General features: G+C 35.5%; 1 protein-coding gene and 2 long non-coding RNA genes across 4 annotated transcripts in view; 2 read left to right on the top strand and 1 right to left on the bottom strand.

The window, feature by feature from the left end:
* LOC138309391 (uncharacterized) overlaps positions 1-3666 on the top strand; it is a 4318-nt gene extending 652 nt beyond the window's left edge. Inside the window, exons 1-3 of the long non-coding RNA XR_011206266.1 lie at positions 1-1663; positions 1895-2480; positions 2747-3666. The exon at positions 1-1663 is cut by the window's left edge and continues 652 nt beyond it. This is a non-coding gene — a long non-coding RNA (uncharacterized lncRNA). The remainder of the gene's footprint in view (positions 1664-1894; positions 2481-2746) is intronic.
* Positions 3667-17980: 14314 nt separating this feature from the next.
* Positions 17981-21397, bottom strand: LOC138308524 (uncharacterized). Its single transcript, XR_011206143.1, has 4 exons — positions 21123-21397; positions 19772-19885; positions 19336-19428; positions 17981-18249 (listed from the first exon to the last, which is right to left on the bottom strand). It is a non-coding gene; the product is annotated as an uncharacterized lncRNA (long non-coding RNA).
* Positions 21398-24905: 3508 nt separating this feature from the next.
* On the top strand, positions 24906-68471 carry LOC138309479 (WD repeat-containing protein 48-like). 2 transcript variants are annotated; one of them, XM_069250689.1, is made up of 19 exons: positions 24906-24971; positions 28346-28486; positions 29235-29310; positions 29830-29912; positions 35500-35629; positions 36141-36331; positions 36723-36827; positions 37405-37524; positions 39993-40061; positions 40630-40720; positions 44508-44605; positions 46488-46595; positions 47043-47142; positions 50144-50215; positions 53667-53745; positions 54320-54434; positions 56823-56899; positions 57885-58083; positions 61034-68471. In XM_069250689.1, exons 1-19 carry the CDS (start codon positions 24921-24923, stop codon positions 61130-61132), a joined length of 2004 nt encoding a protein of 667 aa, XP_069106790.1. In that variant the 5' UTR covers positions 24906-24920; the 3' UTR covers positions 61133-68471. The 2 variants fall into 2 exon arrangements, with proteins under 2 accessions (XP_069106790.1, XP_069106791.1); XM_069250690.1 differs by lacking the exons at positions 24906-24971; positions 28346-28486; positions 29235-29310; positions 29830-29912 and adding an exon at positions 31038-31062.
* Positions 68472-72089: the final 3618 nt, after the last annotated feature.

The raw sequence follows: 72089 nt of genomic DNA, 5'->3' as shown, positions 1-72089 counted from the left end.
ACACCAGGGTGATATATACACTACAGATCTAACACCAGGGTTATATAAACACCACAGCTCTAAGACCAGGGTATATAGACACTACAGCTCTAACACCAGGGTTATATAGACACTACAGCTCTAACACCAGGGTTTATAGACACTACAGCCCTAACACCAGGGTATATAGACACAACAACTCTAGCACCAGGGATATATAGACACTACAGCTCTAACACCAGGGTTATATAAACACTACAGCTCTAGCACCAGGGTTATATAGAAACTACAGGTCTAACACCAGGGTTATATAGACACTACAGCCCTAACACCAGGGTTATATAGAAACTACAGGTCTAACACCAGGGATATATAGACACTACAGCTCTAACACCAGGGTTATATAAACACTACAGCTCTAGCACCAGGGTTATATAGAAACTACAGGTCTAATACCAGGGTTATATAGACACTACAGCCCTAACACCAGGGTATATAGACACAACAACTCTAGCACCAGGGATATATAGACACTACAGCTCTAACACCAGGGTTATGTAGACACTACAGGTCTAACACCAGGGTTATATAGACACTTCAACTCTAACACCAGGGTATATAGACACTACAGGTCTAACCCCAGGGTATATAGACACAACATCTCTAGCACCAGGGTTATATAGACACTACAGATCTAGCACCAGGCTTACCGGTATATAGGCACTACAGATCAAACACCATGCTTAATACAGGTCTAAAACAAGGGTATATAGACATCACAGGTCTAGCACCACAGGTATATGTTATATAGACACTACAGCTTTAGCACCAGATGTATATGTTATATAGACACTACAGCTTTAGCACCAGATGTATACTTACACATCAGGTCTAACACCAGAACATTATATATACAGGTTTAGCACCAGAGGTATATAGACACTACAGGTTTAGCACCAGAGGTATATGGACACTACAGGTTTAGCACCAGCGGTATATAGAAAAGGGGTATAGGTTTATTCGAAGATATGTAAATTAAGCTATCAATAGCATATTTTTTCTTTGGAAATAGGTTTTAAATGCAAGAAATAAAAGCTAATGAGATAATATTCTAGAATAGTAAGAGGGTAACTTGAGCTATTTCCAACATAAAGCCCGCATATTTTTCAAATTTGGTAATAGTATTCACAGACAGCCCATATTGGCAGATAGTCGCATTGGGCATCTTCTGATGTAAAAAAATTGTATACCCCATGGCCAATTCGCAGGAAATTACAGTGAATTATCAAAAATTAGAAACTTATATCCAGATATGTTATTTTTCATTTCAAATGATAAATTTCCTATAGATTCAATAAATATTGCTGAGCTTTACTGGCTAGTACATATTTAGTTAAGACTAGTGTGATTTTGATTTTTTTTTTTTTTGCAGAGATCATGATATTTGTTGGAAGAACGTTGTTTCCTTTGCCTCAAACAACTGCTCCGTTACGAACAACTTTGTGATGACTCACATCAAAGAAAAACAACCACATATTTTTTTATGTTGGATGTAACTGCCACCTGGCCAACCTGTGCATTCTAGCAGCTGTCAAGACCCTGCCTATGCCCATTGAGGATCTGTTGGTGGACACCTACTTCCATTTCTATTACAGGTTCATATAAATTATACATACTGCTTGAGGTAATTGATTCCAAAATTTTATACTATTACAACTTCAATTTTAGAAAGAAAACTAATAATATGAGGTATTTGATGTCTTATCATAAAAAGAATAAATTATCTACCTACCTATCACACACTGACAGGTATGGGTAGATAAAGGGGACACAAACAATTTATTAGGGCTGGCCAGATGGATCCTTAATTATTCAATTATTTAATTGAGAAATATGTCAATTTATAAATTTTAAGCTCAAGCAGGAAAGAGAAGTAAAAAGAATTTACAAAGTTTTGGGATGTAGATCCAACCAAGATACTGAACATTGTTCTACCCATTGGTGGAGCCTTGAGAAGTGTGTGAAGTGAAGTGCCTGCTAGATCACTGGCCAGCCCTCCAGAGCTACAGGTACTTCAATTCTCATGATGTGGTGACGAAGTCTGGCCGAATCAAGAGGTTAATTGATGCTCAACTATCATCTCCCAAGATGAGAATGTACTACTTGTTTCTGGCTTTCATCCTAGAGCCACTCAAACGGTTTAACACAACTTTTCGTGTATTACTTTAATTCTAATATATATGAAAAGTAGCAATTATTTTGAAGAAAAAGAAGTATGACAGAATATTTTAATTTGTATATGATCATGTGTATGATTGTAGTTCTTGTTAATATAAAGTCTATATTTTTATATGAATGTCACACCCTTATGTTTTAATCATTGATAATTCTTAATTATTTTACACAACAATTTTTGGACATTGGACCATTGTGCCTGAGGCATATGTAGTCGACAATGAAGACATGAGCATTTCCCCATCTTTGATCAATAGATTTTTTGGGTAAGTTAAACAATATAAGTGTATAAATCATGAATATGTATCATAAATAACTTGTAAAACATTTTTAAATGATTAATCAAGGATATTTCAAATTCTGCAATAATCTGAATTAAATGTATTTCTAGGAGGATAATACCAATGATAGAAGTTTGTTATAATTTATTATCAATAATAATTACTTTAAAGAAATTTCAATTTCATTTGTGATAACCTACCAAAGAAAAGCTTGACACTACCAGGTAATTGTTTTCTTTTTATTCTAACAGGTCTGTCAGTAAATTCTATTGCACTGTTGTCGACAAGATGATTAAGAAGTTTCCATTTGAGGGTACAGTCGTCGCCAAGTTGAGTTACCTTAACCCTGCTACAAGATCAGATGACACACCAATAGATGTGATGGCCTCTGCCAGGAAGTTCCCAGGAGGACTTTCCCAAACTAGAGAGTGTCCTGGGCTCCATTATAACTGTAACAAGGACATTAAGGTGGTTAAACCCCATCAATCAATCAATGAACCAAACTAGAGGATGTACTGACTGATTACACTTGAATTCTGAACTTCCTAGATTGGTTCCTGGTAATGGGCCAGTATGGGGAAAATGTGTAATCTCATCACACTGATGACTTTGCTGTACCTTTTAACAAATCCAGGAGATCTTGAAGCTGACAAACACAACAACAAGGAAATATAATATGTATCACTAATCTTCAGATTTCCAAATGGAATTGAGAGAATAATTAGTGCTTGAATTTAACTTGTACTATGATTTGTTCATATGAAATGATATGTGATGTGTTCTTACATGTATGTGACTTGATCATGAACAGTTCGTATGTATTTATTAAGTTGTGTTTGTCAATTTAATAGTTTAAGAAACAGTTGATATTTTTTTCAGAATGAAAAAAGATATATGAATATTTGGTGTCATTTGCAGCTAGTCAGCTATGTTTATTTAAGAAAATGAAATGTTTAGTTGAGATGTTTGTTAATCATTTGAAAATAGTTGCTATTGTGTTTTTATTAAGTCAACATCTTTTATGACTTTAAGGTGACAGAATCAGTTTGGAGTTTTTCATAAAACATGAATTTATAGAGTTCAAGTTATATTTAACATAAAATGTCATTCATGAATATGACTACAATACTTATTTTTATTGAAGTAGTATTTATTTTCAATTAATTTTATAGAATAAAAATATTAATTATGGAGACCAGCTTGGCATAAAATGCATTCCATATAATTCAGTTGTTATTTCCATTGAAAGTTTATTGTTATAGGTATTCTGTGGACATTTGTAACTTCTATATAATAGTTGTTGTATTTATTTTACAAAGAAGAGTAATATGTGTGATCAGATGACATTTGTGAAATTGATATGAAGTAGTTCCTATTTTTAAGTCATCTGACCCAAGTAGGTTAAAATCTTTAAATGACTTCTTTTGAATAACTATGAGACCTAGGAACCTGATTTTGAGCCTGTGACGTGCTGGGATGAAAGGCTACAAAGTTTATTCATATGAATGACTTTAACCTTCATTCAAAGTCACAGGGGTCAAAAAGGCTAAAATCAAGTTTTTTCAAACGATTGACCTTGACCTTCATTTAAGGTTATAGGGGTCTAATAGGCTAAAATCTTTAAACGAATTCTTGTAAATAACTAAGAGTCCTAGAGACTGGATATTAAACTTGTAGAATGGTGGGGATCAAGGGACTTTAACTCATGGTCTAATTAATAAAATATATCAGAACCTGAACTTTTCCTATTAAAATATGTCTTTGTATTGCCTTAATTGTTTGCTACTGCTTTATTCTTTGAGGTGTTGTATAATGTGCCAATAGTCAGATGACCCATGGGCCTGTTGTTTTTGTTAAGCACATAGTGCTTCTTATCAATTAACTTCAATTTATCCTAGAATCATGTGAAATCTTGCAAGATGTTAAATGTTATGGAATTTATTCACAAATACAAATAAATGATATAGTTGTTTTAAACTGTTTTCAAGTTATCTGTACTGTATAGTGTGTTAAAACGATGTGGCATGTCAACTCAAATGTCGATAATGTCATCAAAAAATCAAATCTAAATCTTCATCAATGCTTTTTCCTACCTATTTATCTTTTCTAATCGCTTTTACTGGTAAGAGCATATTCAATTTCTCTGCATGAAGATGAGAATTTTAATAGCTGTATTGTCCACAAAAAGACATGTAGAATATTCAATTAAAAGCTCATCAGTAATATCGTTCAGAAAGATAACAAAAAGAAGAGGACTGAGTATTGAGCCTTGAGGGACTCCAGCATTAATCCTACCTATTTTAGAAAATGAATTACTGATAAATACTTTTTGTTTTCGATTACTAAGATGATTTTCCAACCATAACAAGAAATTTCCTGAAATACCATGGCCATATGATTGTAATTTTACAAGTATTGTGCCAGACCTAGTCAGAAGCTTTTGAAATATCACAGAAAACTTACATGTGTATTTTTTCTCCTCCATATCTATACAAATTTCTGTCTATCTTTTTGTTTCTATGTTTATCTACCGCTGTGCGTGCTTGTCTTTCTGTCAATATTTGTATGATATGTCTATATGTGTACATGTATGTATGTGTGTATGTGTTGGTTGTATATGTATGTTGTGGTGTGTGTTTTTGCCATAGTGATTCAGCATAAATGTGTAACAAGGTATTAGAATTTTGTATTATCAAGATAAGATTGCAATTGGATAAATAAAAACAACTGACAATGAAAAAGATGGTGAATGATAGTGAGTTTTCATGTCAATATATGCTATATTCACAAAACTGATATAAAAGAAATAAAATTGCCATCCAACATAAAACTTTATTTATAAACCTCTAATTCCTATAAATATTTACTGCAACACTTTACTAAAAGGCTAAGACAACTGTGACACTTCATAAATCTAATATTGGCAATACATTAAACATTTGATAAGGAGAACACAGGTACTGTACCAACCATATCTGAGAACCAGAAGTCTAGTGATATACATATCTGGATACTATAACACAAGCACCATACATATCTAGGTTCTATGACACTAGCACCACACATATCTGGATACTATAACACAAGCACCATACATATCTAGGTTCTATAACACTAGCACCACACATATCTGGGTACTATAACACTAGCACCACACATATCTGGGTACTATAACACTAGCACCACACATATCTGGATACTATAACACTAGCACCACACATATCTGGGTACTATAACACTAGCACCACACATATCTGGGTACTATAACACTAGCACCACACATATCTGGATATTATAACACTAGCACCACACATATCTGGGTACTATAACACTAGCAACACACATCTGGGTATTATAACACCAGCACCATACATATCTAGGTTCTATAACACCAGCACCATATATATCTGGGTACTGAAATACTAGCACCATACATATCTGGGTACTATAACACTAGCACCACACATATCTGGGTACTATAACACTAGCACCACACATATCTGGGTACTATAACACTAGCACCACACATATCTGGATACTATAACACAAGCACCATACATATCTAGGTTCTATGACACTAGCAACACACATCTGGGTACTATAACACTAGCACCACACATATCTGGGTACTATAACACTAGCACCACACATATCTGGGTACTATAACACTAGCACCACACATATCTGGGTACTATAACACTAGCACCACACATATCTGGATACTATAACACAAGCACCATACATATCTAGGTTCTATGACACTAGCACCACACATATCTGGGTACTATAACACTAGCACCACACATATCTGGGTACTATAACACTAGCACCACACATATCTGGGTACTATAACACTAGCACCACACATATCTGGATACTATAACACAAGCACCACACATATCTGGGTACTATAACACTAGCACCACACATATCTGGATACTATAACACTAGCACCACACATATCTGGGTACTATAACACTAGCACCACACATATCTGGGTACTATAACACTAGCACCACACATATCTGGGTACTATAACACTAGCACCACACATATCTGGATACTATAACACTAGCACCACACATATCTGGGTACTATAACACTAGCACCACACATATCTGGGTACTATAACACTAGCACCACACATATCTGGATATTATAACACAAGCACCATACATATCTAGGTTCTATGACACTAGCAACACACATCTGGGTATTATAACACCAGCACCATACATATCTAGGTTCTATAACACCAGCACCATATATATCTGGGTACTGAAATACTAGCACCATACATATCTGGGTACTATAACATTAGCATCATACATATCTTGGTACTGAAATACAAAAACCATACATATCTGGGTATATAACACTAGCACCATACATATCTGGGTGTAAGAACACTAACGCCATACATATCTGGGTAATGAAATACTAACACCATACTTATCTGGGTACTATAACACTAACACCATACATATCTGTATACTATAACACTAGCACCATATATATCTTGGTACTGAAAAACTAACACCATACATATCTGGGTACTATAACACTAGCACCGTGCATATCTTGGTACTGATATACTAACACCATACATATCTGGGACTATAACACTAGCGTCGATTTGTCACCACATAAACGTCTGTATTTGGTGTGTATACCACCGCATCGACTTGTCCCCGCATGATTACGTCTGTATTTGATGTCTATAAAGCGTGTATACCACCACATCGACTTGTCACCACATGATTACGTCTGTATTTGATGTCTATAAGGCGTGTATACCAGCACATCGACTTGTCACCACATGATAATGTCTGTATTTGGTGTGTATACCACCACATCGACTTGTCACCACATGATTACGTCTGTATTTGGTGTGTATACCACCACATCGACTTGTCACCACATGATTACGTCTGTATTTGGTGTGTATACCACCACATCGACTTGTCACCACATGATTACGTCTGTATTTGGTGTGTATACCACCACATCGACTTGTCACCACATGATTACGTCTGTATTTGATGTCTATAAGGCATGTATTCCACCACATCGACTTGTCATCACATGATTACGTCTGTTTTTGGTGTGTATACCACCACATCGACTTGTCACCACATGATTACGTCTGTATTTGGTGTGTATACCACCACATCGACTTGTCACCACATGATTACGTCTGTATTTGGTGTGTATACCACCACATCGACTTGTCACCACATGATTACGTCTGTATTTGGTGTGTATACCACCACATCGACTTGTCACCACATGATTACGTCTGTATTTGATGTCTATAAGGCATGTATTCCACCACATCGACTTGTCATCACATGATTACGTCTGTTTTTGATCTTAATAAGATGTGTATACCACCACATCGACTTGTCACCACATGATTACGTCTGTATTTGATGTCTATAAGGCGTGTATACCACCACATCGACTTGTCATCACATGATAACGTCTGTATTTGATGACTATAAGGTGTGTATACCACCACATCGACTTGTCACCACACGATAATGTCTCTATTTGATGTCTATAAGGCGTATATACCACCACATCGACTTGTCACCACATGATAACGTCTGTATTTGATGTCTATAAGGTGTGTATACCACCACATCGACTTGTCACCACATTATAACGTCTGTATTTGATCTTTATAAGGTGTGTATACTACCACTTTGACTTGTCACCACATGACAACATCTGTATTCGATCTTAATAAGGTGTATATTCCACCACATTGACTTGTCACCACAACATCTGTTTTTGATCTTAATAAGGTGTGTATACCACAACATCGACTTCTCACCACATGATAACTTCTGTATTTGATGTTTATAAGGTGTGTATACCACCACATCGACTTGTCACCACATTATAACGTCTGTATTTGATCTTAATAAGGTGTGTATACTACCACATCGACTTGTCATCACATTATAACGTCTGTATTTGATCTTAATAAGGTGTGTATACTACCACATTGACTTGTCATCACATGACAACATCTGTATTTGATCTTAATAAGGTGTATATTCCACCACATTGACTTGTCACCACAACATCTGTTTTTGATCTTAATAAGGTGTGTATACCACAACATCGACTTCTCACCACATGATAACTTCTGTATTTGATGTTTATACTGTTATGTATGACACTAAATACATGTAGTTATGAGATAAGGGAGATAACTCCTATAGCTTTTTTTATCAATACATCCTATGAAGGTCATATCATTGATTTAGGTTATAGAACTTTCTAGAATATAATCATGTATAAACAAATATGTTTGTAAACATGTTGATTTTAAGTAGATATCTAGAATGATCTATTTCCAGAAAGTTATGTGTGTTTACTTGTTTACTGTTTTTAGTTAGATATTTCTAGAAGTAGGAGGTTCTCCAATATTCTTGAATTAGGGTTTAGCTATATATACTCCAACTGTCCAAAGCTAATCAGAACTGTAATGAGACCTGTAATAAGACATATCAAGAATTGTACAGCGCCATATAAGATTCTATTGGGAGAGCTATTGTGACTTTATCTGTGGATTATTACAACACTTTGTGTGGAGTTATTCATATTGCCTGGAACTTTACAAATCATCGGTGGACATTCAATTTCCTTGTGGATTTGTGATTATTGTTAATTTGAAACCTGGAAGGATCAAGGATTATACCAGGACATTCGCATACAGATAAGTAACACTTTAAATCATCGTACTAGTCTTGTACCACCACCAATTACTTTAGATATTGTAAGCCATCTCTGTATAATATTGTATATATAATTAAATTGTGTTTTGAATTTAGCTGCTGGTTTCTCCTTTCTGTTATTCGTTCATGTAACAGAATTGGGGGCTCTTGTCCGGGATCGATATTCAATTTGTGAAATCTAACTTTGAAAAATTAATTAAGAAATTTTCAAAATTTGTGTACAAACTTTGAGTTTACATTTGAAACCAACAGCTAGATAAATATGACTACTATGCAGGTAGAACAGTTTGTTAAAGCGCCATCCCTGGAAGTTCTTTTGCAAGTTAGTAAGAAGGATTTACTGTTATTGGGTAAACATTTAGGCCTTACTATCAAAACTAATTTGAGGAAAGCTGAAATTAGGAATGTAATTATAAGATATTTTGTTGACAATGACAAATTTGACTCTAGTGCATTAGATAGTATAGAGGAAACAGTCAGCTCAGAAATTCAAATTAGACAAATGGAACTTGAACATGAAATGAAACTAAGACAAATGGAAATAGAAAAAGAGTTAAGAGAAAAAGAAATTGAAAGAGAATTAAAAGAAAAAGAGATTGAGAGAGATCAGATGTTAGAGCTAGAGAAGCAGAAAATTCAAGCTGAAACAGAACTTAGAATGAAAGAATTAGAGCTAGCTTCTCAAGACAGTTCAAGTAATCCAACTTTTAGGGGTTTACAAGGAAACAGAGGTTTTGATGTTAGTAGAAACATAAGGTTTGTTCCTCCTTTTCAAGAGAAAGAAGTTGACAAGTATTTTTTCTGCATTTTGAGAAAATAGCTGACAGTATGAAATGGCCTGAAGATAAGCTTACAATGCTTCTTCAGAGTGTCTTGATTGGTAAAGCTAGAGACATTTATTCTTCTTTATCTGTAGATGAGATTTCAAATTACCAAGTAGTCAAGAAAGCTATTTTGAAAGCTTATGAGTTAGTTCCTGAGGCTTACCGCCAGAAATTTCGAAACTCGAGAAAGAGAGATGAACAAACTCATGTAGAATTTGCCAGAGAAAAAAGAACAATTATTTAATAGGTGGTGTGATTCTAAAGAAATTGATGAGGATTTCGGTAAATTGAGGCAATTATTGTTGATAGAGGAGTTTAAACGTTGTGTCCACACAAACATAAAAAACTCATTTAGATGAGAGAAAAGTTGAAACCCTTAGTGAAGCAGCTACAATGGCTGATGATTACGCTCTCACCAACAAAGGCTCATTTGTTAAAAACAGTTCTCAAGACAAAAACAGTACCACAGGTACTAGTAAATTTGGTCAGCCTAGGAACCCAACCTTTAGTGGCCCTTCCTACGACAAACCTAAATTAGGTGATAAAACTAAGTCTGCTTCTAAAACAGATGATAGGGTAGGTGTGTGGTCTCCTTCTGGTCCTGTTTGTAATTACTGCAAGAAAGTAGGGCATACTATGTCTGAATGTTATTCTCTCCAGCGTAAGGAGCAAAGGCGTAAACAGTCAGTTCCTTCTGTGTTAGCTATGTCAAAGCCTAGTCAGAAACTTAGTGATATTGTGGAAGATTCTAAAGTGTCTGTTGAGATTAAGAGCTCAGAGTCTGATAGTGTCTTGGAGAAGTACTCTCCCTTCATTTCTGAAGGTTTTGTTTCACTTACTAGTGATATTACCAACTTGAAACCTGTGAAGATTTTGCGAGATACTGGGGCTTCTCATTCTTTGATATTAGATGGCGTAGTGCCTTTGTCTGAGGAGACCTCATCTGGTAGTAGTGTTTTGCTTCAAGGTGTAGAGTTAGGTTTTGTTAATGTGCCTCTCCATTCTGTTTATTTAAAGTCAGACTTGGTTACTGGGCCTGTCACCATTGGTGTTAGACCGGAACTTCCCATAGAGGGCGTGTCGCTCATTTTAGGCAATGACTTGGCTGGAGAGAAAGTTAGGGTAGATCCCTTAGTGTCCAGTATTCCAGATAAAACAGATGATGCTGAGTCTATTCAACAGGAATTTCCTGGTATTTTCCCTTCTTGTGCTGTAACTCGTTCAATGAGTAAGAAGGTTTCTGATGTTGCAGTAGTTGAGGATCATTATAGTCCAGGGTTAGGTGACACTTTCTTGGCTCATGATATAGAGGATGTCGGGAGCAAGTGTGATCTTTTGAGCAATCCTGTAGACTTTGATAGTGATAGAGTTGTTCCTAACAAGGGTACTTCTTTGTCTGACATGATGAGCAAATCATCTTTGTCTAGAGAGGAGCTTATAGTAGAACAGGAGAAAGATCCTGAAATCTCCTTATTGTGTAATCGGGCTTTGAGTGAGGAAGAGGCTGAGAAAGTCCCGGTTTGTTACTTCCGTCAGTCAGGTGTGTTGATGCGCAAGTGGCGCCCCCCTGATGTGTCTCCCGAGGAAGACTGGAAGGTTGTCAATCAAATAGTTGTCCCACCGAGGTATAGGCAAGATATTCTGAGTTTGTCTCATGACGTACCTATGGCAGGGCATCTAGGTGTGACCAAGACTTATAACAGGATCTTAGATCACTTCTTTTGGCCCAAGTTGAAACGGGATGTGGCTGATTTTTGTAGGTCTTGTCATACTTGTCAGGTGGTAGGGAAACCTAATCAGAAAATCCCTGTTGCACCTTTGCACCCCATTCCAGCATTTGAGGAACCATTTAGTAGAGTCATTATAGACTGTGTAGGTCCTCTACCCAAAACTAAGTCTGGGAATGAGTATCTTTTAACTATTATGTGTGCTTCCACACGCTTTCCTGAAGCCATTCCACTCAGGAATATTAAAGCCCCTAACATAGTCAAGGCTTTGGTTAAATTCTTTACATTGGTTGGTCTTCCAAAAGCTGTCCAATCGGACCAAGGTTCGAATTTCATGTCTGGTATTTTTCAACAAGTCATGTACCAGCTCCAGATCAAGCAGTATAAGTCTAGCGCTTATCATCCAGAGTCTCAGGGTGCTTTAGAACGTTTTCATCAGACATTGAAGAATATGATGAGATCTTATTGTTTTGAAAACAAAAGAGATTGGGACGAAGGTATACACATGTTGTTGTTTGGCGTTAGAGAATCTGTACAAGAATCTCTTGGCTTCAGTCCCTTTGAACTTGTGTTTGGACATACTGTACGTGGTCCTTTGAAAATTTTGAAAGACAAAATTTTGGACGAAGATTCTAAAGTTAATCTCTTAGAGTATGTGTCTAACTTTAAGCAAAGGTTGACAAGGGCATGTGAACTGGCAAAAGAAAATTTGGCCGTTACTCAAACCAAAATGAAAACATGGTATGATAAAGATGCCCGTGCAAGAAGTTTTGATCCAGGTGACAAAATTTTGGCTCTATTACCAATACCGGGTCAGCCTTTGCAAGCTAGATATTTTGGACCTTATATTGTTGAGAAAAAGGTCGATGATGTTAACTACATTGTACAAACTCCAGGGAGGTGCAAGAAAACTCAATTATGTCATGTTAATATGCTTAAGAAATATGTAGATAGAGAAGAGAGCAAGACCTCTCAACCTATTGCTACTTTGGCCTCTGTACCATCACAAAGTGAAAGTACAGCTGATATTTGTAAATTAGACTTAGATGGTGGTGTACAAGATGTAGGTTTAGACTGTGGTGTTAAGTTACGGAATTCAGATGTGCTCGCGAACTTGGACAAGAAACTATGTCATCTATCGGAAAAAGAACGCAATGAACTTAAAGATTTGATACTTGAGTATAAACATTTGTTTCCGGATACACCAGGCAAAACAGATGCTATCTATCACGACGTGGATGTAGGCGATGCGCCACCTGTCAAGCAACATCCTTACCGTGTCAATCCTTTGAAAGAAAAACACTTAAAGAAAGAAATTCAATACATGTTGGACAATGATATTATTGAACCAAGCAAAAGTGAATGGAGCTCTCCATGTGTTCTGGTGCCAAAGCCAGACAAGACATACCGGTTCTGTACTGACTTCAGAAAAGTAAACTCTGTCAGTAAAACAGACTCTTATCCAATTCCAAGGATTGACTCATGTATTGACAAAGTTGGCAAAGCCAAGTACGTAAGCAAGTTTGACCTGTTGAAAGGATATTGGCAGGTGCCATTAACAGAAAGAGCTAAAGAAGTGTCGGCATTTGTAACCTCGCAAGGTTTGTACCAGTATAAAGTTATGCCGTTTGGTATGAAGAATGCCCCGGCAACATTTCAACGTCTTCTTAACAGCGTGATATCAGACCTGGAAGGCTGTGATGGATACATCGATGACGTCATCAACTACCACGACACGTGGGAAGACCATCTACGCGGGATTCGTGAATTCTTCGAAAGACTCACTACCATGAAATTGACTGTAAACTTATTGAAATGTGAATTTTGTCATGCAACTGTTGAATTTTTAGGCCATGTTGTAGGACAGGGGCAGGTTAAACCTGTTCAGGCCAAAGTAGAATCAATTATAGATTTTCCAACTCCTGGAGGCAAGAGAGAGAGCTGATGAGATTTCTTGGTATGGCTGGATACTACAGAAAATTTTGTCAAAATTTCTCTGTTATAGCAGCTCCACTTACTGCTTTGTTAAAGAAAAATGTCAAATTTGTCTGGTCAGACGAATGTAAGTCTGCCTTTGAGAAATTGAAAGCCATATTATCAAACTCACCACAGTTCTGACTGCTCCAGATTTTAATAAACAGTTTAAACTGTTTGTTGACGCCAGTGATGTAGGTGTTGGTGCTGTTTTGATGCAAGAAGGTGCTGAAAAAATTGACCATCCAATTTGTTATTTCTCGAAAAAGTTTGACAAACACCAGAGAAATTATTCCACCATTGAGAAAGAATGTTTAGCGTTGATTTTGGCCTTGAACCAATTTGATGTGTATCTCTGCACTACAGTTGTGTGCCTGTGTTGGTCTTCACCGACCACAACCCTTTGACATTCATTGGGAAATGAAAAACAAAAATCAAAGAATTCTCAGGTGGAGTTTGACTTTGCAAGAATACAATCTTGACATCAAACATATCAAAGGGAAATACAATATTCTAGCTGATGCTTTATCAAGGATTTAAATATTACTTGATATGTCAAGAAAGTTTCCTTTTCAAGAAAACTTTCTTTTCTTTAAGGAGGGGTGTGTTATGTATGACACTAAATACATGTAGTTATGAGATAAGGGAGATAACTCCTATAGCTTTTTTTATCAATACATCCTATGAAGGTCATATCATTGATTTAGGTTATAGAACTTTCTAGAATATAATCATGTATAAACAAATATGTTTGTAAACATGTTGATTTTAAGTAGATATCTAGAATGATCTATTTCCAGAAAGTTATGTGTGTTTACTTGTTTACTGTTTTTAGTTAGATATTTCTAGAAGTAGGAGGTTCTCCAATATTCTTGAATTAGGGTTTAGCTATATATACTCCAACTGTCCAAAGCTAATCAGAACTGTAATGAGACCTGTAATAAGACATATCAAGAATTGTACAGCGCCATATAAGATTCTATTGGGAGAGCTATTGTGACTTTATCTGTGGATTATTACAACACTTTGTGTGGAGTTATTCATATTGCCTGGAACTTTACAAATCATCGGTGGACATTCAATTTCCTTGTGGATTTGTGATTATTGTTAATTTGAAACCTGGAAGGATCAAGGATTATACCAGGACATTCGCATACAGATAAGTAACACTTTAAATCATCGTACTAGTCTTGTACCACCACCAATTACTTTAGATATTGTAAGCCATCTCTGTATAATATTGTATATATAATTAAATTGTGTTTTGAATTTAGCTGCTGGTTTCTCCTTTCTGTTATTCGTTCATGTAACAATACCACCACATGATAACGTCAGTATTTGATCTTAATAAGCTCTGTATACCACCATATAGACTTATTACCACATGACAACGTCTGTATTTGATCTAAATAGGTGTGTATACCACCACAACGACTTGTCACCATATGATAATGTCAGTATTTGATCTTAATAAGGCGTGTTTACCACCAAATCGACTACTGGGCGGTGGTTTTTCTCGGGGTTCTCCGGCCTACCTCCATCAACAAACCTTGCATGTCCTTACATGACTCTGGTTTTAATAAGACGTTAAACTAATAAGCTGTAACATCTGTATTTGATGTTTTTAGGTCACCGCAGAAGGATCTTCATTGATCTTCTTTGTTCCATTATAACCTCTAGAAGTTGGTTGCATAAGGTTAATATAGTGTAAAACACGTTAATAATGAACTTGCTTACAGTGAATTCATGTGTCTTTGTTTCCATGTTATAGTAATTTTCGTTTCAAGGTTCCTTTTAGTTATCTGTAATATGTGTATAACAATCTATGTGTATAACGAAGTGAATCAGGTGGTCCCCAAAGGTTTGTTATAACCGTTGCATTCTCTATTTGCATATTACCGAGTTATCTGCACTTGTGGGTAGGTATTGGTTGTGATATCATATGTTTGCAAGCGTTCTGTTATACTTAAATAATGACATAACAAGAAATACCTTCCCGCAAGGGAGCTTACACTGTTATATGCAAATGTAGTGGCTTAATACTTATACAAACATACAAAGACTTTGTAGTAAGTTTAATTATAGTTTATTCAACTACATAATGTAATAATAATGTACAAATTAAGTTATGCATCACTGAAGAATGATTAAATACTGTGAAAGCACCCTTGTCCCACACCCTCACTTAGGAAAAGACAGATAGGTAATGTGCAAAACTAACCATATAACATGTTACGTTTGTAAAATGGTCAACTACATGTACAACTATATCAAATGGGATTTATACTCAGACTATCAATACAATATAATACATAATGTTATATGAAACATATTATTCAAATGAGACTGTATAGACTCCACACATCCATTGGAAAAGAAAATTAATGAGATGTTTATAAATTGAAACATGATAGTATAGTTGAAAAAAAATGAGTTATTTTACAATTTGATGAAATAAAACAACTATTTCGGGTAAATTTAAGACAGGGTTCTTATTATAGATGTGAATTATATATATTTAGTACATCACATGATAATTACTAGGAATGCGATTGGATAACAGCCATGGTCTATTTTGCGACAGTTCCCTGTCCTTCTTGACTACGGGAGACTATACCTGACTACGGGAACTATACCAAAGTATAGTCCCTCGGGAATGAACACGCGACCAAATATATGACGTCATAATGAATGTCATGTGACGTACTAAATCTATTATTGCCCTTTCCCTCGGGAACTGTTTTCCTATAGTGTTGTCTGGCGAGGTATAGTCCCCTCGTCTTCGACTCGGGGACTATACCTCGCCAGACAGCACTATAGGAGAACAGTTCCCTCTGGAAAGGGCCATAATAGAATATTATTGACTCTTATGATGATTATACATTTGATGGCTATAGCAAATAACTTTTAAAAACAAAATATGACATAAAAAACTATTATCTATGACCTGATGCTAATATATGTTGAAGAAGTTTAAATTTTTAGCAGATAGATACCTTCAATACTTTCTGAAAAATAGTGATAATTGTCAAAATCCAAAATGGCTGCTAGTTGGCCATTTTGTTATCCAATCAGTCCTAAAATACAATATGCAAAACTAGTCACCAAGGCAAACCTACATATGAAATTTGAGATAGACCTCTTTTGTACTTTCTGGGAAATAGTTATAACAAGAATTGTTTAATATGGCAGAAAAGACAGAAGGAAGGACGGATGAACAGATCATGGACAAATCACAATTTGAATCAGATATAGTGGACTAAAAAAATGTTGAATCTTGGGAAACTAGGCCTATATGAACAAACAGGAATGACATTAAAAACACCCAGTCTATACAGCTGCAGGAGTACGATGACCGACAGCGGCCGGCAAAAAACAACTCCTACAAAACGTTTTTCGTACTTTCGTACTGAAATATTCATTGATATTTAAGTACAACTTTTATTTTCTAAAAATGTTTTTTGTCATGAAAATTAATTATGTACAAAAAATATTTTCTAAAAATATTTTTTGTCGTGACAAATTTTTATCACATATTTATGTAAAAAAAAAACCCAGGTCTGATGCTAAACCCTGTATTTAAATGGAATCTTCCTATTCTCAGATGTACAATTAATCTTTCAGATAAGGAATTCAACAATGAATGTTCCATTTGGCTTGCTTAAAACATAGACTGTGTCATAGACAATCAATTAATACTGGTTTCTTGGTGGACTTAATTTTATCTATATTTGAGAAAGTTCATAAAAGTAGCAAAATGTAAGTGGTAATAAACAGGTCATAATCTCTATTTTTTGCCTAATTATTATCCCTTTTATATATCTCTATATACCAAAGGTTTAAATGTCCATTTAACTTAACTACATAATTATTTTGTACATAATTATTTTTCATGACAAAAAACATTTTTAGAAAATAAAAGTTGTACTTAAATATCAATGACTATTTAAGTACGGAAAACGTTTTCTAGGAGTTGTTTTTTGCCGGCCGCTGTTGGCCATCGTAGCTGAGACGTGTTCAGTTGACAAAGAAAATAAACCTTCTCTTCACAATTGATAAGACTATGTAAAAATTTCTTTCTATAGCTCTATAGCTTTTCTTCTTGATATCTTATTCAAAGTACAGATAACATTATCCACCCAGGCTTCATCCATTGTATTAATCTAATTTCTTCAGAAATAGTTTTGTTTTCAATCTAAATTTCTGTTTTACGTTTCTGTTTTACAACTTTTTAACCTACTGTGTTATTTTTAAGAAATTTGTATATATATATATATATATAGTTTTGAGAAAAGACCAAATGTGCTATTCCTTTCTTCAATGGAATCCTCCGAAACATCCTTGAGCCACATCTCTTAATTGACCGACCATTGATCACCCTGGTAGACTGCTCCTGAACAAAATTTTCAACTTCAGCAAAGAGTAGTGTCAGTCTTGGGAAGCTTGAAATGTTCATCCAGGAGCACTTCAAATCTGCATGCTTGTAAATAAATAAATAAATATGCATAGGTATACCAATGTTGACAAGAGGCAAAGTTTAATTCAATATTTTTTATCCATAGTGACTCAACAAGCACACAAAACATTTTTATACTTATAACTAGAACTGCATTTACCTCATTTATACATGTGAATGCATGTGGTACATGTATACTGTGTTTCCAAGGTAACCATTGTTATTATTAAACAATGATTTTATTATACAATGTGACATGTGAATTATAGGCATCCATATGCATGTGTTATATTATTTGACCACCAGGTTTGAACAAGATTGATTTAATTAGTCTAAGATTTATTGTCTACTGTGAAATCATCTATTTTCGTCGGGCTCAATTTTCATTGATTCTAAGATTTTACTATTTGTTGGCACTTAAATTCGTGGAGAAAACCTCACACATTACCGTTAAAATACACAGTCGACACTGTCACCTGTACTGTTTGATCGCCCAAGTGGATACAATCACATGCTAGAGGTGGTACTCAACCAGAGTTTTTACAGGCGTTTCCATCAAACAATTATTGTGTCATATTGATTGATTCAAGATATACTCAATAATTTATACTTTGGTACATGTAGATAAAGTCTACGAAATTTTGAAAACTATCTTTGTTTGAAGAATACTTTCCATCTTTGAACTTGTCATGCTTCTATCTGAAATAGACTTAATGTAGTGAGGTACTTATCATCCTACAATGTATGAACGCATAAACTTACATGACATTGGTATACATTTATTAAAATCAAACCCCCACAAAAATTAATGATTTCACAGTATATTACAAAACCTGTGTATATTGACCTGGTTACATTAGCAATCAATTTATTTGGAAAACAAAAGTGTTCTTGCATATCTACACATGGTCCCCAACATTACTGTGAAGCTTCATTAGAATTGGTACAGTTCAGGAATTGTCAGGACAATATTTGCAGATAACAGACATCTAGGTGGAAAGACAGACATCCAGGGAAGTAATGATTCCAGTATACCATAACTTTGTTGCAGGGGATATAAGAACAAAATTATTTCAACTATATACATTAAATACAATTTAAGTTATTTACCAAATGGGCAGGACACAGATGTAGCTCAGTAAACTGGTGATGTAATTTTCCCGAGCATCTACTATCGCTATCCTTCCAGTGTCTGAAGATTTTCTGTTAATTCAAAAATAATAAGTTTCAATAATATGCAAAATCTCTTGATGAAAGCAAACAATATTTCTGATATCCATGATATAGGTACGTAAGCTTGTTTACCTAGTGGTTGACAACATGTATTTCAATTTCAAGAAGATTTTATAGTTTTTACATACAAATGTACATCAGATGGATTGGACATCAGGTCTAGGCTATGCCTATTAACATGCAAGCCCTTTCCAAATTATCAAATTCCATGTATATATACATTCTGCATAACAAGTTTACCAGATTGATATGTGTTGTAATGCATGACATTCCAATGGTTTTGTCATCAAATGAGTTGAAGATATATCCATACCATCTTGAGCTTCACCAATTAGGCTTTCTCAGAAATATGGCCTATAACATGCTGTCTGTGCGAGTGATCTATTACTGCTGTGTTCAAGTGACTTTCCCGATGGCAGTAATGAAACTGAAAAAATACAAATAAAATTGAAAAAGAATGAGATTAAACTTTACTTATCACATCTACTCTTATAAGATTATGTTAAATTACATACACTATTTGAAGATCTTTTCTCTAAAGATAAATATGTGTAGTCCTCTGTTTATTACCATAATTGTTTGGTTGTAGTGCAATCTTGACATAAATTGAGCTATCAACAATGTACATGCTTCATGTTGTGTAAATATAACCCAATGTATTCCTGTATATACATTAATATATGTCATTAATTAAATTGGTTACCACCAATTTTGTCAAATCCTAATAGTTCCAAATTAGCTGTGCCACAAATGGAGAGGACAGTCAGCCATGATTTATTATCCCAGAAGGATCTTGGATCCACTTTTGCATTTTATATATACAGTAAAACTTATCTAAACCGCATGTCCTCAGAACAAGCAAATTTGGCTGTTATGGACAGATTTCCGGATTATACAGATTTAAAATAAAATCAATCAATATATGTAGCAAGTTGCCAGATGCAAATTTTGTCCTAAAGCTACATTTCTATTCTGAAAATATGATTCTAATTAATTATAACTGGTATATTTTTAAAGACGACCACTGGAAAATAAATTCTGCAAACATCCATATATCAAACACCTCATAAGGAAATAATGGTTTTAATCTCTTGTGTATATGGTCGAAACGACAAAATTTCCAAAAAATCCAATATTTTATTAAAGGCCCACTACCTTTCCTGAGTAAAACATTATAAGGTCTCTTAAAAACATTAATAACATCATAAAATATATGCCGATGGCCTTAGATGAGCTTACAATACCAAACATATGCAAGATTTCCTCCGTAATATACGATAACAGTAGAGAGTCATTTCGCTGTTTTGCTGTCCGGCGCAGTGATAGTCAACTACCGCGCCGTATTTAGGATGACGGCGGGAAACATAAAAGACCCGCATTATTAAACTTAATATTTTATTTATTTTGATCAAATTGTTCAGAAGGTGGTGATATGTGTAGTATTGTGCAAGTCTACAAAAGTATCAATCTCATTTTACATTTCCATTTTAAAATCAAAAGCCATTTTGGTAAGGTAGTGGGCCTTTAACTAGGTGTCTTTGAGCGACAATAGTTCAAAAACTAGTATAAATAACTATCAATTAATTAATGCATCTGGCCTGAGTAAGATATTAACCTGGCAGTGACCAACAAACATATCTCAAATTTACCATATTATAAAGTACCTTCAACATCAGTTACCTCTACTGATGTCTCTGGTTGCAGTGCCTTTGTCATTGAAGAAGGTCTGGTCAGCATGTCATCATGATCACGAATTTTCACGATCACCATAACATCCTGTAATGAGAGTAAAAATTATCTAGCGATAAGTGAACACCATCTTAGATTTAGGATATCTGTTATCCAATATCATATTCAAGTCAAAGTGTTATACAAAAGACACTTCTATTCTAAATGAAATGAAATATCTGGTTTCAGGAGTTTTTCTTTTTAAATTAGTAATCGAAAATATGAAATGATTGATACTAATGTGTCATTTTATGTATTTTAAGGAAGTTTGCTTCTAGAAGGATATAGGTCAGGTCTTATTAATAATCAAGGTTCAGTTGTTCAAAAGGTGTTTATTTATAAGCTTTATGAGCAGTAATGTAGAAAAAGAAAGTTTTCTCAAAGCTTATCTGATTGGTCTTGAAACTAACATCATGTTAAAGTAGGATTCAATTTCATATGATGTTTGATATAAGATATGATTGATTGTCACCTACACTTTGACCTTTACCTGACGCTTTCCTACTCTTTGACATTTACCTTCTAGTCTCCTACACTTTTGACCTTTACTTTTCAGTGCCCTACACTTTGACCTTTACCTTACACTTTCCTACACTTTGACCTTTACATTATGCTTTCCTACACTTTGACCATAACCTTACTGTCCCCTATACTTTTGACCTTTACTTTTTAGTGCCCTACACTTTGACCTTTACCTTCCTGTCCCCTACATTTTGTCATTACCTTACACTTTCCTACACTTTGACCTTTACATTATGCTTTCCTACACTTTGACCTTAACCTTACTGTCCCCTACACTTTGACCTTTACCTTCCTGTCCCCTACACTTTGTCATTACCTTATGCTTTCCTACACTTTGACCTTTACCTTACTATCCCCTACACTTTGACCTTTACCTTACTGTCCCATACGCTTTGACCTTTACCTTACTAGTCCCCTAAACTTTGACCTTTACCTTCTAGTCCCCTACACTTTGACCTTTACCTTCTAGTCTCCTTCACTTTTACCTTATTGTCCCCTACACTTTGACCTTTACCTTCTAGTCCCCTACGCTTTGACCTTTACCTTCTAGTCCCCTACACTTTGATCTTTACCTTCTAGTCCCCTACACTTTGACCTTTACCTTCTAGTCTTGTACACTTTGACCTTTACTTTCTAGTCTCCTTCACTTTTACCTTTATCTAATTGTCCCCTACACTTTGTCATTACCTTATGCTTTCCTTCACTTTGACCTTTACCTTACTATCCCCTACACTTTGACCTTTACCTTACTATCCCCTACACTTTGACCTTTACCTTACTGTCACCTACACTTTGACCTTTACCTTACTATCCCCTACACTTTGACCTTTACCTTACTATCCCCTACACTTTGACCTTTACCTTACTATCCCCTACACTTTGACCTTTACCTTACTGTCACCTACACTTTGACCTTTACCTTACTGTCACCTACACTTTGACCTTTACCTTACTGTCACCTACACTTTGAACTTTACCTTACTGTCCCCTACGCTTTGACCTTTACCTTCTAGTCCCCTACACTTTGACCTTTACCTTCTAGTCACCTACACTTTGACCTTTACCTTCTAGTCTTGTACACTTTGACCTTTATTTTCTAGTCTCCTTCACTTTGACCTTTACCTAATTGTCCCCTACACTTTGACCTTTACATTACTGTCCCCTATCCTTTGACATTGACTTACCTTTCCCCTTTACTTTGACATTACTTTACACTTTCCTTCACTTTGACCTTTACCCAATTGTCCCCTACACTTTGACCTTTACCTTATGCGTTCCTGCACTATGACCTTTACCTTACTGTCCCCTGTACTTTGACCTTTACCTTACTGTCCCCTTTACTTTGACCTTTATCTTACTGTCACCTATATTTTGACCTTTACCTTACATTCCCCTACACTTTGACCTTTACTTTCTGGTCTCCTACACTTTGACCTTTCCCTTACTGTTTCCTATCCTTTGACATTGACCTTCCTTTCCTCTTTACTTTGACATTACTTTACGCTTTCCTTCAATTTGACCTTAACCTTACTGTCCCCTACACTTTGTCATTACCTTATGCTTTCCTACACTTTGACCTTAACCTTACTGTCCCCTATACTTTGACCTTTTCCTTATGCTTTCCTACACTTTGACCATAACCTTACTGTCCCCTATCCTTTGACCTTTACCTTACTGTCCCCTACACTTTGACCTTAACCTTAAGCGTTCCTACACTTTGACCTTTTACTTACTGTCCCCTACACTTTGTCATTACCTTACGCTTTCCTACACTTTGACCTTTACAATATGCTTTCCGACACTTTGACCTTTACTTCTTTTCTCCTTCACTTCAACCTTTTATTTTCTAGTCTCCTACACTCTGACCTTTACTGTACAGTGCCCTACACTTTGACCTTACCTTACTGTCCCATGTACTTTGACGTTTACCTTACTGTCCCATGTACTTTGACGTTTACCTTACTGTCCCATGTACTTTGACGTTTACCTTACTGTCCCCTATACTTTGACCTTTTCCTTATGCTTTCCTACACTTTGACGTTTACCTTACTGTCCCATGTACTTTGACGTTTACCTTACTGTCCCATGTACTTTGACGTTTACCTTACTGTCCCCTATACTTTGACCTTTTCCTTATGCTTTCCTACACTTTGACCTTTACCTTACTGTCCCCTACACTTTGAACTTTACCTTCTAGTCTCCTATACTTTGACCTTTACTTTCTAGTCTCCTACACTTTGACCTTTACTTTCTAGTTTCCTTCACTTTCACCTTTACCTTACTGTTTCCTATCCTTTGACCTTTACCTTACTGTCCCATGTACTTTGATCTTTACCTTACGCTATTCTCACTTTGATCTTTACCTAACTGTCCCCTACATTTTGAACTTTACCTTCTTGTCTCCTATACTTTATCTGTTTAATTCTGCAGTGCGTTACTTTGATAGTTGATGTTCATGTAAAATTAAATGCATTTGAAACCACTTCTGTCTGCGTGTAATTTCTGGACAGGATCACATACATGTTTAGCGTACAATGTTTAGTTCTCGTATAACAGTTACCTGTTTTGCTACATTGTACAACATTGACTGGAAAATAGGCCGCCACGTGAGTTAGTAAGAGCCCATGTTCTTACTAGAGAAGAACATGAATTCTTACTAGTGAGATCAACTCTTCGGGATATATTCCAAGGACGAGATGAAGGAAATATGACACATCTATGATACAATTTTTGAGAAGACCACTGAAAAATGAATTCTGCAAACACCCATTCAATAAAAAAAAACAACACATTAGCTCTAGATCTAATATAGGCCTAGCTATCGTCTTTAAGGTCAAAACGGCAAAATTCACATTTTTTTCAATATTAGTTATCTTTGAGTGACAATAGCTCAAAAACGAGCACACATACATATGTTTTTTCCTACATTTTCTTTATGGCACAAACTTCATTTCCAAAAATCTAATCTTTGTAACATTCCCGCACTTTTAGTACATTGCTCTACGGGAGGTAACTCGTGTTTATTTAATACCGCTGGACTTTTGTGCCATGTAGTCTTTGAATTTTTGCATAAATGACGAGAACAAATATTAATCTTTATTTAAAATAATATCGCCACACATAAAATAAAAAACAAAATTGGTTATTTCTCTAGAAGAAATAATATTTTGCAACGACACAAAAACTGATGACGTCACACCAAAATACACAACATGGCCTCACACCACCGATCGTCCGGTGGGCAGGGGAAGAAAAAAGTTCAGGTAAATTACACTTACAGTGTGTGACGTCAATGTTTTGTATATGATTAATATTTCTTGTGTTCTTGTTGTCATAGAAGAACACTGCTTTAATCAGTTGAAGTTCACATGACCGAGAATTTACTTGGTTAGCTGTTGCTTTTGTCAAGTAAAAGTCGTCGACGAGGCACAATATTTCATTTGTTCTGCAGGTTCTTTAGTCCGAGTGGTTCTGACTTGCTTATTCACAGAATACGGACGGAGAGACTTTGTTATTAATGTGACATTAAGCAGATTTGACACCAGAAACGCAAGATTTAGCGATCAAGAGGCCTTTTCTAGATCTCTTGATTTTTTGCTTAATTCTGTACTGGTACGAAATTCATGTACTAAAAGATGTATTGTATTGTAAAAGGAGCGGGTCAGTGTGGTTACGGTCTCTGTAAAAGGAGCGGGCCGGTGTGGTTACGGTCTCTGTAAAAGGAGCGGGCCGGTGTGGTTACGGTCTCTGTAAAAGGAGCGGGCCGGTGTGGTTACGGTCTCTGTAAAAGGAGCGGGCCGGTGTGGTTACGGTCTCTGTAAAAGGAGCGGGCCGGTGTGGTTACGGTCTCTGTAAAAGGAGCGGGCCGGTGTGGTTACGGTCTCTGTAAAAGGAGCGGGTCGGTGTGGTTACGGTCTCAGTAAAAGGAGCGGGCCGGTGTGGTTACGGTCTCTGTCACTCAGCTGTATTTTCCCTGTTCTTCTATATTGGCACCCAACGTGGGGCCCATCGAAGGTGGTTAAAGAGTCTCGGGTTGAGATTTAGGAAAAATATCAAGAAAAACAGGGGGAGTAGTTCCTCTCATAACATGAGGGTCAACTAGTCAGCCGTTTTTTTTTATTGGACGTTACTTTGCTGACTGTTGACTCTCATTTACGAATTGATGCAGCTTCCGACGTCGGATGATATCAATATATATAGCTCTAACATAGATAACATCGATGTGTACTTACAGTTTAGGCAATAATTATCCCATTTATCTAATAAAATCATAGCTTGAGGCCTCATGAAATAGTATTTTAGCGGATTAGATATGATGAATACTTTCCGTAACATTTTGACCTAGTTTTAAACATGGCAACTGTTTAATACAAAAAACAGAACGTGAATTCAAGCGGGCAGAATACAAGTAAAAAGTAAAGGCAGATCAAGCATTTTGGGGACTTTGCAAATCATTTTTTCTATTTACCGGCCAGATTGCAAGTTTTGTCTGGGCCTAGAAGTTTACGTAAGAAGATGTAAACATTTGTTTTAGATGGATTTTACGGCTGATTTTGTCAAAATACTTGTTAATCTATGAAAAAGAGGTAGGTGTTTGACATTGATGACTATTTAAATATGATTTAAACGTTTTATATTGTCACAATCCAAACTTTGAAAATGCTACCCTCAGCATCGGGTAAATGGCCTATCGGAAGATAGAGGTTAGACACGACGTAATGTTCCAAAAGTGTCTCGTCGTGCTATACCTGTAACATTGTTGGAGTAGGGGAGTAGTGTAAAAGGAGCGGGTCAATGGAGTTTGTACATAGTGTTAAATACGGTCTATGTCACTCAGCTGATGGAGCATGCTTCTTTGGCTCAGTCGGTAGAGCCGTAGATTTCCACATCAGGGCACTAGACAGGAATGTGTATTTTCCCTGTTCTTCTACAGTATACACAGGTCTCTCAAGTTTTAACTATTGTTTGACGTGAATCAAATCTTAATGGAACAATATAGGATCAAACATTATACATCAATAAACAGCTGAGGGAATTGATTTATAATGAATATGAATCTTCGATGTGAATAGTTTGAAAGGGTCAGAATGATCATTTATGTTGAATATGTAGAAAAAAAGATATGGAAATACTTTTAAAGCCAAAACGCAATATAAAGCATTTTGATCCGAAATGGCATGGTTACCACTGTATATTGTATATATAAGTTAATTCTAAGAGAAAATGTGCAGCCAGACTGGTTCTTGAATCCGGGATCTTCAAACACTAACTGATGAATGCCTTACCAATACCAATACGTCAATTCCAGGATACAAGGAACTCTTCTGGATAGGAGGTAGAAAACATTGATATCGTCATGTGACCACAAAAAATAAAGGGCACATGACATTTCTTTTTCTTATTTGTTATTGGAAAAAATGTGTCATGGTAAGTTATGAAATATTTGTGAATGATATGTCAGATACCGTTGATTTCCAACTTCTAGGGGAGAGCTCTATATTTGATGCTGTTATTTACATGTCAATTCCTTGTGAAGTGTCTAAATTCAATTTTCATGCATATTTAGATTATTTTTAATACAATATGTTTTGATAATTTTTGACCCGTGTTACATATGCCACCATTTTGTTCTGAATTGCCCTCAAAGACATGCATACAAGACCCTTTAATTATACAACCAACGTAGGCATTTAGTTGGGTGCCAATTCTGTAAGAGGAGTATATAGACAAAAAAATGTACCATTCAGACTTGAATTGGGACCTTCAAACACTAGCCAGATCTATGATGGGGCTACCTGATTACCAATGGTCTCCCAAGCTAATTACACTTAATCAAATTGTTTAGTCAAACCTTCAAAGTACCCATCTTTTGTGGCAAATGACAGGTTCTTATTTAAAATTGGATATAGATGAATATGTAGAGTGTTTTGTGAAGAAATACCGGTATTTCATGGTTGCAAAAACAGTTTGCTTAAAGTAAGGTTATAATCATAGAGGTGGAATTGATACATCATAATTAGAATGAAAAATAAAACACCAGAAATTTTATGAAATTTTAATTTCAAACAAGGAGATATTGTAAAAAATTAAGAATAGTAAATTCTGAAAATAAAGACTCGCCATAAAAAATCCTACATAAATTGTTGCATCAATATTTTCATATGAAATTTTCTTGCAAATGTAGCGGGATTGGACTGGGTCGATCATCGGTGACCAGGTTGCTCAGTCGGTAGAGCCCTTGGATAGTGTTCTGAGGGTCCCGGTTCGAATCACGGTCTGGTCGCTACATTTTCTCTTTTCCTGTTACACAAATATTAATACACTCTTTCCAATTTATTTGATATGTGTATATAGAGGTAAACCTGTGTTCATTACCTAAGGCTATTCAAAAAAAAAAATATTTGTGTTTCCTGAATCAAATCCATGGTTAAATTGATTAAATTATGTCAATTGCAGTTTGTTCGCTACAAGAAACTTGGATGAAGAGAAAAAAATATTTTAGAAAAGAAAAAAAAATCCCTACCTACCAACCATTCATTTTTAATGGGCATTACCGGAAACAAGTATTATTATAATTTTAGTGGCCTAACCAACATTTCCTCAATCCTGTCTTATAAAGTTGTATCATTTTATACAGGTATCGTTTGTGATCCGAGATGAAGTGGAGCGACATCACAGATCGGGCGTCAATGCCCTACAGTTTGATCCTGTATTTAATCGACTGTACACAGCCGGGCGCGACTCAATCATCCGGATCTGGAACACACGGGCTAACAAGGTAGACCTTTCCACATAATCATTGATATTGTCAACACAGGTTACCTTTTCTGTATTTGCATATTACAGAGTTACCTGCCCTTTATCTTTATAAGGATCCATTTACTTAATTAGAGCAGACTAATTAAATAGGATATGTTGTGACTAAAATACCTAGCAGCTAGAGCCCAGTTTCATCTAATAATGAATTTAAATGAATTCCTTAACTTAAAGATGCTTCTCCGCCTACAGTATAAATGATACTCATCATTTGAACAGAAATTGGTGTTTCCTAGTGTATTTATTTATATATGTCTAACTAAACACATACCGGGGGGGGGGGGGGGGGTAAATACATATAACTGGGCTTTTTTCAGCCTGATTTGGGGCCGAAATTGGGACAAAATTTGGGGCAGAATTTCGACCCCTTTCCCCATGACAATTCCTCTCAATTTTTCCCAATTCAAGCCTTAAATTTCCGAAAATCAAAGGTTTTTGAAAACTATCCAAAAACATGAACTTAGTTGGCTAAGGCTTTAAATATTTGTGAATTGCCTTCAGAAAAGTACTTAATCTACACTGGAAATAAAAAGTCTTATTTGTTATACTTTATTTCATATTTCATAATTTTTCCCAAATCTTGGTTTTGTCGCACATTTTCCCAAAATAATTTATATATCAAGTCTTCAAAACTAGAGTAATCTCCAGTATTCATTTCAGCTGATCTAATATAGATGTATCTAAGTATGATTGATTTTACGTTATTGTAGGACCCGTACGTTTTGTCCATGGAACATCACACCGACTGGGTAAATGACATTGTACTGTGCTGTGGAGGACGGACTTGTAAGTTGATGTATATATTGTAAACATATGGTACCTATTTTAGTGGTAGTTTTATTTTAGTGCTTTTTGTGCTCTCTTTGAAATACCACTTCATATACAGCACTTAATTTTGTAAAAACAGTATTGAACTGCATATATATTGCACTAATTGATATCTGCGCTGATAAATCATAATTTACAGTTTTTGGCATTTCCGCTAAAATTTGACTGCTCTAAAATAAATATGTTCACAGTACCAGATATGTTCTTTAGATAAAATGTTAACTTAACTCTTTCACCCCTGAAGACACATTAAGACTTTTCTAAATCAAGGACTGGAGCAGTTCATTATGAAATTCCAGGGGTATATGAGATATTCTCAAAGAGGACTGTTATATTGCTGAAATATAGTGACAGGTAGAATAAAAAATTCTCGATGAAAATGTCCTATTTTGCTTTCTTAAAAGGTAAAAGAGTTGTATAGTTTTGAAGACATCATAATTATTTAATCATAAATGGTTGGATGTTTCATTATTTCAGTGATTTCTGCCTCCAGTGACACAACAGTCAAAGTATGGAATGCCCACAAAGGCTTTTGTATGTCTACATTACGGACACACAAGGTATGATACAGTCATTGTATGGTGTCTAATGTAATTTGTATATCTTTTGTATGTCTACATTACGGACACACAAGGTATGATACAGTCATTGTATGGTGTCTAATGTAATTTGTATATCTTTTATTGTCTACATTACGGACACACAAGGTATGATACAGTCATTGTATGGTGTCTAATGTAATTTGTATGTCTACATTACGGACACAAAAGGTATGATACAGTCATTGTATGGTGTCTAATGTAATTTGTATGTCTACATTACGGACACACAAGGTATGATACAGTCATTGTATGGTGTCTAATGTAATTTGTATGTCTTTTATTGTCTACCTTACGGACACACAAGGTATGATACAGTCATTGTATGGTGTCTAATGTAATTTGTATGTCTTTTATTGTCTACCTTACGGACACACAAGGTATGATACAGTCATTGTATGGTGTCTAATGTAATTTGTATGTCTACATTACGGACACACAAGGTATGATACAGTCATTGTATGGTGTCTAATATAATTTGTATGTCTACATTACGGACACAAAAGGTATGATACAGTCATTGTATGGTGTCTAATGTAATTTGTATGTCTACATTACGGACACACAAGGTATGATACAGTCATTGTATGGTGTCTAATGTAATTTGTATATCTTTTGTATGTCTACATTACGGACACACAAGGTATGATACAGTCATTGTATGGTGTCTAATGTAATTTGTATATCTTTTATTGTCTACATTACGGACACACAAGGTATGATACAGTCATTGTGTCTAATGTAATTTGTATGTCTACATTACGGACACACAAGGTATGATACAGTCATTGTATGGTGTCTAATGTAATTTGTATGTCTACATTACGGACACACAAGGTATGATACAGTCATTGTATGGTGTCTAATGTAATTTGTATGTCTACATTACGGACACACAAGGTATGATACAGTCATTGTATGGTGTCTAATGTAATTTGTATGTCTACATTACGGACACACAAGGTATGATACAGTCATTGTATGGTGTCTAATGTAATTTGTATATCTTTTGTATGTCTACATTACGGACACACAAGGTATGATACAGTCATTGTGTGGTGTCTAATGTAATTTGTATATCTTTTGTATGTCTACATTACGGACACACAAGGTATGATACAGTCGTTGTATGGTGTCTAATGTAATTTGTATGTCTACATTACGGACACACAAGGTATGATACAGTCATTGTATGGTGTCTAATGTAATTTGTATGTCTACATTACGGACACACAAGGTATGATACAGTCATTGTATGGTGTCTAATGTAATTTGTATGTCTACATTACGGACACACAAGGTATGATACAGTCATTGTGTGGTGTCTAATGTAATTTGTATATTTTTTATTGTCTACATTACGGACACACAAGGTATGATACAGTCATTGTATGGTGTCTAATGTAATTTGTATATCTTTTATTGTCTACATTACGGACACACAAGGTATGATACAGTCATTGTATGGTGTCTAATGTAATTTGTATGTCTACATTATGGACACACAAGGTATGATACAGTCATTGTATGGTGTCTAATGTAATTTGTATGTCTACATTACGGACACACAAGGTATGATACAGTCATTGTATGGTGTCTAATGTAATTTGTATGTCTACATTACGGACACACAAGGTATGATACAGTCATTGTATGGTGTCTAATGTAATTTGTATATCTTTTATTGTCTACATTACGGACACACAAGGTATGATACAGTCATTGTATGGTGTCTAATGTAATTTGTATATCTTTTATTGTCTACATTACGGACACACAAGGTATGATACAGTCATTGTGTCTAATGTAATTTGTATGTCTACATTACGGACACACAAGGTATGATACAGTCATTGTATGGTGTCTAATGTAATTTGTATGTCTACATTACGGACACACAAGGTATGATACAGTCATTGTATGGTGTCTAATGTAATTTGTATATCTTTTATTGTCTACATTACGGACACACAAGGTATGATACAGTCATTGTATGGTGTCTAATGTAATTTGTATGTCTACATTACGGACACACAAGGTATGATACAGTCATTGTATGGTGTCTAATGTAATTTGTATGTCTACATTACGGACACACAAGGTATGATACAGTCATTGTATGGTGTCTAATGTAATTTGTATGTCTACATTACAGACACACAAGGTATGATACAGTCATTGTATGGTGTCTAATGTAATTTGTATGTCTACATTATGGACACACAAGGTATGATACAGTCATTGTATGGTGTCTAATGTAATTTATATGTCTACATTACGGACACACAAGGTATGATACAGTCATTGTATGGTGTCTAATGTGATTTGTATATCTTTTATTGTCTACATTACGGACACACAAGGTATGATACAGTCATTGTATGGTGTCTAATGTAATTTGTATGTCTACATTACGGACACACAAGGTATGATACAGTCATTGTATGGTGTATAATGTAATTTGTATATCTTTTATTGTCTACATTATGGACACACAAGGTATGATACAGTCATTGTATGGTGTCTAATGTAATTTGTATATCTTTTATTGTCTACATTACGGACACACAAGATATGATACAGTCATTGTATGGTGTCTAATGTAATTTGTATATCTTTTATTGTCTACATTACGGACACACAAGGTATGATACAGTCATTGTATGGTGTCTAATGTAATTTGTATGTCTACATTATGGACACACAAGGTATGATACAGTCATTGTATGGTGTCTAATGTAATTTGTATGTCTACATTATGGACACACAAGGTATGATACAGTCATTGTATGGTGTCTAATGTAATTTGTATGTCTACATTACGGACACACAAGGTATGATACAGTCATTGTATGGTGTCTAATGTAATTTATATGTCTACATTACGGACACACAAGGTATGATACAGTCATTGTGTCTAATGTAATTTGTATATCTTTTATTGTCTACATTACGGACACACAAGGTATGATACAGTCATTGTATGGTGTCTAATGTAATTTGTATGTCTACATTACGGACACCCAAGGTATGATACAGTCATTGTATGGTGTCTAATGTAATTTGTATGTCTACATTACGGACACACAAGGTATGATACAGTCATTGTATGGTGTCTAATGTAATTTGTATGTCTACATTACGGACACACAAGGTATGATACAGTCATTGTATGGTGTCTAATGTAATTTGTATGTCTACATTACGGACACACAAGGTATGATACAGTCATTGTATGGTGTCTAATGTAATTTGTATATCTTTTATTGTCTACATTACGGACACACAAGGTATGATACAGTCATTGTATGGTGTCTAATGTAATTTGTATGTCTACATTACGGACACACAAGGTATGATACAGTCATTGTATGGTGTCTAATGTAATTTGTATATCTTTTATTGTCTACATTATGGACACACAAGGTATGATACAGTCATTGTATGGTGTCTAATGTAATTTGTATATCTTTTATTGTCTACATTACGGACACACAAGGTATGATACAGTCATTGTATGGTGTCTAATGTAATTTGTATATCTTTTATTGTCTACATTACGGACACACAAGGTATGATACAGTCTTTGTATGGTGTCTAATGTAATTTGTATGTCTACATTATGGACACACAAGGTATGATACAGTCATTGTGTCTAATGTAATTTGTATATCTTTTATTGTCTACATTACGGACACACAAGGTACGATACAGTCATTGTATGGTGTCTAATGTAATTTGTATGTCTACATTACGGACACACCAGGTATGATACAGTCATTGTATGGTGTCTAATGTAATTTGTATGTCTACATTACGGACACACCAGGTATGATACAGTCATTGTATGGTGTCTAATGTAATTTGTATGTCTACATTACGGACACACAAGGTATGATACAGTCATTGTATGGTGTCTAATGTAATTTGTATGTCTACATTACAGACACACAAGGTATGATACAGTCATTGTATGGTGTCTAATGTAATTTGTATGTCTACATTACGGACACACAAGGTATGATACAGTCATTGTATGGTGTCTAATGTAATTTGTATATCTTTTATTGTCTACATTACGGACACACAAGGTATGATACAGTCATTGTGTCTAATGTAATTTGTATGTCTACATTACGGACACACAAGGTATGATACAGTCATTGTATGGTGTCTAATGTAATTTGTATGTCTACATTACAGACACACAAGGTATGATACAGTCATTGTATGGTGTCTAATGTAATTTATATGTCTACATTACGGACACACAAGGTATGATACAGTCATTGTATGGTGTCTAATGTAATTTGTATGTCTACATTACGGACACACCAGGTATGATACAGTCATTGTATGGTGTCTAATGTAATTTGTATGTCTACATTACGGACACACCAGGTATGATACAGTCATTGTATGGTATCTAATGTAATTTGTATATCTTTTATTGTCTACATTACGGACACACAAGGTATGATACAGTCATTGTATGGTGTCTAATGTAATTTGTATGTCTACATTATGGACACACAAGGTATGATACAGTCATTGTGTCTAATGTAATTTGTATATCTTTTATTGTCTACATTACGGACACACAAGGTACGATACAGTCATTGTATGGTGTCTAATGTAATTTGTATGTCTACATTACGGACACACCAGGTATGATACAGTCATTGTATGGTGTCTAATGTAATTTGTATGTCTACATTACGGACACACCAGGTATGATACAGTCATTGTATGGTGTCTAATGTAATTTGTATGTCTACATTACGGACACACAAGGTATGATACAGTCATTGTATGGTGTCTAATGTAATTTGTATGTCTACATTACAGACACACAAGGTATGATACAGTCATTGTATGGTGTCTAATGTAATTTGTATGTCTACATTACGGACACACAAGGTATGATACAGTCATTGTATGGTGTCTAATGTAATTTGTATGTCTACATTACGGACACACAAGGTATGATACAGTCATTGTATGGTGTCTAATGTAATTTGTATGTCTACATTATGGACACACAAGGTATGATACAGTCATTGTAAGGTGTCTAATGTAATTTGTATGTCTACATTACGGACACACAAGGTATGATACAGTCATTGTATGGTGTCTAATGTAATTTGTATGTCTACATTACGGACACACAAGGTATGATACAGTCATTGTATGGTGTCTAATGTAATTTGTATATTGTCTATTCTCATCATATTCAAACCTTGTTATATAGATGTCTGTAAGATCTTGGTAAAACTTTGAAATTATCTGCCTGATTATTAATTATATCACAAAAACAAGAAAACCTCAGAAAGTGCAATGCTTTGTGAACACAAAACAAAACACATTCAAGTACTTAAAAAGAATCTTCAATTAATTCAATTGTTTGAGCTCAAATTTAGGAGTCAAAATTAGTTTATCTGTAAATGTTTGGAACTAATTTTGTGCTTTAAATGTGTCTTGTTTACACTAGAAAATATTAAGGAAAAATAATTTTAGCTTAGTACTAAATCTATATTATTTATAACAGGATTATGTGAAAGCTCTGGCATATGCTAAAGAAAAAGAACAAGTCGCGTCCGCTGGACTTGATCGGTCAATATTCCTGTGGGATGTCAACACTCTGACCGCCCTGACCGCTAGTAACAACACCGTAACCAGTAAGTTTAGTCCACCTGCATTTTGTCCAATGCTATTCTAATTTGAGAGTGGAGGGGGGGGGGGGGGATATTGAGTCCAGCTTCCTCCGTCACTCTTTGTCCAGGGCTAATTTGGTGTTATAGTAGTAGGGTTTTAATTAACATTAACGAGGATGGTTATCATGTTGAATTTGATGATTTTAAAATAAGAATGAAAATAACTGTACAGAAAGTTACATGCAAATCTCACCTTAGTTTGACCCCTGTAGCTAGCCAATCAGTATCTCGCCTACAGAATATTCAGTGTTGTTGATTCTCTCGGAAGTATAAAAGGCTAATAGTACATTCCAAGATGTTCCGATTCTAGGTCAGGGGTCATGCTGAGGTGACCGAACGGGGCTTTGTTAGATTTTGTATTGGAGCGTATCATAGAGCATTGTAGTGGAGCAGAATTACTAATCCAATTTTAATTAGATTGGTTAATGATCAAAATTAACTTTTCGGCAATTCAAATATTTCGTTTTCCTTCCAGCTTCTAGTTTGAATGGGAACAAGGACTCCATATACAGCTTAGCCATGAATCCTCCGGGAACTGTGATTGTGTCTGGGTCGACGGAGAAAGTCCTCCGAGTGTGGGATCCCCGAACCTGTCAGAAATTAATGAAGTTAAAAGGTCATACAGACAATGTGAAAGCTTTGGTGTTAAATAGGGATGGTACACAGGTATGTAAAATTCAGTAAACCTAACATTTTGCTAACAAAATGAAATATTGATATTTTTTGCGAAGTGTCAACTTATTTTGATTTTTAGAAATCAACAAATTTTACTTATTAGAATGATCCTTCTGTTTTGTTGATTTAAAGTTTTAGTTCTGATGAGTCCCCACTTGAATATTTTAGTTCTGATGAGTCCCCACTTGAATAAATAAATTTAAATAATTGCTCAACAATCACAAAGTTTACTCTTTCTAATTAATGAAAGCCACTTTAAAATGTAATAATTGTGTTTGTTAATTACTGGGCTGTTACCTGAAAACACTTCTTCATCTCACGCCTGATATCTGTGACTAATTCCTAATGAAAGCATGATAATAACTATTACTGTGTAATTTAGTGCTTGTCTGGGAGCTCGGATGGGACGATTCGTCTCTGGTCACTCGGACAACAGCGATGTGTAGCCACATTCAGAGTCCATGACGAGGGAGTATGGGCATTACAGGTAAAAGTATACAGGACCTATTTTGTCTCATTAATGCTGCAAACCAACTTATTTTCATGTGTGATTTATTTTCATGTATTTTGCAGGCGATTAGAATTCACGAAAATAAATCGGCACACAAAAAGGATTCAAGAGGGTTTTGCCTGTAAATCGCAAAATTAAATAACTTTAAAAAAGGTGTTGGGCATGAATACACGACATTAAGTTGGCACAATAATGTGTTGGTTTACATTACTACCATTTGGGGCCAATATATATAGGGCCTTATTCACAATGGTGTACATATAGTTATCCATAAAAAGAATGATCACATATCATGACCATGAAAATGGTGCTGTTAATTGGTCGCAAATTGCAGTCATGTATTTCTGTATTCTGTCTATTAAAGCAAGAAAGTAAGCTATGCAAGTTATTTTAAGTAAGAGGAATTTTGCAATAATTTGTTGAAATAAGTGTTTTGAAAAAGTTATATTCTTGTAAGATATTAAGTGTTTGAATATATTTTTGCTTTAATTCTATGGTAATATAGAGTTTGAATGTAATTACATAATAATGATCGGACATTTGGTATTTCCAGACAAATGAGAACTTCTCAGTTGTATATTCTGCGGGTCGAGACCGTCGTGTTTGGGCAACAGATGTACGAAACCCGGACTACAGAACCCTTGTTTGTGAAGAAAGTGCCCCTATATTGAAGGTAAGAAATATTTCATTATTATCCCCCGCCCAACGAAGTTGGCGGGGGATATACAAATGGGTTCCAATGGTTTCCGGAGCATATCTCTAAAACCAGTAGAGATATTTCCACGAAACTTCACACACACATTGGTCTTATGGTCTAGTAGTGCCTTTTGCTATTTTTAGGTTTTCATTTTTTGCATTTTTTCCGTAACCATGGAAACATTGCTGAAAATATCATATTTTTGTACCAGGTTCGTTTCTGGAGCATAACTCTAAAACCAGAAGAGATATTTCCACGAAACTTCATAGACACATTGGTCTTATGGTCTAGTAGTGCCTTTTGCTATTTTAAGGTTTTCACTTTTTGCACTTTTTTCTGTAACCATGGAAACATTGCTGAAAATGGCAGATTTTTGTGTAAGAATCGTTTCCGGAGCACAACTCTAAAACCAGCAGAGATATTTCCATGAAACTTCATAGACACATTGTTCTTATGTTCTTATGGTCTAGTAGTGCCTTTTGCTATTTTTAGGTTTTCACTTTTTGTGCTTTTTTCTGTAACCAAAGAAACATTGCTGAAAATATCATATTTTTGTAGCTGGTTCATTTCTGGAGCATAACTCTAAAACCAGCAGAGATATTTCCACGAAACTTCATAGACACATTCTTTTTATGGTCTAGTAGTACCTTTTGCTATTTTTAGGTTTTTAATTTTTTGCACTTTTTCCGTTACCATGGAAACATTGCTGAAAATATCATGGTAAATGGTAAAAGTTATATTGCAAAACTCCACCCATCTTTGTGTATATAGTCTAATATAAATGTCAAGGCTGTATACCTGATTCAACAATTGCAGCCCCCGCTCTACTTGAATTATACTCCATCTTTCTTTGGCTCAACTTCCTTTTTCCTGTTTTTTTTCCATACACATAAGTCTCCACAATCAAACTTACTTAATCTAAATGGTAAAAGTTATATTGCAAAACTCCACCCATCTTTGTGTATATAGTCTAATATAAATGTCAAGGCTGTATACCTGATTCAACAATTGCAGCCCCGCTCTACTTGAATTATACTCCATCTTTCTTTGGCTCAACTTCCTTTTTCCTGTTTTTTTTCCATACACATAAGTCTCCACAATCAAACTTACTTCAGCTTTGATATCTCCATTGGCGAGGGATCTGAACGACTATGTCCTTGTTAGACTTTGGTATTAACCAGATTTGTTTCACATTCAACAAATTCAAATCTAACCTTCGGATCAAAGTCATTTATCAATTCTAATTTTTGTTTACGAAGATCCTGAATCTGAGTTTTTCCAACTCCAATATCCTGTGCTACCTTGTAGGTCAGTTTCCCCGCATCTAGTTATCTGATTGCTTCGATCTTGCCGTTTAAAGTTAAAACTTTTCGTTTAGGCGAAGCCATGCTACATACGTACGTCTGAACTGTACACTTAAAACAACAATAATGGCACAGAAAGTGTCCCTAGTGAGCTGTGTTCATTTCAACTCGTACAGACGTGAATCCGCGAGAGGTCAAGAGTGTAGCGACTGTAACTTCCAGTTTTGATAAGGTCGCTTAATTCATAGCGAAATTGATAGTCAGGAGTACCTTGATCATAGTCGCTTGTCGCATAAGACAGACAGTCGCTTAATTGGAGGGATTTATATGGGTAATTATGTTGGGAGGAAAAATTATGGTCGTTTAAGACAATTTTGTCTGTATTATTATACGTTCATTTAGAATTTTCTGATTAGAATAATCTTTATGAGTTACATTTACTTTGTTGATGTTTAATATAACAAAATTACGGTTTTGTATTAATTTTGTACGATATACTAAAATAATTTTGTCCCTATGAGTCTGGAAAAAATGCTCTTTCTAGGGAGACAGTTCTAGATGTAGGCCTCCACAGAGGGCCATAATTGTATTGTGTATCATATGATGAATGATGAAATAGACCTGTGCTTTTCACAAATGTATTGTGTATCATATGATGAATGATGAAATAGACCTATGCTTTTCAGAAATGTATTGTGTATCATATGATGAATGATGAAATAGACCTGTGCTTTTCAGAAATGTATTGTGTATCATATGATGAATGATGAAATAGACCTGTGCTTTTCACAAATGTATTGTGTATCATATGATGAATGATGAAATAGACCTTTTCACAATTGCTATAAATAACATCTTGCCATTATAACCATATTTTTATGAACTACATCAAGACTAGATTTCAAATTTACCATAACTCAGAGATCGGTTTTGAAATCCCTAACAATGTGGGTAATGCATTATGTACTGGTGATAAGTCCCACCGGCTGGTGATTTTCAGAGAGAAGGGTGCATGATTTTTGCTTGTAAAATAGCTTCCTGTAATCAATATATTGATCCCAAGGGTAGATTACTCTGTAATATGCAAAGGCCAACAACAAACAAATATTAGCATCATTACAGCTTTATTCTCGTTTACAGCTAGAATTAACTCACACAGAACAGCCGTCATTGTGGATAGCCACGACAGATTCCTGTATCAAATGCTGGGTAAGTATACATACACTGACAACAGGAATGATTATGAACTTTTAATATGAAAATTTATTTTATGTGCATTCAATATTTGAAAGGGAGAGGGAAAAGATGAAAAAAGCAGAGTAAAAATCCGTCTTTCCATTATCTTACAAAGATCATGGTAGGTGCTAATATCCCTCTTGGATATCTTGATAATGCTTGAATCTTTTTATTGATTTTTTCATGGCAATATTGAGATCGCCAAAATTTGAAAAGCGTGAAACCCCCCCCCCAAAAAAACAAACAAATGAATGGTAGAGCATAATATGTATTCTTGTTGCAAGATGGCAAAATTTTAAAAAATTTCGAAATTTTTCTCAAATCTCATTTATTCAGCTAATATCGCAAAAATTTTAACAAAAGCAAATAATTTGCTCTTCAGTATTTTGAGAGAAAAATTCCTGATTTATAATAATGTTTATTAACTAATTCACCCATGGAATTTCATATTGTACAGAATTAGTCTTTGATTTAGAAGAGTCTAAATTCATCTTCAGGGGTAAAGGAGTTGAAACTTCTAAACAACCATTTATTATTGCAGCCTTTACAGAAAATCAGCACACGTCTGTCAGGGGGATACGACAACGAAGGACTCTCACCGATGTATACGCAGCCTGACTTCACAATCAAAGGTATCGTGTACATAAAGGGTTGATACCCCTCAGTTGTAGTATTTTCCTTTTCAATAAAGGGAGACATGATGTATGGTTCGTTTGGTTCAGGCAATTCTGGTATTTTCCTAATGAGCAGTACATAACTATAGGAAATTTCAGAAAAGATGGCGTGACGTCACAGAAAATTTACATCCGGGTCCTCAAAGGTACAAACACAGTATGGCGACTAATAAAAACAATAACAATTACGTACATCCCTGCTTCATAATCGATACTTTGACAGAAGTTTACACTTTCATACTTGCAAATTCTGATTTTGAAATGGTTTCTTATTGTTTCACAGGTTACGGATGATAACATTTTTATATTTTCATTTGTTAATTGCTAAATATACCAGAGATTTAAATGTGTTCTCTGAATATACCAAGTGTAGATTTTAGTGTCGAAGTCACCTATCGAAGCGCTGCCGGGCCATCACACGTACCCGATTTTGTTCATACGCATAAATTCAGGTTGTGAAAAATGTGTTTATGAATAGATAATTTATTTCAATCATGTTTCTGTTATACTTGAAAAAGCTGTTCACAACATGATATATATATACAAAACGTGAACCACCTGACCAGACCAAGGCCGCTCGTGTATGGCTTCGTCGCTGGTAGATCACCGCAGGTCACAGCATTGTTGGGGAAATAAATCATATTAATAATTACCAACACTTTCATCTCAAAAAGTACAGTCAAAATTGTTTTAAGAGACCTTCCAAAGGAGATTGAAAAATAGGTCACATATGACAGTTGGTCTCTTAATTGAATCACCCCTTTCAAAACAATTAAATACATGTATCAATGTATATTGTGGGACATGTTTTGACAGTTTTGTTGTACTAAAAACAGTCACAATAATAGGAAATTATTAAATATATAATATATCACATAATCTAATACATCTTTTAATTATGTATTTAATTTTAGGCACTTTTATTTTTCAATTATCTATTTATTTTTTATTTATCTTTCTGTTTTTATTCATGAATATGATTAAAAATTTCTAAAACAAATATTTGTTTAGACCTACCACTTATATATCATAATTAGCTACAAAATTACAATGTATTTAAAGCCACACTATACGTAACTATCAACAAAAATTCAAGTTAAATTTGACTCCAATATTGTTAGTACTGGTAGATGTAGTCGAAATTAGGATATATTAAAGAATATCTATAATGCCTTTTGATAACTTTGGTACAGCAGTTGTTGAAAGTCGATACTTGTAAACATGCTTTCATTTTAAACTGGTCACCATAGAAGTTACGATTATTGCCGAACGGAAGTCGGAAAGTTCATGACCCGTTTTCGGAAGAGTTCGGACAGATGTTACGTAGTTACGGTAGTCACATGACGTTCTCGGCAACGACGTTACAATGTCGGCTAACGTCGGCCTGTTTGACTAAGTGGGACCCACCTAGCGAAGTTTAATATTTATTTGATTTTTATCAAAATATTCCGAATCATAATCGCTCATCTTGACTTCGATTTAGTCCTGTCTCTGCATAATTTACAACAGGATTTTTTTTCAACATTCTTCTTAATCATGAAAAAAATAAGAAAGATACGGATATTGGGCCTTTAAAAGCAGAAAAAAAAAAAATTTAATTTAATTTTTTTTTTTTTTGTATTTTCTTTCATCATTTTATTCATTTGTTTTATAGATAAAAAAAATGGGAAAAAAAATAGTGTGAAAAAAAAATAATTTAAAAAAAATCCGGAAATCAGCTATTTCCGACTCCTCTGTTACTATCTCCCAAAATGGCTGCCATCGTGCTTAGCTACACTGATACATTTTCAGTACAATGTTTCTACATTCATGTCGTTCTTATGTGAGTAAATCATTGTTCATCATTATTTTAGTTGGTTTTGGACTTTGTACTTAATTAAGATATATATTTCGTTATTTGATATGTACATGTTGTTTTAATGGAACGCTCTTGTATCATAACAAAATGACGAATAGTAATTAAATATAAACTACTGTGTTACATGTACACGTATGGCTGCCGATCTCGAAAAATAATATGGTGAAATCGTTTAGTTTTCATTCTTAATATTTCATTTTCAGCCGCTTTTATGCCATGGACTGCTGTGTTAAGTCTCCAATTGAAGTGGTATTACTTTTAGATAATTTGAATACATATTAGGTAGTTCATTTAAATTGATATAAATTACAGTTCGTATTACCAGAAACACATATATACATATGTATATATGTTTCTGGTATTACTGTAAATGCCGACCAGGATACATTGTGCACGGCTTCGAGAATCCTAAATACTCAAAGTTTTGTTTAAAAATATGATAAAAAGAACCAACAAACTGACTCATTTGTATATTATAAACTAAATCCCAAAATTGATGACAAAAAATTAACCAGAATACGTAATTTTATGACACTGAAAATGGACGAAATTCGGGTTCTCGGCTGTACTGTAATGACTGCCGTGGGCTTGGGGTAATCTTCGAAAGCAAATGTTTAATTTTGCACTAAGCATACTTCATAAGGTGTTTTATCAAGAAACACTTCGAAAACAGTAATTGCTTATAATTTTATTTTGGGGACTTGAATTTAATTTGTAATTTCAAGTTGATATTTGCAATATATCTGTCAATGTTTATACGTAATGGCGACCGTGTTTTCTCGTAGCGGTCGAAAATGGAGTATAAACAGAGTAAAATATATGAATACCATGTGTTTAAATTTGTATATTCTTGTAAAATATTTTTATTTACACTTTTTGAAATGTAAATAACGCAATAGTTCTCAGACTGTCGTACTATTTATTACAATAAAATGTAAACAAACATCGCAAGCGGCTGTGTTCCCACAATGTTTATGTGTACAGATGTAAGAGTTGTACCTTTGAGCGCCCGGATGTACCTTTGTGTGACGTCATCGCCATCTTTTCTGAAATCTCCTATAAGGTCACTGTTTTCTCCCATAATTCACAGGGATATCCTGTGGTTGCTAGGGAAAAGATAACTGTTAAATGTGGGATAACAGTGTCATATATTGTTGTTGACGTCAACCATGTCAACAAGGGCTTATTCCCACATTTCCGATGTGGGGACGGCAATGAACCCTGGGAGAGATTGGAAGTTGATTATGGTATGAATTGGTCTGTGATGTGATGTAATTTACCTGAATTAGATGATGCACTGCAATGTATAGGTAGTTTACGACTTTACCAAATGGTAAGAGATGAACATAGTGGACTGTTCAAATATTCACAGGTGTTGACCAAAGTGATTTTAAACAAATATTTGTGACCACAAACCAATTTCTACTTTATTTTAAGTATATTGTGCATTAATGCTGCAAAGATATGCTTCCTCCATGATGCAATATGTATCGCCATACTTGTCTCTCGATACGATACATATCATGATATTTATTCAATAATTAATCAGTCAAAAACAGCATTTTTTAAAAATCTTACACTGTCATTTTTACCTTTTCTTTTTCAATAATATGGAATCCGAAATGCTTGCATATGTGTGATTTTAAAGTTGCAGGAGATTCTTTTAATTCTATAGTGTCTCTGGGTATTTAAAGCGTTTCCATGTTTGTAGAATTAAGATACTCATAACCGCTCAAATATTCCGGATTCACCTGATCCAGAAATTGGTTGGGCGTACCGTGATATAAGAAAAACTATTGTGCATACATTTTGTTTCAGTCATAGACTGTGTGGTTAAGACTAAATCTCAACTGGTTTTGCTATAAAAAATTGTTTTCTTCTGTTTAGGGGGACCAAGCATACGACAATATTTTGTTTTAAACGATAAGCGACACATTTTGACCAAGGATACAGAAAACAACGTAGCACTTTGGGACGTATTAACGGTAAGATATTTGATGATATGTACAATAAGCATTCTTGAGACTCCAGGAGTTACTATCACTGTCCGTATATCCATCCCTGGAAGCCAAATGAAAAGCTCCCTGCGTGACAGCAGATGAGCAGGTATAGTTTGGTTCTTTGATGTACATCAATAGAATTCGCTATACAATGTAGCTACAGTGTAACTTCCCAAAACCGAACCTTCTCAAAACCGATCACCTCTGGAAACCGAACACGGGTGTCATGTACGGAATTAATTCCTCTATATTAATAGTAAATAAAACCGAAAACCGATCCCTCCCTATTCCGAATACCGGACCGATTTTAAGATCGGAATAGTCAAATGTAACTGAAATACACTTTTGAAAACCGGCCTTACCTGAGCGACACCGATAGCTTGCATTGAGGTCTGATCAACCGACTGTGAAAATACACACGTACCTGTAAGCATAGTTGTCGCATGCCATGTCCTGGAGCATGTATACAGGTGTGAAGGCTATAGGTATATGTACACGGTAATTATACCAGAGATGGTGGTGTAATTATTTAACCATGTCAATTGTTTAGATATTTAACGAAGGTCTACTACGTGCACTGGTGGTTTGTTTACTGTAGGAAAACAAGCAGAGCTAGTAATAAAGAGAAAGTTTTGAATTCAATTTTGAGAGTCTCATAGGGGTTATTTGTTTACCTAGTATGTAGTTGTCGGATAACATAAATTATCTGTATGAAGAAATGTTTTGTCATATTTTTAATGACCGGCATCGACTGATCATGGCGTAGGCTAATTAGACCATATTTAATTTGATTCTTGGCATAAAGGGGCCGCGGTGGCCGAGTGGTTAAGATGTCCCGACATATTACCACAAGCCCTCCACCTCTGGGATGCGGGGTCGAATCCCATGTGGGGCAGTTGCCAGGTACTGACCGCTGGTCAGTGGTTTTTCTCCGGGTACTTCGGCTTTCCTCCACCAACAAACCTGGCAAGTCCTTACATGACCCTGGCTGTTAATAGGACGTAAAAATAGATAAACCAAATGGCATAACCGGGAGCGATCGGCTGTATATAAGTTAGACCTAGTGCAGACGAGAATATCCCAAATAACATTCACGCAACTAACTAGGATTCTCTCTTTTGTGATAACATTTCCATTAACAATTAATATAGGTGGGTAAGCTTACAGTCAGTACAGTATACTGTAGAAAATGACTTCCAATCAATTAAATCTGAATTGTAATGATTGATATTCGGTTCACTTCTCCAAACCGAACCCTCTCTAAACCGGCCGAAATTCTATGCACCGACCATGATCTGTTTAGGGAAGTTCCACTGTATATATGTGCCTTTGAAGTTAGGTGTCACTCTATGTAATCTTCAAAGAAAGTCTCTGAAGGCCCATGAATAGTCAGTTTTTTTGTCTTGAACTTAAGACAGTGATAGTAACACCTATAATGTCGTTCTCTGTCTTTGATATTGTTAAACAATAAGTTTTTGCCTGAGGACACAACAACTCATAAGTTCCCATAACCCCTGCTCTTCTAATTATAAGCGTTCTCCTAATGCTTGAAACAGGTTGTCAAGCTCATCAATTTTTTTACAGGAGATGAAAAAAATAAGCGGCAGACCTGATGGAGTCCAATCCCGCTACGCATTAAGTCTTGCTTAATATGATTACTCGGTCAACTCAAAGTGTTGTCGCAATCCCTTTGAGTTTGAATGAACCAAGTTCCATTGTACAAGACATAATTAATGTACTTACAAGTTAACTTATTAATTGTTGAAATAGACGAATGATCTCACTTAAGCTATAACACATTGTGAACCATCCTCTTACATTAACTTTTATTATGGCATGATTTTGTGCATGTTGTGTTTTCTTATAGGCAAGAAAAACAGAAGAATTAGGAAAAGTGGATTTTGAAGAAGAAATTAAGAAAAGATTTAAAACTGTTTTTGTTCCAAACTGGTTTTCTGTGGACTTGAAGACAGGAGTAAGTACAACATCCAGATCCCTTCAAAATTTCTGTTAAATCATTCCCCCTGAAGACACATTAGGCTCATCTGAAACACAGATTAGACTAGTCCATTATGGGATTTCAGGGGTGAATGGGCTAACTGATATTCCTTAAAAAACCTTTGTACAGTGTTAGATTTAGTTACCATTGCACCCAATGATTAAGTCGTTCACCCCTGAAATTTCATAATTGATTGGTCTAGTCTTTGATTTAGAAGAGTCTGAATGTGTTTTGAGGAGTTAATGAGTAATAATGCTTACTGTAAACCACTTTATTTGAGTGAGATTCAAATTTGCACGTAAGATCTTGAAAGATCTTAAGCGCAAATTCAGATATTTTGCAGATATTTTGTAAAATAATTGTTCTGGCCACAGAGAATTAACAACATTCTATACAGTAATTTATTCTGATTATGTTTTTTAGTTACTCACCATACACTTAGACGAATCAGACTGCTTCGCTGCCTGGATGTCTTCAAGAGAGTTAGGGGCTGGTCTAACCCCAGAGGGAACCGACCCTAAATGTAAGTATAATGTCTAGAGAACTAGGGGCTGGTCTAACCCCCGAAGGAACAGAGCCTTAATGTAGATAGAATGTCTAGAGAACTAGGGGCTGGTCTTACCCCTGAAGGAACAGTCCCTTAATGTAGATAGAATGTCTAGAGAACTAGGGGCTGGTCTTACCCCTGAAGGAACAGACCCTTAATGTAGATATAATGTCTAGAGAATTAGGGGCTGGTCTTACCCCTGAAGGAACAGACCTTTAATATAGGTATAATGTCTAGAGAACTAGGGGCTGGTCTTACCCCTGAAGGAACAAACCCTTAATATAGATAGAATGTCTAGAGAACTAGGGGCTGGTCTTAACCCTGAAGGAACCGACCCTTAATGTAGATATAATGTCTAGAGAACTAGGGGCTGGTCTCACTCCCGAAGGAACCGACCCTAAATGTAAGTATAATGTCTAGAGAACTAGGGGCTGGTCTAACCCCTGAAGGAACAGTCCCTTCATGTAGATATAATGTCTAGAGAACTAGGGGCTGGTCTCATCCCCCAAGGAACCGACCTATAATGTCTAGAGAACTAGGGGCTGGTCTCATCCCCCAAGGAACCGACCTATAATGTCTAGAGAACTAGGGGCTGGTCTTACCCGCGAAGGAACAGACCCTTAATGTAGATATAATGTCTAGAGAACTAGGGGCTGGTCTCACTCCTGAAGGAACAGTCCCTTAATGTAGATAGAATGTCTAGAGAACTAGGGGCTGGTCTTACCCCTGAAGGAACAGACCCTTAATGTAGATATAATGTCTAGAGAATTAGGGGCTGGTCTTACCCCTGAAGGAGCAGACCTTTAATATAGGTATAATGTCTAGAGAACTAGGGGCTGGTCTTACCCCTGAAGGAACCGACCCTTAATATAGGTATAATGTCTAGAGAATTAGGGGCTGGTCTTACCCCTGAAGGAACCGACCCTTAATATAGATATAATGTCTAGAGAACTAGGGGCTGGTCTCACTCCCGAAGGAACCGACCCTAAATGTAAGTATAATGTCTAGAGAACTAGGGGCTGGTCTAACCCCTGAAGGAACAGTCCCTTCATGTAGATATAATGTCTAGAGAACTAGGGGCTGGTCTTACCCCTGAAGGAACAAACCCTTAATATAGATAGAATGTCTAGAGAACTAGGGGCTGGTCTCACTCCCGAAGGAACCGACCCTAAATGTAAGTATAATGTCTAGAGAACTAGGGGCTGGTCTAACCCCTGAAGGAACAGTCCCTTAATGTAGATATAATGTCTAGAGAACTAGGGGCTGGTCTTACCCCTGAAGGAACAAACCCTTAATATAGATAGAATGTCTAGAGAACTAGGGGCTGGTCTTACCCCTGAAGGAACCGACCCTTAATATAGGTATAATGTCTAGAGAATTAGGGGCTGGTCTTACCCCTGAAGGAACCGACCTATAATGTCTAGAGAACTAGGGGCTGGTCTTACCCCTGAAGGAACAAACCCTTAATATAGATAGAATGTCTAGAGAACTAGGGGCTGGTCTTACCCCTGAAGGAACCGACCCTTAATGTAGATATAATGTCTAGAGAACTAGGGGCTGGTCTCATCCCCCAAGGAACCGACCTATAATGTCTAGAGAACTAGGGGCTGGTCTCATCCCCCAAGGAACCGACCTATAATGTCTAGAGAACTAGGGGCTGGTCTCATCCCCCAAGGAACCGACCTATAATGTCTAGAGAACTAGGGGCTGGTCTTACCCGCGAAGGAACAGACCCTTAATGTAGATATAATGTCTAGAGAACTAGGGGCTGGTCTCACTCCCGAAGGAACCGACCCTAAATGTAAGTATAATGTCTAGAGAACTAGGGGCTGGTCTTACCCCCAAAGGAACAGACCCTTAATGTAGATATAATGTCTAGAGAACTAGGGGCTGGTCTCACCCCTGAAGGAACCGACCCTAAATGTAAGTATAATGTCTAGAGAACTAGGGGCTGGTCTTACCCCCGAAGGAACAGACCCTTAATGTAGATAGAATGTCTAGAGAACTAGGGGCTGGTCTTACCCCTGAAGGAACAGACCCTTAATATAGATATAATGTCTAGAGAATTAGGGGCTGGTCTCACCCCCGAAGGAACCGACCCTAAATGTAAGTATAATGTCTAGAGAATTAGGGGCTGGTCTTACCCCTGAAGGAACAAACCCTGAAAGTAGGTACAATGTCTAAAGATATTAGGCCAAAAAAAAATAATTGTTAGTTTCTCAGGCCACTTTTTTAAAAAGTCAGTGCGGGCGGCAGGAATATTTTTTATTTTTTATTTCTCTGAAAACAAATGCGGCAGATAACATTTTATTTTTTTCTCACTTGAAGGACATGAAAATCAATGAAAACACGTGTAGAAAATGTAAATTCTTACTCAGTCTTTAAGAACAGCTTTTAAATATCTCAATCGTCACTATATCCAATGAAAACCAGTTGAAAATACATAATCCTGGGAGGAAACATTCCGTTTTGAGCAAATGCTGACATCGGCAGCCATTTTTTACCGGAAATGAAAGGTGCATACTAAAATTGGAGCCAATTTCCGGGTGCGTTTTCGAATGGAAATTTCGGGCGAGTTCGAATGGAAATTGGGGTGCGATCGATGCGGCGGTCTCAATTTTAATTTTTAAGTTATGGCGCATAAAAACGTTGGTGCGGGGGGTAAATGTCGATACGGCGGGGCCTGAAAACTAAGAATTAATTTTTTTGGCCTTAGGACGAAGATAAAATGAAATTTGTGTCTTGAGGAAAAAAATATTTTGATCATCTGTCCGAGGTAAATAACAAAAAGTGATTGTATTCATTTTTCAATGTCAATTTCGTAAGCTATAAGTTGTTGTATTAAAAATGTATTAGATTTTTTCCTGTTCTAAAAACATGTACAATTCACATTTGTTCATTAAAGAACCCATATTGGTATAAATTTTAATTTTTTTCAATAATATGAATTTAGCTTAAAATTTTCAAACTGTTTCAGTAAACATTGGACAGGAGCTCCTCCAAGCACTACTAGAGCATTGGCCAAAGACACATGATTATGAAACCCAGGGTAAGTTTTCTGCATTTGCATATTACAGAGTTATCTGCCCTTGCAGGTGGGTAATGATTATGACATCATGTGTCCACGAGGTCGCATATTTTTTTGAGAGTTTTTATGTCACAAAATAATGACATCACAATGGAAACATACTCGCAACAGAAAGGTAACTCAGTAATATGCATAGACGGAATCGTGTCAAGAAATTTACTTAAAAAGGGTTCTTTCATACCAATCCTGGACATTGCAGAGGTTACTATCACAATTGTAAAATCCACCTCAGGTTTATATCATAGCAAACTGAAAGTATTTCAGATGGCAAAAACTTACCAACCATAGGCCAATAAAGTCTTCCTTTGAAGATTATGAGAGAAGGATACCCAACTTCAGAGCCATACATTCAACCACAGTGTACCATTATTCAATTCTTTGGAAAACATCAAAGGACCTGTCTCATAATCTGTCTTTGAATATAACAGAGTTAACTCCCTTCTGGGTAGGTATCAGTTGTTAAGTCATTATTTTGTGAGCGCAATTCACATCGTTTTCTCCGAAAAGTATGACGTTACACTTTTAAACATATGACGTAACAATTGATACCTACCTGCAAGGGCAGATAACTTTGTTATTTATACAAATACAGAATATTGTTGAACACAGTCTTCAGTCTTCAGTTTTGTTTTGAAATAGTCCAGGGCTGGATATTATGGAATGGTATTGTAGAGAAAAGTCAGTCAACACCAATCACTATTACCATATTTATCTATTTTGTATCTCCCTCACAGACGGTATGAATGGTATTGTAGAGAGAAGTCAGTCAACACCAATCACTATTACCATATTTATCTATTTTGTATCTCCCTCACAGACGGTATGAATGGTATTGTAGAGAGAAGTCAGTCAACACCAATCACTACCATGGTATTACCATATTTATCTATTTTGTATCTCCCTCACAGACGGTATGAATGGTATTGTAGATAGAAGTCAGTCGACACCAATCACTATTACCATATTTATCTATTTTGTGTCTCCCCCACAGACGGTATGAATGGTATTGTAGAGAGAAGTCAGTCAACACCAATCACTATTACCATATTTATCTATTTTGTATCTCCCTCACAGACGGTATGAATGGTATTGTAGATAGAAGTCAGTCGACACCATTCACTATTACCATATTTATCTATTTTGTGTCTCCCTCACAGATGGTATGAATGGTATTGTAGATAGAAGTCAGTCAACACCAATCACTATTACCATATTTATCTATTTTGTATCTCCCCCACAGACGGTATGAATGGTATTGTAGAGAGAAGTCAGTCAACAACAATCACTATTACCATATTTATCTATTTTGTATCTCCCCCACAGACGGTATGAATGGTATTGTAGATAGAAGTCAGTCAACACCAATCACTATTACCATATTTATCTATTTTGTATCTCCCTCACAGACGGTATGAATGGTATTGTAGAGAGAAGTCAGTCAACACCAATCACTATTACCATATTTATCTATTTTGTATCTCCCCCACAGACGGTATGAATGGTATTGTAGAGAGAAGTCAGTCAACATCAATCACTATTACCATATTTATCTATTTTGTATCTCCCTCACAGACGTTATGAATGGTATTGTAGAGAGAAGTCAGTCGACACCAATCACTATTACCATATTTATCTATTTTGTATCTCCCTCACAGACGGTATGAATGGTATTGTAGAGAGAAGTCAGTCAACACCAATCACTATTACCATATTTATCTATTTTGTGTCTCCCTCACAGATGGTATGAATGGTATTGTAGATAGAAGTCAGTCGACACCAATCACTATTACCATATTTATCTATTTTGTATCTCCCCCACAGACGGTATGAATGGTATTGTAGAGAGAAGTCAGTCAACACCAATCACTATTACCATATTTATCTATTTTGTATCTCCCCCACAGACGGTATGAATGGTATTGTAGAGAGAAGTCAGTCAACACCAATCACTATTACCATATTTATCTATTTTGTATCTCCCTCACAGACGGTATGAATGGTATTGTAGATAGAAGTCAGTCAACAGCAATCACTATTACCATATTTATCTATTTTGTATCTCCCCCACAGACGGTATGAATGGTATTGTAGAGAGAAGTCAGTCAACACAAATCACTATTACCATATTTATCTATTTTGTATCTCCCCCACAGACGGTATGAATGGTATTGTAGATAGAAGTCAGTCAAAATCAATCACTATTACCATATTTATCTATTTTGTATCTCCCTCACAGACGGTATGAATGGTATTGTAGAGAAAAGTCAGTCAACAGCAATCACTATTACCATATTTATCTATTTTGTATCTCCCTCACAGACGGTATGAATGGTATTGTAGAGAGAAGTCAGTCAACAGCAATCACTATTACCATATTTATCTATTTTGTATCTCCCTCACAGACGGTATGAATGGTATTGTAGATAGAAGTCAGTCAACACCAATCACTATTACCATATTTATCTATTTTGTATCTCCCTCACAGACGTTATGAATGGTATTGTAGAGAGAAGACAGTCAACACCAATCACTATTACCATATTTATCTATTTTGTATCTCCCCCACAGACGGTATGAATGGTATTGTAGATAGAAGTCAGTCAACATCAATCACTATTACCATATTTATCTATTTTGTATCTCCCCCACAGACGTTATGAATGGTATTGTAGAGAGAAGTCAGTCAACACAAATCACTATTACCATATTCATCTATTTTGTGTCTCCCCCACAGACGGTATGAATGGTATTGTAGAGAGAAGTCAGTCAACACCAATCACTATTACCATATTTATCTATTTTGTATCTCCCTCACAGACGGTATAAATGGTATTGTAGATAGAAGTCAGTCAACAGCAATCACTATTACCATATTTATCTATTTTGTGTCTCCCTCACAGTGTCTCCCTCACAGACGGTATGAATGGTATTGTAGAGAGAAGTCAGTCAACACAAATCACTATTACCATATTTATCTATTTTGTATCTCCCCCACAGACAGTATGAATGGTATTGTAGAGAAAAGTCAGTCAACAGCAATCACTATTACCATATTTATCTATTTTGTGTCTCCCCCACAGACGGTATGAATGGTATTGTAGAGAGAAGTCAGTCAACACCAATCACTATTACCATATTTAGCTATTTTGTATCTCCCCCACAGACGGTATGAATGGTATTGTAGAGAGAAGTCAGTCAACACAAATCACTATTACCATATTTATCTATTTTGTATCTCCCCCACAGACGGTATGAATGGTATTGTAGATAGAAGTCAGTCAACACCAATCACTATTACCATATTTATCTATTTTGTATCTCCCCCACAGACGGTATGAATGGTATTGTAGATAGAAGTCAGTCAACACCAACCACTATTACCATATTTATTTATTTTGTATCTCCCTCACAGACGGTATGAATGGTATTGTAGAGAAGAGCCAGTCGACACCACTGTTCCAGGTCCCCGGTCACACGCCTGTGATATTTTGGTGAGTGGATTGATCACTATTACAAGTTTATCTTTACAAGTAAATGTTAAAATTACCAAATTAAAAAATATTAGATCTAGGAATTGTAAATTGAAATTTCATTTATTTTTTTACAAGTATGGATTGACAATGATATAAAAGATAGAATTTTATAAAGAAGGATGAGTCTATGTTTTTAAGCCTGTGTTGTAAGTGTATCCCATCAAAGTTCAGAGCTCTGGGTCACAAGTTTGATTCCCATGTGGGGCAGTTGCCAGGTACATTGTACAACCGCTGGTCGGTGGTTTTTCTCCCTGGATACTCAGGCTCTCCTCCACCAATAAACCTGGTATGCCCTTACATGACCCTGGCTGTTAATTGGACGTTTAACTACTAAAACCAAACCAAAAGTGCAGAGTAAAATTATTTTGCTTAATATTTCTTCATGCAGTCCTGTGATAATTTAAGCAGCCTCAATATTCAGGACCATTTGCCTCTTGTGTACAATTATCAAATAAGACACTGAGGTGGGATATTGTGCTGACTATTTTGTGATCATCAATTTTCCTTGAGGATATTGTTTGATGTGTTCCAGTGAGATTGGAGGAAGGACGTTGTTCCGATTACTCTGTAGAGACGCTGCAGGAGAGACAGAACAAATGTTACTCAATGAAACTGTACCCTCGTGGGTTGTCGATGTTATTGTACATGTAAGTAGAACTAATTTTGTCCAGGCGTCTCAGCTTTGTAGTTATTACAAATCTACCGGTACAGTACTGATAAAATTGCGAAAATTTTCACCTGTGAAAGCAACCAACTATACAGCACGTCAAGGACGTATATGAGAAGGATAAGTCACACTGGGTTTTGGGCAAGTGCGACGCAGGAGCTAATGTGTTTGTGCGTTGACCGTGACATTGGGCGACGACTGATTTTCCTTTGATATCCCCCGGCGCAGCCTTTGATGTAGCTTGCGGATACAAGGGTCATGAGCTGTCGAATTTTTCAACGAAAATTTAAGACATTTCTTCTAAATCTTCCATCCTTAAAGCAAAGTACTAAACGTTGTAAAATTTAATTAACTTTACATTTGCATTTTTGTTTGACTCGATAAGACAAGTATTTGCTGAGAAAACTAGTTTTCATAGGTGTCTCGCGTGGTCTTTAGGAGTGTAAAGAAGACAGTGACAAATCCTTCTCACTTAAAAGTCCTTGAGTGCGTACTCAGCTTTTTTTTCACAATTTGTATTTCAAATTAGGCCCCCTGAGATTTACTTTCATGGATAAGTTCATTGAATTAGAAAATCTTTCAATATAACAGTTGGAGGTAGATAATAATTCATGGAGATAAAAGTTTAATAAAATCTTGATTGTAAAATTCACAAAAAAAATTGGTTTGCATTAATTATTTCAACTCAACTCAATTTATAATTTGAAATGTTTGAAATATTGAAATGTCAACAATATAGAATTAAAACAGGATTTGTGAAGTAAGTATTAGGCCAAACAAAATTAATGACTTGGTTCTCAGGCCACCTTTACCAAAGAAAGATGTCGGTTGAATTTATGACTGGATTACAGAAAGCAAAACATTAATGGCAATATACAATATAGAGAAATGGAAAGCTAAGTTAATGTAAATTTCAATTTCAGCATCATTTCTTAGCACTTATGAAGGAGAACAGTTGATTGATTTTATTGTTTTTTTAGGTCACCTGAGACGAAGTCTCAAGTGACCTATTGTAATCGCTTTTTGTCCGTCGTCGTGCGTAGTCCGTCGTTCGTCATATGTCCGTAAACAATTTAAATTTTCGACTTCTTCTACAAAACTGCTGAAGCAATTTCTATGAAATTTTGCACAAACCTTCTAAGGCATAAGGCCAATCAAAATTGTGAATTATATGGTCCCCACCCCCCAGGGGGCTGTGGGAAGGGCCAAAAGGGGTAAAATTGAGTAAAATTTCAAAAATCTTCTTCTTTATTCACAGATGTGTTAGAATCAAATACTCTTCATAGATAGAAAGGTCTTAAGGTCCTTTACAAAAATTGTGAATTATATGACCCTGGGGTCTCACGTTTCCCCCTGGGGAGGGGGTCAAGTTTACTATAGTACATATAGGGAAAACACATTAATGAGCATTTTTTGCTCAATTTTCATTGGAAACGAGTCAAACTTGATTAGAATTATTAGCCTGAGATAGCATTTTAATATCATATGCATATTGGTCCAGGCCGACCCCCTGGGGGCAGAGGGGCGGGGCCAAAAAAGGTCAAATAGGCTAAAACTTCAAAAATATGCTTTTAAAATTCTGGAAATGGTATAATCAAATACACTTTATAGATGAAAAGGTCATAAAGTTTGTTTATAAAAAAATTGCAAATTATATCACCCTGGGGTCTCCTGTTTCCCCTTGGGGAGGGGATCAAGTTTACTATAGTTTATATAGGAAAAACACATTAATGAGCATTTTTTGCTCAATTTTCATAGGAAATGAGTCAAACTTGGTTAGAATTATTAGCCTGAGATAGCATTTTAATATCATATCCACATTGGTCCTGGCCGACCCCCTGGGGGCAGAGGGGCGGGGCTAAAAAGGGTCAATTAGTCTAAAACTTCAAAAATCTTCTAAAAATTTGGATATAGTAGAATCAAATAATTATAGATGGAAAGGTCTTAAGGTGTTTTATAAAAATTGTGAATTATATGACCTTGGGGTCTCACGTTTCCCCCTGGGCAGGGGTCAAGTTTACTATAGTTAATATAGGAAAAACATATTTGTGAACATTATTTGCTCAATTTTCGTAGGAAATAAATCAAACTTGATTAGAATTATTAGCCTAAGATATAGCATTTTAACATCCATATCCGTCCTCGATGACCCACTGGGGGACCAGAGGGGCAAGACCAAACAGGGTCAAAATGATTAAAATTTCAAAAAATACCTCACAGGTTCACAGGTTTGATGGAAGCAAATACTCTTCATAGTCTAAAAAGTCAAATTCAGCATATAGTGTTTATATGTCTTTAATCTGTTTCATTATATATTCTAACTCAGGTGACCCTTAAGGCCCATGGGCCTCTTGTTTTTCTTTTTCAGAGAAATGCACCAAAATCAAATAAAATTCCATTTTTCCTACAACCACATCCCAGCACAGGGATAAAGACAATTAAAAAGTAAGTATTACGTTTATAATTAGTAAAACATACTGGTAATTAGAGAAATTATAATAAGTCTTAATAATTAATTAGTACATATTAAGTACACAGTGAACCCTCTATAATCTGGACGCCTTCGATCCAAGCCAAAACCATTCATATAATGTTTTTCCTGACTGATGAATTCCATGTTTTTATAGTCAATATATTATGTTACGGTACTGGTAATCCGTTCCCCTATATTTTGTTCGGACCGTGTTTTCCAAAATATCTGCCTCCGAATTATCGTGTTAACTGCAAATGTTTGTTCTCGTACAGCCGGATCATGAAAGTTGTAATAAACATTTAATTTTTATTTTGGAAATGTAGTAGGCCTTTAAAGGCCCAATATCCGTATATTTCATATTTTTTTCATGATTTAGAAGAATGTTGAAAAAAATCCTGTCGTAAATCATGCAGAGACAGGACCAAATCGAAGTCAAGATGAGCGATTATGATTCGGAATATTTTGATAAAAATCAAATAAATATTAAACATTGCTAGGTGGGTCCAACTTAGTCAAACAAGCTGAAGTTAGCCGATATTGTAATGTCGTTGCCGAGAACGCATGTGACTACCGTAACTATGTAACGTCTCTCCGAACTCTTTCGGAAACGGGTCATGAACTTTCCGACTTCCGTTCGGCAATACATGTAATCTTAATGAAGGCATGTTTACATGTATCGACTTTCACCAACTGCTGTACCAAAGTACTACATCTACAAATACTAACATTATCGGAGTCAAAATTAACTTGAATTTTTGTTGATAGTTACGCATAGTGTGGCTTTAAGGACACTGTCTTTTCTGAGTTGAACTTGAATTGAATTTCAACATGTTTTGATTCCATAGAAATCATCTTTTCTGAGATGAACTTGAATATAATTTCAACATGTTTTATTTCCATTGACTGTCTTTTCTGAGTTCACCTTGAGTTGAATTTCAACATGTTTTGTTTCCAAAGAGACCGTCTGTCGGCCAGTGATATGATCCAGGTGAGAAAAGTGATTGAACATGTGTATGAAAAGGTGTTAGGTCAAGGGTCAGAGAATGGATCACAGACCAATAGCACCGGTGGGGAGAGAGCGGAGCCGGTGGAAAAAGAAGAACAAGACCTGTCGTCTGTGGCCGAGGAGAAAGTCGAACTCATATGCAATGAACAGGTGAGTGTCATGATTCTATGGATTTTAGTTTGCAATTGTTATGAGTTGTAATATGGAGTTTATAAAGTACAGTCAAGCCTGTCTATAACGACCACTGAAGGGGAGACAGAAAAACGGTCACTATAGACAGGTTGCCTTTATAGATAGGTTGGGGCTTTCATGCCAACCAACGAGCCAGTAAATAAAACAGAATTGTATTAATACAAAACAGACCTGCTACTGGATGTTTATATATTTATTGCCATGCATTATTTAAGAAATAATTGTGTCAATATATTTCCGTGATTTGTGTTCGTTTTATTTTAATGCAATCGGAAATTTCGATCATAACAAAATCAACTCGTTTTGATACATAGTAGATTTTTTCAGCTATGAACATAATCATTACCTAATTACTGACTTCACATGGCCTGGAATTATCTGTGAACGATTATTTTCAGACAATGTATGCGTGTAATATTTTTTTACAACACATTCTCGCTGGCAAGTCGTATGTAATGTTGCCGTGTAACCAGTTTTGACGGATTAATCTCGGAACATGAAAGATCGATTTGGAGGCGTTTTCTCACAATATACAGTCTAAAAACTATTAAAATCACAATGCAGGTACACATATTAACTTTCAGTAACATTTCTACCAAGAAATGGGACCGTATTTTATTTATAAACAAGTCGAGAATATGCCCGGGTCACAACAGGCGATAATCCGACTGACTCTAATCGTAAAGAAGAAGAACGTAAATTTATTGGCCTAATTTGAAATAGCTTAAGTACAGGCCATTTCTTAGTAATAAAACAATGCTAAATATCGACAATGAATAACGGAACACATTAAATAAATCGGCATGTTTTGTTTTGCCTACCGTATCATCCGATTTGTGGCTTCAAGATCACAGTTTACGAGTGATCTTTTCGTGCACATGGCCTTCGCGACCAAACATAATTTCAGTCTTTGATAGGTATAAACGGTCGTTAAAACGTCCATCCTTAAGTTGGCAACCATATTTGTACCTCAAATGTTACGACCGCTAGGTTATAACATGGGTTTCATTATCAGGCAGTACTCGGTACTTTTTGCTGGTTAAACCTTGATGTGGTACCACCTGATTTGTCCTAAACTACATTTTATAGCATACAGATGGTATAGAAAAGTACCCCTTGAAATTGCAATTGTACCGCCTCTCCTGAAAGATAATGAAACCCCTGTTATAAACCAAACAGTACTGTATAAACAATTCATAGCTTGGGCTTCAGTAATGGCTGCCATTTGCTTACAAAGGGAGTTAATTACCGGAAGTAGGTCAAAGGGACGCTACTACACACACACTGTACTCGGTACTCGAAAAGTCGATCTCAGCGACCGGTCGTTATACAACTTTGACGGGGCTAAAACGACTGGTCGTTAGCCACATTAGACAGGTGGTCGTTATGCAGAGTGCCATTATATAGTAAAAATGCACGGGGAGTCTAAAAACCAGTCGTTATAGACAGGCAGTCGTTATATACAGGAGGTCGTTAGAGCAGGTTTGACTGTATAGAGAAAAAGCATTTTAACAGGTATAGGTCGTTATGTAGAGGTTCTCCAGTTAGTCACTGTGTATGAAATGTTGAGTATTTATTTAGTCTTGGAGTGGTAGGAAACCAGGAATACCAGGAGAATATCCATTTGATCAGGCAAGTGACCCCTGACCTTTTCACATTGATGCTGGGGATAAAACTCTGGCCGGCTAGATGAGGGCAGATGGCTTATTATTCTGTCTTTGCATATTACAGAGTTACCTCCCTTGCAAATTGTGTATTTCGTGAACGAAAATCAAGTTATATCCTCCTAAAAGTATGATGTTACGCATGACGTCACAATCAATACCTACTTGCAAGGGCAGATAACTCTGCAATATGCAAAACCAGAATATAACCACTACACCCGGTCACCCTGAATCTCTTGGTGAACCATAGGTTTACGACGTGCCAAAAAAAAAAAAAAAAAAAAAAACTAAAAATACTGAAAGGTTGTTTACTTAGCCCTGTATCCCATTTCCAGAAAATGGGGTAATTAATTTTAAAATGCTCTGAACACCACAAAAATCATCCTATCTGAATATTTATTAGTTTACATTGAATACAATTCCTTACTGGTCACTATGGTATATGATATGATGGGACTATAGGCGAATTTTATTTCATATCGAAAGTTGAATTACGAGGGTTCGTGTAAAAATCGTTAGTCGGAAAAGTACACGCTACATCCGCAGGTCACGATTCCCTAATGAGCACAGACCGAATAAAATCGCCATCTATTAAACGAATGCATCCCTGAACTGCAGATCCTCAATATAAACTCACTTACTTATAAAAATTGCACATAAGTATCCCTTAGCGATCCCCATGCTCCATTTATTGTCATGCAGAACAGATGATCACCGATCTCGGCCATTTTTTGTCTGTCGTCTCAGATTTGATACAAGCTCTCCGATTGACTCCTAGGAGCGAGTGGACCAATCAGAGAGCTTATAACAACAGAGCATAAATGATACTCATCATTTGAACAATAATTGGTGTTCAATTTTGTAAATATATGTCTAATAAACACAAAAAATGATATGAAATAATTTATTTTATTTTTGGTGCATGCGTACTCAGTACTTCATTCTATATAGAATATAGTGTCACAGATTTTTTTTCGGAATGCAATTTATTATTTTTCATATTTTCAACTTGAAGTAAAATTAGAAGGTCAAACTTTTCAATGATGGTAATGGTGTAAAGTAAGTAACTTTTGTAACTGAAGAAAATACTAAATCTTCTGCTCCTGTTTTTGATTGAGACAAAATACCATTTGTCAGCAGTGGAACATCTTTAACTTTGATGTTTTACATACTTTGTGAGAAAATAATCTTTACATCTAAGGCTGTAACAATGAATAAAACCAAAGAAAATGTCTTTTTTTCAGATTCTTGATTCGAACATGGACTTACGAACTGTAAAGCATTTCCATTGGAAACAGACCGGTGATCTGACATTACATTATCGTCCTGTTCAAAAAGTATGACCCAGGTCGACTCGTGGATAATCCAGACGTTCCTACAGCGGGAGCATTATCAGTGTTACTGCCTCACAGTCTCGGAGTGAATTTAGGATGAACAGATTTCAGGTCGGCTCGTTGTGTAAAATTATATGGCCTTGACAGAATGTGATGGAAGAGAGGCTGATCTGCCTCAATCTGATATATATAAGTAAACAATGTGAAGTACCAATTGGTATATCACAACACATTTATAACAAAGCTTCTTGTTATATTTACCGTTAACTTCATCCCTAGTTACATTTTGTATGTCGGGATTTTGAATTTGCAGTAGAAAGAAATGTTCGCAGATTTGCTAAGATCATTTCTTATGTTAGGAAGACAGGTATCATAGGTAAATTTTGTTATAATATGGTTTAGAAGATTCATGTTTTCTGATGACTTTGTCACTAAGATTTCAATGCATTTTCAAAAATAAATTCAAATAATTACTACTGTTATATATAAGTGCATTTACAATTCAATAATAATAACATTTAGATTGTTGGTTTTAATTTCATATACCCTCAGTAGTGCTATACTGTAGATTTCAGTTTATCAATTTCCATATAGCTTTAAATACACTGTCAATAGTGTAGTATTTAACAATATGGTAATCCATTCACCCCTGGAATTCAATAATAGACTGTTCCTGTTCTTGAACTAGAAGAGTCCAAATGTACCTTCTGTATAAGTAGGTTGTAGATTTTGAGAAAATTTTCGTTGTGAAATACTGCACTTTCATTATAATTATATTATTATTAAAAATTGTTCAAACATACTATTATTCAGTCGGCATAAAATCTTTTTGGTTTCATGGGAAGTTTCCTTTAAGTAAGCATGTACCTTTTATGATATTGAATGATTCGTTACGTTATATATAATGTATATTTATTTGATTAATGAAATGAAAATGGATAAATAGCTACATAATGTATTTATATGCCTTTTGCATGAGAATTTGAACATATTCTTAAAGGATTTGTGCGGTCAAAAATGATAATTTCAGTTTATGCTGGAAATGGCAATATTAGCACGTGTGGAAACCTCTCCGTACCGGAATAACCTGTAAGCCGTCGATATAGAGGTCCAAGATTCTGACCGCCCGATTATGCATATTTTCTAGCTCTAAACCGTGTGACGTCATAATAGTCCGTGGCTTATAGCTGTAATATAACTGATGTGCTATCACTTACATCGACGGTCACAGGAAAAGCAGATCAACGATTTTTTATGATTTCTTTTGAGTGAAGTAAATCGTACAATAACTTTGGCTCAAATGTAAATTGCTAAAAGAGTGAAATTCAATGTTTCAAATACTCTAATTTATGCTCTAATAGCAGGTATCTTCGTGTAATTATGAAAGAAAATCCACACAGAAATATAAGTTTCAGATTTTTCTTTGAGGAGTTCAGCAACGATTATCGAATAAGCTTTAATTAGATAATATTTTCCTGTAGTCTGTATCTTTGATACATTGTGAATTACAAACTTTGTGACTGTAAAATGAAATTTTACGTAACAATTTAAGAAATCCTTGATTAAAGTATTGACGTACATACACACCGATGATTGATTGTTACAAACATTGTGTTGTGTGTTTCTAACCGAATAAATTGAGATACATTTATTACAATACTGTAAAACATTTCAACATATGGTAGAAAGAATTTAGGGCTGTTCCAGCAAAACATATATGGTTGGGGGGAAGGCACTTTGAAATTAGGAGACCCACCGATAGAAGTGATTTTCAATTTTGTTGACCCCCACATATATCTATTTTTTTGTTAACAAGACCATGGCATAGAAGCCATTTAATTTTTTATTTCGCTCCAACATCTTTTTGGATTTACATATTTTGATTTCTAGCATCACCGAAGTCAAAACTGCACTATATATGGTGCAGTGAACTATTATTTGATGTGCTGCATCTATTACTAAATTTGTATAAGGTATAATCCTCGTAGAACCAGCGGAAAATCTAGGTACTAAAGATACCAAAGTATTTCTCAAACGTAATGCAAGAATATTCATCTGGACATTCGCACATCAGCTAGCTTGTCAACTGTCACTTTTTCCTCAACTCACATACCAGTGAATTTAAATAAAGATCTGTTATTTTGCCAAAACTAATCCATTGTTTCTCTGTATCATTGTCAAGTTTGAATGAATACAATATGTTTTATATAAATATTCTGTCATTATTATATCAAATCACCCAGAAAATAAAATGATTGTTTTTTATTGAAGATGAACTACACATTGAATATTGTTAGAGATAAATATTTTTCTCAACAGTTATTTTTGTAGTCAGAATGACTGAGAGCAACATTATAAAACACAAATTTTGCATTTTATTTCAAAAAGTGCTTCAGATAGACCCACCCACAGAAGTGATTTTATTGAAACACCACCCTGGCACTGAAGTGATATAATTTTGAACCCACCATGGCATATACTATATTTAAAGTGCCTTCCCTGGGTGCCATATATGTTTTGCTGGAACAGCCCTTATTTATAATTATAAAAGATCTAAATATTCAGATATTAAGCAAAACAAACTACTTTTTCAGACCGTGCGGTCGCTTTCAATTTTTAATCGATATACGAGTAGATACTCCAATATAGATGTATAATTAGCCATGCCTTTGGTTTGATGTTTATGTAATACCTGGACCAGGATGTTGTTTACCTGTACACAACACCATTCATTGAACTCACCTGTAATTACCTGGCCGTGTGCAATTTGCTGTTCGGTGGACTATATCGGGTATTTGCTATTGTCTTACTGTCAATCAGGTTAGGATATCCGTTAATTGGATTGTGATTTGAATGATGGAAACCCCATACATCTTTACTCTAGGTTTTTATTGTCACCTCCATTTTTAAAATGAAGATGTGGAAGCAAATGGAAATAAAATATCCCTGATCATACCTAGGAATATATATTACATATATATATGTCGTACACAGGTAAAACAATAATTGAAGTTGACTTATTCAGAAACAAAAACGGTTCTAAGAACTAATTAAGAAACATATATGAGAAATATCATTGATGTATTTCTGCTTTTTAGTAAATGTTTTGGATAAAGTTTCAAAGGCAACAATATAGATATACATTTTATTTGCGGTATAAATTTGTTACTGTTACTCCAATATCACATAACTGATAAACGTCCACATTTTATTTTTACTCAAAAACTGTGCCGTGTTTGCATTGTTGTGGCAGAAGTTTGGAATAAAAACACGGATTCTAGATATATTCATGCTAAATTTTGGGATTTTACTCGTAAAAAGATAGTGTTACATTATACTGATTTTTTTTAGATATATTCATGCTAAATTTTGGGATTTTACTCGTAAAAAGATAGTGTTACATTATACTGTTTTTTTTACATAGAAATTTACATAATATATGCTATCTAAATCTCAGTCCAGACTGATCTGAACATCATTTTGATATCGCTGTCAAATTGGACTGATTATCTAATTTAAAGTTAGATATATGCTTGTTTTAATTTTTGAAATGGTGTAAATGGAATGTTTTGAAACTGAAAATATCTACATCATACAGCTAGAATAACCATTTACTCGAAAAACTCAAATTGTAGATCTAACGTATACGTGTATGTGCTGTATAGTACTAGGCTTACCTTGTGTAGCCGCGGACTACTCTGACATAACAAGACCACGTGACCGCCTAGCTCATTATCTCTGAACCATAGTCGACACTACCCGTAAATCACGACCAAAAGCAACCGATAGTGCTAACAGCTAGGCGATTTGTTGGGTGGGACTTATTTTTTCATTCATCCAAAGCAATATCCCGACGTATTATCTAAAAAAAATTTGGCTGCACAAATCCTTAAAGTCTTTAAATTTTGTGGAAAAATGATTTCCTCGCAAACGGGTGACAATAATGTCACAATGAAAAAAATGTTACCGGGTAACTCAACAGGTGTGCATATATAAAAAAGGTTTACCCAATATTATATACAGGAAGGAAAATAGCAGTCAATAAATGGGGATGGTACCACTTAGGTCTGACTACTGATGGGGTGTATTTTTACATAATGATAAATCATTTTATGTCAGATTCATGATAATGATAAATTATTTTATGTCAGATTCATGACCACAATGTATTGGTATTAAAATGCATTGTGATTTCTCAGATACTTTGATTCCCTTCATTTGTTTCACTCCGAACTTCCGACTTACTGATTTCTTAGAGTTACTTCCCTTTAATTCTCTCCATCAGCACTGATCTACCAGAGTTACTCCCCTTTGTTTCACTCCGCCAGTTCAAAGTGAAACAAAATAAGTAGATGAAAATAATGAAAATGGATCCGTAGTTTGTCTTGACAAATTGTTTTCTTATTTCATCATTTCACAATCCCCGTGCATTAGTATTGATCTGTCAAATGGCAGTAGTTGGGGACCAAAATAAAGTTGAGAATAAAATTGTAGAGTGTCTTTTAGCTTAAATCGGCATGCTTTCCCCTAGCCTCAATATGTTATGGCTTTCTCTATATGGTAACTTCCATTTTGTGTTCAAGTTTAGTTTTCAGGTTTTTGATATCTTTTTGATTTTTGAAGCTATCGTTTTTCCCTTGGGTTCATCATCAAATATGACAGACTTCGTGCATGTGTATTCCGTCTTTGCATGTTACAGAGTTAGCTCCCTTGTAAGTATTTATGATTGTTTGTGTAATTATTTTGTGAGCGCAATTCACCCCGCTTTCTCCAAAAAGTATGACATTACGCTCGCAAACAAATGATGGCACAATTAATACCTAACAGCAAGGGCAACTCTGTATATTCTTGAATAATCTTGGATACGTTCTTTTTTTGGTTTGAATTTAAATAATTTTGTTGGTAGAAATATTTCGTGATTAGTCATAGGAACAATTGATTTTCAATGAAAATGCTACATGAAATTCATTGATTTTATATTTAATAGTTCCGAAGCGACCATGAAATCAACGAAAGTTAAAATACAAATCAATACATTTGTGTTACATAGTAGGAACAACATTTCAACTCAAGTATTTTAAATGGATGATGAATATATGACAGCCAGTGTAGGGTTATCTTACTCTGATTTCACTCCTGACTTCTACAAAACAACTTCCTTTTGCAGCTACTAAATTTCAAGATTTTATTTTCAAGGCATTTTTACCTAGATAGTTTCGCGGATTTAAAATTTAAAATTGAGACACCTTTGAAATTAAATGTGCATGAATTGAAGAGGATATTAATTTGTGGAGGTTAATTTTTTTTTCGCGACTTTACCTTGATTGCAAAATTGGCGAAAATAAATCGCACGCGAAAAGAAAGTTGATTTACAGTAGTCACCTTATCATCTATTTTTTTCATTTCTAGAGGGTTATATTGCTTAATCCATCTGTTTTTAACATGAAGATTGTTCAGATTTGTTGAATTAAACCGGTTTAATATGCTACTGTTAACCACTTTTTTTTCATGAGTACTTGTATTTCCGCATTATTTCATGGGAGAGTTTAAATACGAGTTCAAATATCATGCGAATTATTGTATGAAACTATTATCAGTAAGAGTCCTTTGTCGTGATATTATTTATTCACAATTATGATGGAAATAACGAATACATGAAATATTGTTTACGCGCAAATGAAGTAGTTAACTGTAACAAGTATCTTATTATTATTTTGTAAATACAATATGGATCCCGCCGCAATAATGTGAGTGAGGCCTTGGAGTGTATGTATATATGAATGGAAATTTATCTGCATAACCTGTGAATCGTCAAATAACGATCCACATGATGAATCAGGTTTGTTTGTAACTGCTGGGAGTATGTATTAAAGTCGCTGGTTTAAAAATTATTTCTGCAGTTATTAGATGTATGGTTGTATCAAGAGTGAATTTAATAAATTCATTCAAACGTTGAATTTTGAAAAAAAAATTAGTGTATGAATCTTGAAATATGACTTTCTTGAGTATTGTTATGGAAGATGTTGTTTAGGTTTGTGGCTAATTAGGTTACATTCATCTTCGATAATCCAGGGGTTCCGATCACATACGATCTCTACACACCTAAACTATCTCATCATAAAACTGAAGACAGCTCAGCGGAAAAAAATATGAATCGATCACAGACCAGCAAAAAATATCCTTGAAGACTACAGAGAGAGCGAAGTCCAACTTCAAAGCCACACTCAGTCAATCACAGTGTACCATTATTCACTCTTTTGATGTACATAAAGGACTAAATTACCTGTTCTGTTGCCTCTATTTTTACTATGAGATAGTTCAAGGGTGTAGAGATAGTAAGTGATTGGAACCCCTGGAGTATCGATGATAGGATGTATAATGAGTGAATTTAGTAAATTCATTCAAACGTTGAATATGATAAATTCCCATTTCAGTGTATGAATTGATCGTGAACCTTGACTTTCTTTAGTATTGTTATGGAAAATGTTTTTCAGGTTTGTGGCTTACTACGTTACCTTAAAGGGATATTTCTCCATTCAGATCTGGAAAGTGTGGAACTTGAACTGAAAGTGGCAGGAATTCGTAACAGGATATTGTTATCTTGATCTATCAGAGTTACTTCCCTTCATGTCACTGCGTCATTTTGATGGATGAAAATAAGTGAAAGAAATCTTGATTAATCAGAATGTATATTGTTTGTTTTCTATGCTTTTAGCGGGTCTCAATATTCAAGGGGTCACTATCACTGCTGTTATATCTACCCCTGGACTTTGTCACAACTGAAGGCTCTGTGTGTGGTAACAGTCAAGACAGATAGTTTGGTCATTTGAATTACAATACATCATGTGCCTTGAAGTTTGGGATTTCTCTATAATATTCATGATTAGTAGAAGTTTCTGCTTGCTCAGTTTTTAATTCCTGAAAAGGCAGTGATAGTAACCCAGAAGTATCAAGTATGAGGGAAAATACACAATAAAATTGCTATGGACACAACTGCTACGTATGTACGACCCTGCTGTATCTGCAAATGGAACGCACGGAGGGTTTCACTCTGATTGGTCAGTACTGTGACGAAGTGAAACGAAGGGAAGTAACTCTTTTATATAATTTATGTACTTCATATTTAGAGATCAAAAATGTTGTAAGTATATGGTTAAGACGATATTACTTTTAGTGACAGTTTTATTTCCGTAGATGTCTGGAAAGTTTGATAAATTATCGGATGTTAGTCATTCCTATACAAATTTAGCTTGTACATTCAATGGACTTGTAACATGAATATATCCAGAGACCTAGATATCTAGTTCTCTGATATATCGGACAAAGAAATAAACATGAATTTATAATACCTTGGCGTTGCTTTTTGTTTTAGAATGAAGTCGAAAATCGGCATATAATTTCAAAGGCTTTAATTTTACTACCGTATATACTATAAAAGTACAACACGAATATACCAGTTTCCCAAAACATGCACCATGCACTTCACACACGCAACGAACCGCATACATGGGAGGCCGTCCTTTCATGACCCTGGCTGTTAATAGAACGTTAAAATAATCAAACAAATAAACAAATCTGGAAATTTTCCAGACTAAAAAAATTGCGATTTTGATTTATACGACCTGTTTAAAATCTTGGAATGAAAGTGTATATCTTTTACCTTTTACTTTACGTATTGATAATTTTCATGATTATAGCAAATTCTGCGAAAATCACTGTAAATATCGCCACCTCGAAAAATACTGATTTTTAGCTCACCTGGCCCGAAGGGCCGGTGAGGTAATGTCATGGCTCGGCGTCCATTCTCAGTCCGTCAACATTTCCTTTAAATCGCTACTTGTCATAGAGTTCTGAATGGATTGTAACCAAATTTGGCCACAAACATCCTTGGGGGAGGGGGAACAGAACTTGTATAAATTTTGGCTCTGACCCCCGGGGGGCAGGAGGGGCGGGGCCCAATTGGGGAAATAGAGGTAATTCAATAATCGCTACTTGTCCTAGATTTTGATTTATACGACCTGTTTAAAATCTTGAATGAAAGTGTCAACATTTCCTTTAAATTGCTACTAGTCCTAGAGTTCTGAATGGATTGTAACCAAATTTGGCCACAAACATCCTTGGGGGAGGGGGAAGAGAACTTGTATAAATTTTTGCACAAACATCCCTGGGGGCAGGTGGGGTGGGGCCCAATAGGGGAAATAGAGTTAAATCCTATAAATCGCTACTTGTCATAGACTTGTGCATGGATTGTAACCAAATTTGGCCAATAACATCCTTGGGGGAAGGGGGACAGAACTTGTATAAATTTTGGCTCTGACCCCCCGGGGGCAGGTGGGGTGGGGCCCAATAGGGGAAATAGAGTTAAATCCTATAAATCGCTACTTGTCATAGATTTCTGCATGGATTGTAACCAAATTTGGCCAATAACATCCTTGGGGGAAGGTGAACAGAACTGGTATAAATTTTGGCTCTGACCCCCCGGGGCCAGGAGGGGCGGGGCCCAATAGGGGAAATAGAGGTAAATCCTATAAATCGCTACTTGTCCTAGAGTTCTGCATGGATTGTAACCAAATTTGGCCACAAACATCCATTGAGGAAGGGGAACAGAACTTGTATAAATTTTGGCTCTGACCCCAAGGGCCAGGAGGGACGGGGCCCAATTTGGGAAATAGAGGTAATTCTATAAATCGCTACTTGTCCAAAAGTTCTGCATGGTTTGTAACCAAATTTGGTCAAACACATCCTTGGGGGAAGGTGAACAGAACTTGTATAAATTTTGGCTCTGACCCCCCGGGGACAAGAGGGGCGGGGCCCAATAGGAGAAATAGAAGTAATTCCTATAAATCGCTACTTGTCCTAGAGTTTTGCATGGATTGTAACCAAATTTGGCCATAAACGTCCTTTGGAGAAGGGGAACAGAACTTGTATAAATTTTGCCTCTGACCCGCTGGGGGCAGGAGGGGCGGGGCCCAATATGGGAATTAAGAGTAAATATCAAAATTCCTTCAGAAAAGAAACAATGAACCTGTATTGAGAACATTACTTCGCATTACAAACCAGGTGAGCGATACAGGCCCTCTGGGCCTCTTGTTTAATTTAAGTTCAAGAACGGTGTTAGAATTATACATTAATATTGGTTATATATTTGGGATATACCATATAGTCGGTTATTTACGCGAGTCAAATTTTTCGCAATATTAATTGAGAATAAGTAAGTCAAACTTTAACGGTTTTTAATTTTCGCCGTCTGGTTTCTACTGTCTTGCACGTCTCAATCATTTCTCAATATTTTGCGGATCAAACTTTTGCGTTCATAGCAATATTCCTCGAAATCTAAAGAAAATAATAATAAACTAAAAAAAAATAATAATACAAATAAAAAAAATCCCTCCTCCCAGCCCCGCTAAAAAAATTACCAGTTATACATTATTCCTTTATTGTTGGTTGATGACTTGGTTAGTCGGTTGATAACCTAGTTAAAATTTCCTCTAGAACGAATTATCATACCATGCCTCCACTTCGTTCTCGGCACCATCTGTCAGAAATCTTCCGTCCGTCATTCAGAGCTACGTCATCGCAGTTTCTTTTGCACCTACTTGGATTGATAGTGCAACCGCAACGAGGCATGCTAGTACTGACATTCAACAATAACCCCGAGAAGTACATGTACCACTCCGGCTAAATCTGGCACGGGAGTTAAAGCTGTTTGATTACTGCCACGTACCATGATGTCGTAAAAGGCGACTAAATTTAGGATCCAGTCTTTTTGCTCTTCGGAACTGACTTTCGTCTTCCTGACATATCCTTTGATACCTTCCCACGTTTGACACTGAGGTGAGCATTCGTCCCTTTGAGGTAGACTGTGGCTTCTCTCCCACGGCCGAGACACACAATATTGAAGGCAGTGGGACGAGTGGTTTGCTTGTTATCATTGGAAGTTTCCCCATCAGTAAAATTCTCAGTATCTTGAGCTGTTGAGAATCGATTCACGTGTAGGCGAACAGATTGTCGAAAGTGCTACACAGGAATACGTCAATGAAAAAAAAAATAAATGAAGCTTGTGATGCAAAAGTTACAAGTAAAATTATATATTCATTACTGGCTCGTTTGTTTCCATTGATCAAATCTTAGATCCGGTTTCGCACAAATTCACCACAATTTTGCATATTAAAACGAATTAGTGATATACAAGCCTGGCACACGTCATAATAAAAATATTACATATGATCTTCATTTTTATCAGGTGAAATATTCGATCATTTAAGACACATTTTGTTGTTTCCGTTCGGTCAATGTCTAAATTTCTCTCATTATAAAAGAAAAGTGCATGATATGTATTTTCCAGCCGAGCTTTTAGGTTGACAGCATTAACCGATTTGATTTGTAATATATATAGTTGAGAATAAGAAATGAATTGGTTGACCTTCCTACAGTGATCATCCTCTGTTTAAACTAGATATCTCAGGGGAAAAGTTCAAAACGTTCGGAAGATATTTTTGCCATAAATTAATCATGGCATTATATTTACAAAGTGAATTAGTGTCCATATCAAGTACTACCTGCGTTTTTAAGGCATACACATTAAGTTTTTATTTATTTATTTTTACATTGGCATGCACATGGCGGTTGTTAAGTGTATAGCACAAAATGGCATCTAGGAAGGCATTTCTATTATCAAAAATGTTCCTACATGTAATATACCTTACACCTAACATGAAGTGACGACGAGATTTGCGGAAAAAAAGTATTAGGAGGAAAACCTGTAGATTTGTGAAAAAGACTCATAATCATCAATTTAACATTTTTTCTTTAAAGATGCTACGTTGCTGACGAATGGTATTTTACACTATCAAAGACAGGAGCAGACGATTTGGTATTTTTCTTCTGTTACAAAAGTTACTTACTTTACACTATTACTACTATTGAAAAGTTTGAGTTTGTAATTTTACTTCAAGTTAAAGATATA

The sequence above is a fragment of the Argopecten irradians genome, chromosome 15 (genome assembly GCF_041381155.1).
Source record: "Argopecten irradians isolate NY chromosome 15, Ai_NY, whole genome shotgun sequence".
In the NCBI taxonomy this organism is placed as follows: Eukaryota; Metazoa; Mollusca; class Bivalvia; order Pectinida; family Pectinidae; genus Argopecten; species Argopecten irradians.
The sequence above is the reverse complement of the archived record's forward strand: the minus strand, read 5'-3'. Positions and strand labels throughout refer to the sequence as shown.

Excerpts from the sequence above, each read along its gene's own strand:
- LOC138309479 (XM_069250689.1), top strand. The coding sequence starts at position 24,921 with ATGGCCTCACACCACCGATCGTCCGGTGGGCAGGGGAAGAAAAAAGTT. Across the intron at positions 24,972-28,345 it reads AGGGGAAGAAAAAAGTTCAG|GTATCGTTTGTGATCCGAGA; the intron begins GTAAATTACACT and ends CATTTTATACAG. Across the intron at positions 37,525-39,992 it reads AAAGTGCCCCTATATTGAAG|CTAGAATTAACTCACACAGA; the intron begins GTAAGAAATATT and ends TCTCGTTTACAG.